We start from the raw sequence: 72,089 nt of genomic DNA on the forward strand, positions 1-72,089 counted from the left end.
GCCAACTACCAATTTCCAAACGTTGAGGCAATTCGGACCGTGCTACGGTATCCCCACCGAGATTGCAACGACTTACTTGGCTACACCCCGACTTACAGATATTCAGCTCCGCGCCGGAGCAGAGTAACTGACTTCCTCAGGGCTCCTTCGCCACCCCCAGATCCTACCTTTCTAGACGTACCACTCATTCGCCTGACCGAGGAACAAGAGATGGCAAAGCGCAGCAGAATCAAAAACCTTCTAACCGCTACCTCAGCCGAGATACCGAGCGTCGCCACCCGCTCCCCGGCTGCCGGTCAATCGAGTGCAGCCGTGGTAGCCCTTGCTTCTCCAGCTCCAGCTGCCGGGCAATCTGCCAGAGAGGCGCGCCGGGCTGGAAAAAGACCAAGGGCAGATCCCTCCGCCGAGCTCGTCGCCGAGCTGACAACCGAACATCCAGCTGAAACTCCTGCTCTCGTGCCCGCTTGGCGTCCTCAGCTGAAGCACCGGGGACAGGACATCCCGGCGACGGCTTCGATCAAGGCTGACAAAGAACATTTGCTCGCCTTCGATCTCTCCAAAGCATTTCTCCTACCGGGCGACGTGGTCGGCAGCGACCACGTCCCTGACACCCGGCTGGTGAAATCCTCAGTCAAGTCCATGGCCAGGGTAAGTCGGCGTTCTTCTGAAAATTTCACGAAGTGTTTGCCCGGTACTTTTTCTGCTCGGTCTCCTTTCTAATCTACTTTGCTTTTGTGCAGGCCATTCAAAAATAACATCTTGTCTTGGAGCGCATCCACAGGCTTCGGCAAAAGGCTAACGACACAGCCAGCCAGGTCGAGAGCCTCCAAGCCGAGCTCGGCCGGGCTAAGGCTTCCCTTGAGATGGCCAACGCTGATAATAACAGGCTGCTGGGTCAACTGAATGCAGCCGAGAAAAAACAAAGGGAGCTCCAGGCCGAGATGGACATCCAGAAGAAGGCTAAGAGGAAAGCTTGCCGGGCTGCCAACAACGCCGGCTTCAACGAGGCCGAGCAAAGCTACAAGAAGCAGGTCTTTGCAACCCAAGACATCTACTTTAAGGCCGGTTGGAAGTCCGCCTGCGAACACCTCGGCCAAAGTTCTGACACCGACGTATTTGCCAACCCTCCTCCAGCTTCTCTACCGGTCTACCTTGTGCCATATGCAAACGATGTTTTCAGCGCTTTACAGGCTGAGGCCGAGGAGGGACTTGAAGATGGGGACGGGGAGACAGATTCTGAGGAAGAAGAGGCCGAGGTGCCTGAGCAGCCCGGCAACGATGAGCCCGGCGCCCAAGAAGCAAGCCAAGCTATTGACCTTGATGCTGATGCTGCCGAGGATGCGTTCACCAATCTTTCCCCCTTAGTTTAGGTTTCTTTTTCCTTGTTTTTGTATTTTTGCTTTCAACACTCTGATGTAACCGGGCTTGGTCCCCACCTTTTGTAATGAATTTCTTATCAATGAAAATTTCAAAAATTTTTTTTTTTTTGGCCAAGTGTTTGCACGGTTGTAATCAGTTCTGTCTTCAGCAAAACATCTCGGTATAACTCATCGAACCGGAATACATAACACGGTCTAAGCACTTCAGCAGAACAAGACAAATTCATGAACCGAAATAGCCACTTCGGCTGTAACTAAGTCGAACAAATCAACACTTCCAACCGGAGTACATCACCTCGGTTGGGAATCCAAAGTTGGACAAGACACCAACTCTTCCAACCGGAGTACATCACCTCGGTTGGGAATCCAAAGTTGGGCAAGACACCAACTCTTCCAACCGGAGTACACCATCTCGGTTGGGAATCCTAAGTTGGGCAAAACGCCAACTCTTCCAACCGGAGTACACCATCTCGGTTGGGAATCCTAAGTTGGACAAAACACCAACTCTTCCAACCGGAGTACACCATCTCGGTTGGGAATCCAAAGTTGGACAAGACACCAACTCTTCCAACCGGAGTACATCATCTCGGTTGGGAATCCAAAGTTGGGCAAGGCACCAACTTTTCCAACCGGAGTACACCATCTCGGTTGGGAATCCTAAGTTGGGCAAAACTCCAACTCTTCCAACCGGAGTACACCATCTCGGTTGGGAATCCTAAGTTGGACAAAACACCAACTCTTCCAACCGGAGTACACCATCTCGGTTGGGAATCCAAAGTTGGACAAGACACCAACTCTTCCAACCGGAGTACATCATCTCGTTGGGAATCCAAAGTTAGGCAAGACACCAACTCTTCCAACCGGAGTACATCATCTCGGTTGGGAATCCTAAGTTGGGCAAAACGCCAACTCTTCCAACCGGAGTACACCATCTCGGTTGGGAATCCTAAGTTGGACAAAACACCAACTCTTCCAACCGGAGTACACCATCTCGGTTCTAAACATTAAAACAATAATCCATGTGCTAAAGCAAAATTACTTCTATAATTTTGACAAAAAGAATTACATTTTGCTTTGCAAGCCAAAAAATTTCTTTACAAAAAGAGGAAAGTAAAAGCTTAAAAATAATACAGTTTCAAGTTGGCCGCATTCCATGGCCGGGGTATGGCTCTTCCCTCTAGATCCTCCAAGTGGTAAGCCCCCTTGCCAGCCAGACCAGTGATCTTGTAGGGTCCTTCCCAATTTGCCCCTAGTTTGCCTTCTCCTAGCACCAGGGTGTTGCCCATAATCTTCCTCAAAACCCAATCTCCAACTTTGAACGGTCTGGGGTGCACTGTCTTGTTATACTTCTTGGAGAGCTCTTGTTGGTAGGCGGCCACATGGATGAGGGCTTTCTCCCGGCGCTCTTCCGCTAGGTCCAGCTCCAAGGCAATAGCCTCGGCATTTAGCTCGGGCTCAAAACTCTCGGTTCTGAGGGTGGGTATTTCAACTTCCAAGGGTATGACCGCCTCCATGCCGTAAGCCAAAGCAAATGGAGTTTCCCCGGTTGAACGTCGCGGGGTTGTTCGGTATGCCCAAAGTACACTGGGCAATTCCTCAGCCCACTTTCCCTTGGCCTTTTCCAGCCGTTTCTTCAACCCATCCAGTATAGTCTTGTTCGACGCTTCGGCTTGACCATTGGACTACGGGTAGGCCGGGGTGGAGTTGTAGAATTCTATCTTCAGATCTTCACAAAATCCTCTGAATAGGCGACCGTCAAACTGGGTGCCGTTGTCAGAGATCAAAATCTTGGGGACGCCAAACCGCGTGACAACGTTCTTCCAGACAAATCGCTTCACGTCTTTCTCTTTGATGGTTGCCAAGGGCTCAGCTTCAACCCACTTTGTGAAATAATCTGTGGCCGCGATGAAGAATTTCCGGTTGCCCGGTGCTGTTGGCAGTGGTCCCACTATATCTAGTCCCCACATGGCGAAAGGCCAAGGACTGGAGAGGGGAAGAAGTTCCCTGGCAGGCTGGTGGATCTGATGGGCGAATTTCTGGCATTTTTCGCACTTGCGGACATATTTTTGCGCGTCGGCCTGCATGCACGGCCACCAGTATCCCTGCGAAATAGCTCGGTAGGCCAAGGACCTGCCCCCTATGTGGCTGCCACACATGTCTTCATGAATTTCAAACAAGAAGGCCTCCACACTATTCGGGTGCACGCACTTGAGATAAGGACCGGTGAAGGACTTCTTATACAACGCGCCAGATAGAGAGAGCCAAAACCGCTCTGACTTCACCCGAATTTTGTGTGCTTCTTTCTTGTCTGTTGGAAGAGTCCGGTCTCTGAGGAACAAGATCAAAGGGTCCATCCAAGAAGGACCTAACTCGGCGCAGAGTACATCCGTCTGCCCGGCGTTTTCAATGCTCGGCCGCGGAAGGAAGTCAATTAACAGGGGGTTTGGAGACGTACTATCTACCATGGAGGCGAGGCCGGCGAGTTCATCAGCTCGGCTGTTTTCTTCCCGGCCAATCCGTTGGACTCTGATTGCCTCAAACTGCTTGATATGGTCCCTGACCAGAGCTTGGTACTTTTCCATCCTATCGTCCTTCGCTTCATAAATCCCCGAAACTTGGTTAACCACAAGCTGGGAATCACTGTACACCAGGAGCTCGGCAGCCTTCATTTGAATTGCGCTCTTGAGCCCGGCGAGAAGCGCCTCGTACTCAGCCTCGTTGTTAGACGCCGGGAAGCCAAGTGTGATAGAATGCTCAATGGTTAGGCCGTCCGGGGATATAAGAACAATACCTAGGCCGGCACCATGGCGGTTGGACGCTCCATCAACAAAAAGCTTCCACATGTCCCCCACAAAAAGCTTCCAGCAGTCAGATGGGTCCTGGGAGTTGCGAAGGGCAATGGGATCACAACTGCTCGGCTGTGCGGTGTCAAGTTTGGTGTTGACCGGTTCAAATTCAGTGCCCCTTGGTGATTCGACACCGGACTCAGCAAGTTGGTCTGTAATGCTCAAGTCCGTAGGCGAATCACCAGGTTGCGGTGTGAAGCCGGCCGCAGGTTCTGAGCTGTCTGGAACCATTCCTTCCCCCCTTGATGATTCGGCACCGGACTCAGCAAGTCGGTTCAGAATGCCCAAGTCCGTAGGCGAATCATCAAGTTCTGAGCTGTGTGGAACCATTCCTTCCCCCCTTGGTGATGCGGTACCGAACAGAGTGGATGGGTTGGTGATAGACAACTCCGTCATCGCATCGCCGGGTGGTATTACCGTGCAAACTGAGGGAACTTCGATGGTGCGCGCTAACTCCACGGCGCGACCTTCTTCAGCTGGTTGTTCCTCGGTTGGCATTGTGTGCGTCTCATCATCTGCCTCGGCAATGTCGACCGGGCATACCGGATGAGTGCCAGGTGAGAACTCGGCAACAAAATCGGCCAAGGTTTGGGCTTTGATTGCGGTGCGCGGCTGGAACTTCACATCGAACTGTCCCAACTCGACCGCCCATTTTAAAATTCGGCCTGAAAAGTCTGCGCGCTCAAACAAGGCCTTGAGGGGAAACTCGGTCAGTACGACGATGGTATGGGCGTGAAAATAATGTGCCAATTTCCTCGAAGCCATCATCAGTGCCAACGCAAGCTTTTCCAGCGGCAAGTACCTCGTCTCAGCCGGCAGCAAGGTCTTACTTACGTAAAAAATTAGGAGGTGCTTGATTCCTTCAGCCCGGACTAACACCGCACTTACTGCGTGCTGGGAGACGGCAAGGTAAAGGTAGAGTTCCTCACCGGGCTCTGGTGTAACCAACAGCGGCGAAGAAGACAAATAATCCTTGAGCTCGGCCAAAGCTCGGTCACACTCGTCATCCCATGAGAACTTTGACTTCAATGCTTGAAAGAAAGGGCGGCAGCGATCTGATGACCGGCTTATAAATCGATTAAGCGTGGCGGCCATCCCGGCCAGATGCTGCACGTCCTTAGCCGAGCTGGGCTGCTTCAACTCTTGCACGGCTCTAATCTGAGTAGGGTCTGCTTCGATGCCTCGGTTCGTGACTAAGAATCCCAAAAATTTCCCGGATCCCACACCAAAGGCACACTTCGAGGCGTTCAAGCGCAGCTTGTGCTTCTTCAGAATGGCGAACATCTCGGCTAAGTCAGACAAATGGTTTGCCTCATGTCGGCTCTTTACCACCATATCATCGATGTAAGCCTCCATTGTCCGGCCGAGCAAAGGAGCGAACATTTTGGTCACCATCCTCTGAAAGGTTGCCCCGGCGTTTTTCAAACCAAAGGGCATAACTCGATAGCAGAAGAGTCCCCTTGGAGTCGTGAAAGAGGTGATCTCTTGGTCAGGCCCATGCATGGCAATCTGGTGATAGCCGCGGTACGCATCCAAGAAACTGAGCCGATTGTGTCCAGCCGTCAAATCCACTAGCTGGTCAATGCGCGGCAAAGGGAAGCTGTCTTTTGGACAAGCTCGGTTGACTGTCTTGTAGTCGACACAAACTCGCCACTTTCCATTCTTCTTAGGCACCACTACCGTGTTGGAAATCCACCGAGGGTAGTGCACTTCCTGTATTGCTCGTGCCTCAAGCAAGTTCTTTACCTCCTCTGCTACTACCTCGGCATGATGCAGCGCCGATCTCCTTGTTCGCTGGATGACTGGCTTTGCTCCAGGGAAGACATTGAGGTGATGGCAGATAAAACTTGGGTCAAGGCCAGGCATGTCGTAGGGCGACCATGCAAAGACTTCGATATTCGCCATCAAAAACTCAATCATCTCGGTTCTCTCCATGGCCGAGAGACTTGAACCGAGCAAGAAGAATCTGTCCGGCTGCTCGGCATCAATCCGCACCTCAACCAATTCTTCAACAGCCTTGTCTTCGGCTTTGGTGCCAACATCATCCAAGACATTCCGGTCCTCCGGTCCCTCGATCATTTGAACGAATCCTTTGGCAGCCCGGCTCCCGTTGACCGCCACGAAGCATTGCTTGGACATGACCTGATCACCCCAAATCTCCTCGATTGCCCCCATAGCCGAGGGGAATCTCATCACCTGGTGGTAGGTCGATGCTACGGCTTGCATGGCGTGAAGCCATCCTCTTCCAAGGATAAGGTTGTACGTTGAAGGCACTTGTAGCACCCAAATGGGATGAGTTATGTATTAAAACATATCCTGATTTTCTCAAAAAAATGGGGAAGGAAGACAATGATAATCTTGGTTTTCGCATTAATTATGTTCTAAGGCTGATAGCAGATCGGTGTCTAGAAGCAAAAGCGAAAAAACAAATAAAAAATCAAATTTCCAACTCACAATACAGTCAAAAATGTTGTGATAAAATTTTAAAAGAAAATTGGAAAATTGGTTGTAATATATTTCCTAAAAGAAAAGGATTTTCCAAAAAGCGTAGAAAATATAAATGGAAACCTTGGAAAAAGAACACAACTTTTTCAAAAAAGAAAAAGTATATTCGAAAAAAGAAACCAACAAGTGTTTCAAAAAAGAAAACTTGTAAATGTTACATTTGTAATGAAGAAGGTCACTATGCTCCCGAATGCCCAAAGAGGGGAAAAAGTGCAAAGAAAATGATCAAAGTCCTTGAAGAACAAGATTTTGAAATAATATATGGAGAAGAAATTTCTGATGAAGAAGAAATCTTATATGAAATTTCTAGTGATGAAGAAAGTTCAGATGAAGAACTAATCTTCATGATGACTAATAATAGTCAAGCAATATCTCAAGAAACAGATAATATATCTCAAGAAGAATTGCAGGCAATTCGACTTGGAGATGTAATCGGGGAAGAAAAAACTTTTACCGATGAAGAATTAGCAAAATTCGAAAAAATGCAAGAAGTTGCTGTTCCAGAAATTTATAAACTTTCAAAATTCAACTTCTTTTCAGCAAGAGTGTTTGAACAATACAGTGGTAACACTCAAGCAAAATGGTCAGAAGAAGGAAATATTGATATTCCTTTTTTTGATAAGAAAAAGGTTGCAAGATGGAAAAAGAAATATCCTGAAATTCAATACATTCATATTGGATTAATTCAAGTAACCATAACAGCCTTATTTCGCCAAGGGATAGATACTCCTATTTTGGCAGTAATTTTTGATAAAAGGTTTTCCGACCCAATGAAAGCAATCATTGGAGGAATTCAATCTAATTTAGCTAATGGAGTAGTTTGGTTTAATGTTAAACCAAATTTCTTTATTTCCATAAATGATCCTAATCTTGAAGATACAGTCAGAATAAGAATTAAAACACAAGGATTAGGAATGAAATCAAACTCTCATGACTTGGCTATTCGGTGGAAAACAATTCACGAATTCACCAAATTTCCTGAAACAAAAACAAAATCAAACGATAATAAAATCGTTGAAATCTTTGAACCAAGACCATTTGACACGGTAATACAACCTCGTCTAATGAATTGGAGTGATTTAGAAGTCCCTCGACAATGGTTAATCCAAGACCTAGTGGGACAAGGAGAATCTTCTAAAATAAAAAAACCTGCACAATTACAAATGCAGGCATCAGGAAAAAATTTATATATTGAAAATACAGTTCCAAAAATTAAAAGATCAACTTCTGTATTTGAAAAAGATTTTACTAACAAATCATTTTCAAAGTTAAGTATTGGAGAATCAAGTAATAATTCTAATCAAGAATCTATTACTTCAACCAATGTTCAGATTCCTATTTTTCCAGGAACAAGAAAACTTGAACATATTAAATCTGCATATATGTATCATTTTCAAACAAAAAATGATGATAATATTTTTTCTCCTAGCCAAGGAAAAAGAAGATATACATATGTATTGGGAACATTTAATTTTGCAGGTTATAAACCCTATAGCCTCAGTGTTCTCATAGATACAGGAGCTACAGTCAGCTCATGTAAATGGAATGCCATACCAAAAGAAAAATGGACATTAATGAAACATCCAATTTTAGTTACTGGAATAGATGGCAACCATACTTCCATACAATTTAAGGCAAAAAATATAGCTATTTGGTTAAATGATAGCAAATTCATTATACCGAAAATTTTATGTTTTCCGTATATGCATGGAGATTTCCTTCTTGGCAATAATTTTATATATAAATACCTTCCAATGCAAATACAGGAAAAGGCTATTTCATTAAGCATAAACAATGCCTTAATTCATATTCCTTTGTTAGAACAACATAAATACATTTGTGATAAAGAGTTTGCGCCCGTGCCGCGTGGTGATTTAACTCCCATCATCAAAACTATTGATGAATCACATTGGATTTATAAAATTTTAGAAGAAAATTTTAGTGAACATCCATTAAAACTATGGCAACGTAGTCCACGTTATTGTAGTTTAAAATTGAAAGACCCTAATGTTATCATTAGAGTAAGACCAATGATCTATACTAGACAAGATATAGATGAATTTGATATTCAACTACAGGAACTTCTAGACAAGAAGTTAATTGAAGAAACTAAAAGCCCTCACTCTAGCCCAGCTTTTATGGTAAGAAACCATGCTGAAATTAAAAGAGGAAAAGCACGAATGGTAGTCAACTATAAACGGCTAAATGAAAATCTAGAATTTGATGGATATTTTATTCCACGAAAAGATGTTTTGATTAACTTAACCAAAGGATCAAAAATCTTTAGTAAATTTGATTGTAAAAGCGGATTTTGGCAAATTCAATTAACTGAAGAGTCAAAAAAATTGACAGCCTTCAGTACACCTAGAGGACATTACCACTGGAATGTTATGCCTTTTGGGTTAAATATTGCACCACAGGTATTTCAACGGTGGATGGATACAATTTTTAAAGATCTTAAAGATTGTTGTGTAGTTTATATTGATGATATACTTATCTTCTCTAAAACCAAGGAGGAGCATAAGAAACATTTAAAATTACTTTGTGAAAGATTCCAAAAACATGGAATTATTTTGTCTCCAAAAAAGATTGAATTAGAAAAAGAATCAATTGAATTTTTGGGAATAATTTTAGACCAAAAAGGTTTAAAATTACAAGAACATATTTTGTCCAAAGTACGAGATTTTCCTAATACTCTTGAAAATATAACACAATTACAGAGTCTATTAGGCATTTTAAACTATGGACGAAATTTTATTAAAAATCTTTCAAAAATAGAAATTCCTTGGTTAACTAAATTAAGGAAAAATGTTGTTTTTGAATGGACATCAGAAGATGTTGCTTTAATTAAACAAATTAAAGAAAATGTTAAAACTTTACCAGATGTTTATCTTCCTAAAACAGGTGATAAATTAATTTTAGAAACAGATGCCTCAGAAGCATGCTGGGGATGTGTTCTTAAAGCAATACCAAGTAATTTATGGTATGATAAAGAGATACCTTTATCAGAAAATGGGATTAGACCAAGAAAAAATCCAATACCCATAAAATTACAAAAAGAAGAGTTAATTTGTGGATATAATTCTGGAACATTTAAACCAAATGAACAAAAATATATTATTTTCGAAAAAGAATTACTTGCAATAAAATTGGCAATAAAGAGTTTTCATATTTATTTAGCCCCAGAAAATTTTATTGTACGCACTGATAATAAGGCAGTAAGAGATTTCTTGATCAATAAAAAACCTATTGAACAAGGAAGAAGATTAGCCTGGTATAATAAAATTTCTGAATATACTTTTGAAGTAGAGCATCTTAAAGGTACTAACAATTTTCTTGCAGATTTTCTTAGCAGAAATTGTTTTAGAAAATTAAATTGCTAAACAAGTAAATTTAATTTTGCAGAAGACCTCTAGACCAAGAGGAAACAATGGATAAGGGTAAACAACCTGCTCAAGGAGAATGGGTGACAATTGCTAGAAAAGCAAACCCCAAAGAAGAAAAAGTTTATGTTGTGTTTGCAGGAAAACAACCTGGAATTTACACAGAATGGAAGGATTGCAACACACAAGTTTGTGGATATTCAGGAGCGAGCTATAAAGCATATGATAGCATGACCAAAGCTAAAAAAGCTTTTTACAGTGCACCAGCTATGCCTGTTTATCAAAAGAATTTTTGTCAAATGAGAACTAACCCAGTTCCAACTAATATTCAGACATCTAGACCAGATGAATCTGAAATAAAAGATTTTTTCAATCCTGGTATATCCAGAGAAATTTATACAGAACTCAATGGAGTTTGGAAAACTCACATTGTAGACAACAAAGTGAAATTTCGAAAACACATGGGAGTTTTGGCCAACAAATTAGCTGAGCAAACAGCTAAGTTAAAAGATTTGCAAAATCTTTGTTTCAATATTCTTAAACAAATGAATTGGAATGAAGATTTTAATTTTGAAAAAATAAACAATTTTCTTCAACTATCAGATGAGTTTTCTGACCCAGTTTTTGAACAAATAAAAAGAATTTGTCTTTTTGAAAAAGCAAGAACTTTGCTTCCAAAAGAAATTTTTATGTTAATTAAAAATCGAGTTGAAGATCATCACGATAAGATTAGACAAATCTTAGAACGATCTTATGATAAATTAAATTTGAAAGATGGAATTCCTAAAATAACCATCATGGCAAACCATGACATGTGGTTTTTTGAGGATATAGATTGGGGAATAACTAATCAAGTTATTTTTCAAATTTTAGATCCAATTCAATGGATAGATTATCCAATGATCATCAAAACAATGCTCTCATGGATAGTAAAAGGCTTTCGATGGAGCAAATATTTTACTTTTTGGATCTCCAGTACTGTTGGTTGGCGAGAACGAGAACATTTTTTCCAACCATACCAGATTTGGTATCTTAAAGAAACTGAAGATTTTGAATTTGAAGATGATTATTTAGATGAAGATCACCGGAGAGAGCGATTGGAAAATATCCAAAAACTTTCTTTAACAGAATATTGGATAGACAGTCTAATATCTGTTTCACAAGCAGCGTCCAACATCCATGGCTCAGCAAAATTGCCATTCATGGTTACAGATGGAAGAATATTATTTGTAACCCATTTTCCCATAACATATCAAAGGTCTCCAACACAAATTAATGAGGCTCTTGACATGTTAATAAATCTCAAAAAGAGAAATAATTTGGATCTTCCGTTGGAACTAGCCATGACAGCGGATGATGTAGAACATTTCCGGAATGAGCAATACAGCCAAGATCCGGATTCCCCCCCATCAGAGACTGATGAAGAATATCACAATCTCATCAACAGGATGGAAGCATAGTGGACCCCACTATCAAATGCAGCTGTCTCCTGATCGACTCCAACCTTATCCAGGACACGTGGAGCAACCTGCATTATTTGGCGGAAAATGATCAGCCACATCATTTCAGCCGACGCTACACGACAAATCAGCTCAGCCAGAGCTTATCTACAACAGTCTATCTCTTTGAAAACCGGGGAGGGTAGACAGTACTATCAGTGTATATAATTGTAAAAACTGTAGCAAAGAGCAAATAATTGTAGTCCTTTTGTCTTTATTTTTGTCTCTTTGTATTTACTTTTAGCTAGATTTTTCAAAAAGCCTACGACTAGGCTTGCCTAACTAGTTAGAAAAATTGACAACTTTTAAGACAAAAAGTCTTACAAAGTTAGATATAAGTTAGATATGTAATAAGTTCTATTTTGTTTGTATTCTTGTAAGACTATATATTGGCCTTTATGCCAACATAAATGAGCATGTAAATTCCCTTCAACTTCTCTCCATCGTTGTGTTTTCTTCTTTGCCTTTAAGTTCTTCTTTTTGCTTTGTTCTTTCTCTTTTCTCTAGCATCATTCCATAACTCCACCAAAATTCCATAATAAAAATAGTAAAAAGCTCCTTTCCTTTTTAGTTATCGTGATGATCTTCAACTCGATTTTTAATTAACATAAAAATTTCTTTTGGAAGCAAAGTTCTTGCTTTTTCAAAAAGACAAATTCTTTTTATTTGTTCAAAAACTGGGTCAGAAAACTCATCTGATATGAGATCTGATAGTTGAAGAAAATTGTTTATTTTTTCAAAATTAAAATCTTCATTCCAATTCATTTGTTTAAGAATATTGAAACAAAGATTTTGCAAATCTTTTAACTTAGCTGTTTGCTCAGCTAATTTGTTGGCCAAAACTCCCATGTGTTTTCGAAATTTCACTTTGTTGTCTACAATGTGAGTTTTCCAAACTCCATTGAGTTCTGTATAAATTTCTCTGGATATACCAGGATTGAAAAAATCTTTTATTCCACGGATCCCGCTTTGACCGGCAGGATAATCTTTCCCAATGGCCACTCCGGCTGCGAGTTAAATCCAACTAGTGGCGAAGTGGCTGGAGCCAAGTCTGTCTCACGGAGTTTGAGCTGTTTGAACGCATCATAATACATGATCTCGACCGAGCTTCCCTGATCGATCAAGATCCGCCTAACATCAAATTCTTTGACGCGTAGTGTTACTACAAGAGCATCGTTGTGCGGCGTCTGGATACGCTCTAAATCCCTTGAGGTGAAACTAATCACGTCTTTCTCTTCTGTCTTCCCCCTTTTGATGGCAGGCTGTACTGACAAAACTTCTCTCATATGCTCTGCCTTCTTGATCATGCCCCGGAGTTCGCAAACACGCTCCGGTTCCACGATGCCGTGGATGACATTAATAACTCCTTGTGGTGGTACATCTCGGTCGTCCTGTCCCCTGGGATCGACCGGAGCCTGATTTGGTTTCACGCCGCCATCAATGTAAAGGTCCAGATGCCCGGCCGCAACCAGTTCTTCCAAGTGTTGTCGCAAAGGCAAACAATCCTCAGTCCGGTGGCCCCTCTCCCTGTGAAACGTACATCGATACCGCGGATTGTAGCCCTTTTGTCCATCGCCCAACTTAGCAGGAAACCGGACATACTCCTCGTCTCGGATTTCACTAAGTATGCGATAGATTGGAATCTTGAAGACCGTGGTTATGCCAGTCCTCGCCTTCACTCTTCTGTTTGCGTCCTCAACGTCATCTCGGGGGTAATCATCCCGGTCATTCCGACGTCCTCTACCCCGGTTTTTACGATTTGAACCTCGGTCTGATTCCTCTGCTCGGTCATTTGAGCGGCTGGACTCTTGCCCAACTGCGTGCACTTTGCCTGCTGTCTTCTTGTCTGTTCCGACCGGAGTGGCCTTCACGGTGGAAGCTGACGCATCATCCTCTACTCGGATGTGCTCATTGATGCGCTGCATGAGCTGGCCCATGGAGGTCGGCTGGTGCATGGTAAGCGAGTCCCGCAGTCTATGTCCGACCGGGAGACCACGCTTATACTGCGTGATTGCAAGGTTGACCGGGCAATCCAGGATCTCGTTGAAGGTTTCCCAATACCTTGAATTGTATGCCTTCAGTGTGTCGCACGGTTCCATTTGACACTCAGCAAGTGATCGACTTCCTTTGGTGTTTTTGTGTTGGTTTTGAAGCGCGTAACAAACGCTTCGGCCAACTGATGCCACCGTTGTATGCTCCCTTCCGGCAACCTCTCAAACCACTTTAAGCCCAGCTCACCTAAACTGGACGGGAAGATTAGGCACATAAGTCCGTCATTTCGCCTATGTCCGGCCATGACCTGTCGGAAGTGGCTCACATGCATATAAGGATCGGTTTTGCCATCGTAGAGCGTGAACTTAGGCTGGTGGAAGCCTGCCGGAAGCGGTGTTGTTTCTATTTCCAGGGAAAAGGGGGTGGCACTCAGCCTGGCCAGGTCTGTATCTTCAAATATTGGCACTACTTGGCGGGGTGGAGGCATTCCGACCTCCTCGCTGCCGTGAACCCCGTAGGAGAGCCGCTGGAAAGCTGGTATTCTCTGAGCTTCGCGCCGGCGAGCCCGCTCCCTTAACACTGCCCGTAAGTCCTCTGACTGAGCAGAATAAGAGTACCTCGACGTCGTCGCCGGACGTGAGGGTTTGTAGGTGCTGTCTTGCGCGCTAGACTTTTCTGCACGCACGTCGGAATCACCAACCTGGTAACTTCTGGTGATAGATATGGACTGAGTATGTCGTTGACTCTGTCCGCCTGAACGTCGGGATGGGGTGCGCTCACTGTGGTCACCCACTCCAGCCACACCCTTCCCTTTGACATGCCGCTTGAGATCTTCCATCTCTGCTGCCATTCGCCTGATGACAGCATCTTGATCCCTCAACTTGCTTTCTAGTCGCCTGGCGTGTGAGTCTCTCCGCCGGTGACCGTCTGGACTCCGTGAATGACCATGACTCCTTCCGCGCTTATCCCGCGCGTCCCCTGACTGTCCTCCAGTGGGCGTCCCCAAGTCAGCCATTGGATGGACGGCAGGAGGTCCCTCTCTCATTCGGGTATACTCCGGGGTGGCTCCGTCGATGGCGGACAACGGGAACTCGTCGTTGTTCGCCATGGACGGCGATCAGATGAACCTGGAAGACAAGGTTTTGTCTGTCAAGCTTCCCACAGACGGCGCCAATTGTACGGGGAGCAAATATTCCGGCGTGCCCGTATTCCTTTCTTCCGAGCTCCGTCGATATCCGATCACCTGCGAGCAAATAACGGTGAGCTACCCGGCGGTGTGTGGCCGGAAAAACCCTCCGACGGTCAAGTTAGCACACACCTTAGAGGGAATAGAGAGAAGGGAGAGTGTGTTTGAGTGTAAGAATTTCTTACAGAGATGTTCCTGTGTTGCGTATGGGGGGCGCAGACATGCTTATATACCTTCTGAGCCCCATATCCACTCCCAGTCATCTCCTGACACGTGGCTCTGCTATCCCATCTGTCAGCATAGACCATGCCATTCATCACCTAACCTCAACTGCCCGTCATCACAGTTGGAGCTCGGCAGCCGAGCTGCCCTATCCGTAGTCGTGTCATGCCGTGCTCCATGCCCTAGCACTTTCCTGGCAAAGTATATAAGGGGGGCCGGGCTAGGCGGCATCTCGGCAAAGCCTAGCCCGAAGCACCCCGTGGCCAGCTTTCCTGCCGGTCAAACGGTAACCTCGGTCGACCGTGCCTTTCCGGGCACCGGACACTCGGCTTGTCTGGCTTCGGCTATCCTCGGACCGAGCAACCGGGTCCGACCGAGCACTGCCTTGCCGAGCTGCTTCTTTACGGTCCGGGGCGGGACGCGCTCGGCCCAAGTTCTGCCCGGCCCAAGCTCTGACAGCCCATCTCTGGGTGAACAGTCGATCATCTCGGCCCAATGCACTGCTGGGCTCTCAACTTGCTCGGTCGCTACCTCGGCCCAACACCGGATCATAAATCACCCTCTCAGATACGATTCACCCAAGTTTAGAAGATTCATTCTACTAACTATTATACAATTGTCCAAACTAATCCAAAGAGAGTTGAACCTAAAATCTTGGGATTGCACCTCACCACTGGACCACGCATGTTGGGTGAAAAAATTATTTCTTAGTCCAAGGGTATTACGTGACTATATCTTTAGATAATCACAAATTATTATACCTCTTTATTTTTCTCAATCACTCAACACAAAATTATAAATTTGACTTTTTTCACGGATCATAATACACTTACGTTGTGTTTGGTTGGAGGATTTGAGAAGGGATTTAGAGAGTGAAAGGGAAAAGGTAGGTAGAATGTGAATAAAATATGCATACATTTCACACACATTTTACTCTTTCTTTTTCAAATTTATTCTCAAATCTCCCAACCAAACACAGTATTAGAACATCACGTGAACATGTCAGGACCAACTGTGTTTGGTTAGGTGTTCCAAATATATTTCTACCCACTGATTTGAGTGTAATGTTTATTTTGAGCTTTTAAATTATAATTTCACACCCACTTTTGAAAACTCGTTTCTAGGCGGGAAAATTTGGCTAAACCGGTCGTCCTTCCGAACATCCTCAAGGACGTCCGGCCGGTTGATCGGAACAGTGCATTTTGCAATTGGCACCTGTTATTTTTTATATATTAAATAAAAAATATTTTCCGAATTTTTATGAGTTTTGAACAGAATTTTGGGTTATGTGTTTGGTTATAAGTTGTAAGTTTTTGAATCAAATATCATATGTCACATCAATTATTTCAAATTCAATTCAAATTTTTTTCAAAACTCATGACCAAACAAATTTTTCACTTAAATTATAATTTTAAAACTTACAAATTTAAAATTCAATTCTATTCTCAAATCATAATTTTAAAACTCTACTCAATGGTATCCTAACTTTCCGTTGGGTGGGTTTCTCTCTCTGGCTTGTGTGTACTTTTCCCCTTAGTTTGCGTGGGGGAAATGAAGACTTTGACATTGGAAAAAAGGGATCGTCAGAGCTTTCTTTGATCAGTCTGTTTTCCAATTGGGGGAGTTTGGCTGTTAGTTCTTGTATTTTCTTTTCTTTGCTTTTTACTAACTCTTTTCTTTTTTCGGTTTGCTTTGTTTGAAAGGTTTTTGTTTCTGTTCTCAGAGTTTTTCTTCACGTCACGGGACCCTTTCTTTGTATTTTTCCATTCGGTTTCACTAGGCCCCAAACATCTATAATAAACTTGTTAGCTGTTTTTATTTGGAATAACGCTTATCATCTTATCAGTCAATGCTTGTTGATCGTTTTGGAGAGGAGATTCAATTTATAATATATGGGTCCCCCCAAATATCATACTTGATTGAAAAAAAATGTTATGGAACTATGAATTTTTCAAAGAATGAGGTTAATATTCCCGTAGTGGTAAAAAGAGGGTCTATGAATTAAAAAAAATAAAAATAAAAAAATTCAGGATTGCCTGTAGTTGGTAATTAGGCCTCGTTTGGGAACAGACTAATTTAGTAATTTTTTGACTATTTGACTAAAATATGAGTTAAAAAAATTAGTATGTTTGGAATAACTTTTTGACTTTTTACGAAAAGATGTGCAAAAAGTAGAGAGAAAAGAGAATCTTTGACTTTTTGATATGAGTTGTTGGCTTTTTCACTTTTTTCTGTAACTTTTTAACTTTTTGACTAAACCGGCCTGTTGTCAAACGAGGCCTTAGATTGTTTAGTTTGGTTCACCGTGGGTCTATTTTGACAATTTAAATTATTTATTTTGTAGAGTTTGTTGAATAGATTATTTATACCAAAATTCAAGTTGATCGGATAAAATAGATGGATTACTTTCAAAATTATATTGTTTGTTAATTCTTCTTCAAAAAAATGTGATTTGATAAAGTGGAACTAATATCCTATCAATTTGATTTTTAATAGATGTTCAATGAATTCTACAAAATGAACGATTTTAAATCGTCAAAATGAACCTGTAATAGGCTCATAGTGTGTCGGACTGAACAATCTAATTGGCCAACTGGAGACAATTCAATCCCTAAAAAAATTGTTTGTCATCACCTTTTATATGATAACGATTTTTATGTAATATCATAATTTTAAGGGGAAATTACAACAACAACAACAACCAAAAAAAAAAAAAAAAAACTTAAAATTTGACCATTTTAACAAAATAAACCATGAAGTTTTAATTTTTTCAATTTAAACCTTAATATTTTGATTTATTTTCAAGTTAAAGTACTACTATTGTCGTTAAGCAAAATCGATGAAAAAAAGAGTATTTTAATTATTAAACTCAATGAAAAATAGTATTTTAGGCATTTTGTAAACACATACATTGAGTTTAATAGCTATTTTTTTTTTGATTTGTTTTATTTGATAGAAATAGACTAATAATTTAGATGAAAAACAAATCAAAATATTAAGATTTAAATTGACAAAATAAAAAATTTAGTGGTTATTTTATTAAAAAGGTCAAACTTTGAAAAACAATAAATTTAATCGGTGTGTTTGGTTTGAATTTTATGGATTAAGTTTTTTGAAAACTAAGTTTTTGGTTTTCATGATTTTTTTGTTTTTAGTGAATATTTTTAAAATTTTAAACATTTTTTTTTTTACTTTTTTAGATGCACCTTACTTAGATGTATCTAAAAAGTAAAAAATTTGTGAAAAAATTAATAAATACATAAAATACAAAAAATGTACTGAATTCTTGTATTTTTTTTTTTGTATTTTTGGTATTTAGTGAATTTTTAAAAGATTTTTTTTACAAATTTTTTACTTTTTAGGTGTATTTATGTTAGGTGTGTCTAAAAACTAAAAAAATTGCTTAAAATATTAAAAAAATTCAGTAAAAAAAATACGAAAAATAAAAAAGTAGAATTTTCTGAAAAGTATTTTTTTAAAAATGAAACCAAACAATTTAATCACAACCAACTAATATAGCAATATATTAGTGCATAGACGAACAGAATTTATGTTACATATCTAACTAAATACTATCACACAAATAGTCTCATTATTCAATCTCATAATATTGATAATTTCAATAATCACATTTAATGCTATTTGTTGCCACTTCTATTCGTTGATTATAACTTATTTTAATTTTAGAATTTATGTTAGACTATTTAGTGTAATTTTTGCTTATAGTTTATTAGGTAGAAATAGTTAAAAAAAAGTTAATTATTTAAAAGCTAAGAGAAATGTGCTTTTAGTTTTTACTTTATAATTATCAACTTTTTTTTTTTTTTTTTTTTTTAAAAAAAAAGGGGCAATGTTGTGGGCATACTTAGGTAGGTTTTGCAAATATTTTTTTTAGTAATTTTTGTAGATACTTTTTAAACAAAAGTAGTTATAAAAAAAGACCTGTGCTGCAAATGCTACTTCTTTTTGTTAGTTAAATCAGGTATTGCCAAACAGACAATTTTTTTTTTTTTTTTAAACTGAAATAGCCCCAAAATAAAATGACTAATTAAGTCATTTCCAAACAAAGCCTTAAATTTTCATCGCCAACATTATGTTCACTCATGTGAAAGAGAAATGCGGAATGTAATCATCAAACTTACGAATTTAATTTTCTTCAATTATGGCATGACAGTTGTTCGTAAGCTTGCTAAAAATGACAAATTGTTCAATTTTTGTTGTTATTGTGTTCATAGTATTTTAATTCAAGAAAGTAATCAAATAGCTCTGTAAGTAACTGTTTGGGAGATGACATTTTTAGTATTTTTTTAATTAAAATATTAGGTGAAAAAAATTAATATATTTATAAATAATTTTTTTACATTTTACAAAAAGAAAAAGTGCAAAAAGTAGAGCGTAAAGAAATAAATCTTAGACTTTTTTGTATATGAGTTAAAAATCTTTTGGCTTTTTAATTTTTTTTAGTGAATTTTTTGACTAAAATAAACTATTGCCAAACGAACCCTAAATAGTACGCCTGTTTTTGTTTTTTATTTTTTCATGATGGTTGTTTAATCAACCAAGTTATTCGAGCTTACTCAAGTTTGAGTTGTTAAAATCTAATTCACGATTAACTTGTTTAACAAACCAAGCTTAAATATATTGGTGCTAGATGAGTATATTTTTTTAATTTTTACAAAAAGATGTGCAATGTGGTAAAAGACGTGATGTGATCCAAATCAGAGGTGATATAACCTAAATAAGTTAAAAAGATAAAAAAGATGTGCTAAAGTAGAGGATGCCAAACAAGACATAGAATTTATTAAAATTTTCAAGTTAAACTTGAACAACTTACTATTGAACTCGATATGTTTATACACATTATAAAAAAATCAAGTTACTCGTGTTCGACTATTTAAAAGTTTATTCAAGATTGGCTTGTTTTATAAATAAGTCATGTTAGGACTCTTTGTTGTCAAATTCTATGGATCAAAACCGAGGTTGTAATAAGATCTAGTTTTCCAGATTTTCCAATTTTGGTCTCCCCGCTCGAGCGTGATTGCAAGCTTACAGCATCTCTGCTTCGCCTAGAAAAATACTGGATGGTGTGATTCGGCGCTCGAGCGTGGAAACTTCCGCTCGAGCGTGAAGCCTATATGAATCACACAATTTTGAAGCCTCCGCTCGAGCAGGAATTCCTACGCTCGAGCGGACCGCGCGAACACAGATTCTATAAATTCGCATGTTAGGCCTTTTTCTAGGATTACTTTCACAGATCTTATTCAAGAGTCCTAGGGTTTTGTTTGAAGTTTTCTTCTGAGTTTTTTGAAAGTTTTCCTTGATAAAATTGAATGAGTATCAACTCATGCTTTGAGAAGCACATATCAAGGAGATTGTTCGTATACATACAAGAGTGTGTATTCTTCTATGGATTCCGAAGATTCAAACGTAGAGTTTCAAAAGGCGTTTGATTCTGTACGTAGTCGTTAATTAGACAAGTGAAGTTGTGGATTCAACTTCAGGATTGATCAGTTCCGAGACGAAGGCGTGGTGAAAGAGTTACAGAAGATTCGAAGATAAATTGACTGAGTTGGGTAATTTGTGTATTATCTTTGTAATATTTCTTTTCTTCAGTAGTGGATTGATTAGTGGCGGTTCGCTCGTGGTTTTTGATTACAATTGAAGGTTCTTCAATTGTGATTTTTCCACGTAAAAATCGTTTATGTCGATTTATTGTTTATTCCGAAAAATAAACAATCTAAATCACTTTCGCAAGTGCTTGTTGTTTTAGATTGGGTGTTTTGGATAATTGGGATTTGGAATATTTTAGTTTTGATCTAATCACGAATCACTTAGGATTTTCAAGTCAAATTTAAATATATTTTAAAACTCGTTAAATTTTCAAACTAAGTAGGTGTTTGGCATGCACTAAAAAAGTAAATTTTTTTTTGGAAAATGCGGGGGACCCCCAGTAAGGGGCGACCCCCAGCCCACGTGGCTGTAGGTGATTGGCCGGAAAGGAAAAAAAAAAAAAAGAAAAAAGAAAACTGGCGAATGGCGTTGCACCACGTCACTAGGGGTCGACCCCCCGTGGGGGTCTGTAGCAGTGTTGTTTTTTTTTTTTGCATACATACACTTACTTAAGTCACATCGATTAACATCTATCAATATCTCTTTTATACTTTTCTACCTATTTTCTCTACTTTTTTATACATATATATATATATATATATATTATTATAAAAAATGAAAAAATACATTTATTTAAAACATCATAAGCCGCCCCTAAATTTAAATAAAATAATACTCGACGAGATTCTACCTAACTTGTTTACAGCCTTAGTGAACATTTTCGCTAGTTAAATTTTTTTCAAAAATGAAATGACACGAGATCATAAAATTCTAATGTAGGGAACAACATTAATGATCCGCACTGAACTAATTGCCGAGATTATGGCGTGATCTATGTGTTTAAACTATGCTGAGAAAAAGTATAAAGATTGGTTTATGTATGGTGAAGCCATCTCCACGATGGTTGTTTGAAGATTATACGTATGAAATTCCATGCTCTCCGATAGCTTCAAGGAGGGTCACATTAATATTGAAAAATTATGAAAATATAACATTTTAGTGGAACAGTTCTAAAATAATTATATCGTGCATGAGAATTTTTTCGACTGTTTTTAATTTTGGTAAAAATTTGAAAGCAAAAGATGAGGAAAATGCGAATAAAATATAAGTTATATTTTTACTCAGTTTTTTTTCATCTATTTCTTACTCTTTTTAAATTTTTATCTAAATTCATGATACAAACACAACGTTAGGTGCACGGAAAAAACTTGCACCCTAGACAAAATAGGACTTGTACCCTCATAAAAAATGAGATTATTTTACCACTGTCCAACTTATTTGTAATTTTCTTAAAAATTATTGTGCTTGTGAAGCTTTTTTTTTTTTTTTTTTGGGAGGACAACCAATAAGATATTAGTAGATTAATAAGTTAAATTATAATGAAAGACCTGCAGTTACTCCATCAAATCAAATCTTAAATTTCTAACCTTCTCAGGTCCCAAGAAATAGTAACACGAATAACTGAACTAACTGCCCTCTCATTATATTTGTGAAGTCACTTAGCCTTTTTGGATACAAAATTAGAGCATCCCCACCAAAGCCCCTAAACCCCCTCCTTATCTATTTTAAGGGGTAAATAGCTCTCTATCCACCTGCATCAGATCCCCTTAATAATTCTCTAAATTGTTACAGTGACTCCCTATAGGGAGTCACTGTAGCTCCCTTATATATATATATATATATATATATATATTTTGCTTTGCTTTATTTAAGGACTGCGATATACATTTATGATTTTTATTTTTATTAAATTTATAATTAAAAATTGTATTTTAATAAAATAAAGAAAAAAATAGGAAGGTTGTTAATAGAATAGAGAAAGAATAGGGAATCTGTTGGGAGAACTAAATGAAAAAGTGATTCCTAAAATGATGAATGAATTTTTTAATAATATTTTAGGATAAAATTTAAGTAAACTGGTGGGAATGCTCTTACAATTGCTTTATCATAATTTGAAAGGGCAGTTTAGGTAGGAGTTATTTAGAAAGGCGAGTTTGGGCGAGATTATGTGTTAGGACAATTCCATCCAAACACGCCCATTTACTAAATGGTTTAAATAAGGGTGATAAATGAATCGAACGAGTCGAACAGTTAACTGTTCAAGTTTAGTTTGATAACTTTAATGAGTTTCAAAATTTAAGTTTAGTTCGTTAAACTTTCGAATCAATCTCAAACGAGCTTTTATCAAGTCATACTCGAGTAATTTGATATTTTATATAATTTTAGACTTATCGAACCAAGTCGAATGAGCAATTAATTGTTCGTACTTGATTTGAAAACCTTAACGAGTTCTAAATTGTGTTCAAACTTGGCTTGTTTATTTAACGAATTGAGCTCGAACGAACTTTTAACAAGTCGAACATGAGTCGAACTCAAATTATTTTATTCATTTATCACCCATAGGTTTAAACGGGTTGGGTACAGGCACATTAACCCGACTAGTTTATTGAACTCATTTGTCTTTAACAATTTTTCGATACTTGATTTGCAAATTTTTCTTTAAAAATATTTTTCTCCTAACAAAAAAAATGTCAAAAATAACTTTCAGAGAATTACATATACATATATATAGTCAAGTATTTAAAAAAAAAAAAAATTCTCAATCTTATGATTTGGAACAACAAAACCATTTTTATATAAAGATTTTGAGTCGACTTAAAAATTTGGATATAAATCATGATAAATAAAATAAAATAAAAAACGATACAACCTTTTCACAAAAAAGGGGAAAATATTAAACAATGAGAAGTAGGAAAAATAATTACAAACTCATGAAGTATTGTATTAAAAGAAATTTTGAAGTTGTCACTAGGGTGTAATTACTCCTAAAATAAACGTGGCTAATTGGCAGAACATTTAATAGTATTGTACTTTCTCAGTTTTATTATATTGATAAAATACTTGAAAATTTTAGTAAATCAGATACAAGTGTGTCGAGGAAACTAGTAGACTTATGTCTACATTTGGCCAAGAATAATAGTGAAAGTGTATTTCAACTAGTATATTCTCGGGTTATTAGAAGTTTAAAACATTTGATGAGTTGTACAAGGTTAGGTATAGCCTACTCAGTTAGCAGACTTAGTAGATACACGAGTAATCGTAATGCTACTCATTGGAAGGGCATTATGCGGGTGTTGGATTATTTACACTACACCCGGGATTATGGATTGCATAACACTTCATATCCAGTTGTACTTGAAGGATACAAAGGTGCCTACTGGATATCTGATATAAAGTCTACAAATCTATTAGTGGATATGTTTTCTCTAGGTGGAGTTGTAACCGTGTCTTGGAGATCTTCCAAGCATATATGTATCATGGGATCAATGATGGAATCGGAATTCAGTTATTCAGATAAAGCTACTGAAGTAGCTGAATGACTTTGCCATTTTCGATATTCCATGTTGATCAAAACTTGTGCTAACAATTTTGTATACTTTGCGACAATCAATCAAGTATTGGTAGGGCACATATGGAAGGTTTAGATATTTTCGTCGAAGACATAATTCCATACAATAACTACTCCCGTGTGTTGTCACTACAGACTATACAAAGTCTAAAGACAATATTGTGGATCTGCTAACCAAAGGGTTAAATTGAGAGTTAGTAAGGAGTCGTCAAGAGGAATGGGGTTAAAGCCTTTAGCGAGTGTTACCGCAACGGAAAACCCAATCTAACTGACTGGAGATCCCAAGATCTAGGTTCAAAGAGACAACCTAATTGCGTGTAACGGATAGGTCATTGAAGAGGTAAATCCTCTTAGCCATTCCTTAATACAGTGATACCCTATTGGGTGGAAGATTAAGCTGATACTTTTAAAGACCTAAGTATTGTGAATAGTCAACCGTGATATAGCGAGATACCTTATGTAGGTCACCTATGTGAGTGTGAAGTGGGACCGCTTCTTTAAGAATTGACAAGGCTGAATTCTTTAAAAATACTCACTGAATTATGTTAGGGTTCCGGGGCTAAATCGGACACACCAGTGAGAACAAAAATAATGGTTAGAGTAACTTCTGTGTGAGGTCTATTGTCTTGATTTACACAAACGACAGAACAGTTCAAGACATTACCTTCATTGGTTAGCTAATAAATTTGATAGGCCTTAACTACGAAAGGTTTAAGGCCAATAGCTACATTTTCTGATGCATGGTTATTCTGTGTGCTCTCTCTCCGAGTCTTTATTGTTAAGCGTTGTCCGTTTTTCTTTATTCGGCCAATTTTATTCATGTGGGGGATTGTTGGAAAATAGGTTTTTTGGCAACTTTATTTCGAAATTAAAGTGGAACCCAATCGTCAGTTGAGGTGGATCTAAGTGGTTTTGTATTATCTTAAGTGAGAAGATCGCAATACAAAAATAATGAGCCGAAAACCATTGAGTTGTGAATGAGAATTGTCTCATAAAGTGAGTATCAATAAAGTTGGGTTTAGATTTGGACTTAGTCTTGGTTTGGACTGGGCCTAGACTTATATCTATGCATGTGCTGGGTTTGGTCTTAGACTTAGACTTGGACTTGGACCTAATCTTGAGCTTTGGGCAGAGCTACGTTAGGCTTAGTTTGTCCATGTGTTTGAGATTAATTTCATATTTTTTTTTGCTAGCCCCTTCTTTGGTTTTTGTTAGAGAGAATGCATTCATTGTCAAGTTCGCCGAAACTATTCGGAAGGTACTTCTGCATTAGCTAGTTTCAACCGTCGTATCTTGGGAGACAGACGCCGACGTATCTCCAGCATCTATTAGGAGGTGGTAAATCTGTTTTAAGGAAACTGTGATATCACACAGGTTTCAGTTTGCATCTTTATCTTTTGTTCTTCAAAGTTCTCGTATATTATTTTTTATATCCATTTGAATCCACGTTGTAATATGTTCCATGGTGTAATTTAATTTATTCTTGGATTTTTTTTTTTTAGTTCTATAGTTTGTTGTATATTTCATTCTTTAATAATAATAAATAATAATAATTGTTTTTTTATTTCTATTTAATTTATTTTATACATTTTTCGTATATTATTATGAAAAAATACCAATATATAATACCTCTAATTTTTAACACAATGACCTCAAAAGACTGGTTAATGATAATTTTAGAGACTGTTAATAAAAAATACATAATGTTAAAATATTTATAATTTTAATATATATTTTATACATCTCAAAATATTTTTATATAATATAATTTTTAACTATTTAAAGGTTGTTTTTAACATTTTTATAATATATAGATATAGAGAGAGTAAAAGTCAATGACATTGCCAGGAGGCACCGACCTTAGCCATAACAATCTGATGATTTGATGACCCTTTTATTTCTTCATGTGGCCCAATGTTGTTGAATGTTCCTTAAAAATTTCAATTTACCAAACTCCTTTTCTATAGTCAAAACTCACTCTATATAAGTTGTCATATATGCTTGGACTGCTTATATGTCAAAGGGAACACTCAATCATGCAACTGTTTTGTGGAGGACAACATCATTGAATCTAGACTTGGGTTTTAATTTAATTAATTAAGCATCCGTTTGGGAAGTGGGTTGGCTTTTTGACTTTTTGACTTTTTTAGCTTGGGGCTAAAAAGCCTAGTTTGGGAAGGGTTTTTTGGCTTTTTGACTTTTTTGATTTTTTTTGTGAGAGAGGAGTGTAATGATTATGGGTTGAATTTGATGTTTTATTTTTTATGGCTAAAATAGTCTATTTTATTTTTTGTGACTATTTTAGCCCTTAACCCACCAAAACCAACTTCCCAAACTATGCCTAAGCAATGTGAAAGTGGAGGTTTAACTAAATTCATAGTTTCACGTTAATCTTCCAACAACCCACTGAAATAAAGTGAAATTGTATTAATTAAACAAGGAGAATAACTAATTTTGTATGATTCAGGTTTCATGCTCTCTACATGATGATGACTGTTGCTTTGGGGGCAATTGTTTTATGGAAAAGTATAACTGTCCAAAATTAATGTTTAGAATTTTGTACAGAAAGTTAATGGGTTTGTTTGGTGTAATTTTACATAATTTGAAAATTAATAATTAAAATTAAAAAATTAAAAACAGCCCTCTTCTGCACTCTAATAGTAAGTTATTTTATTTTATTTTATTTTATTTTTACTTATTTAAGTTAAATCTAGCTGAGTAAGAAGAAATTGAACTAAATATTTTGACATGAATTTTAAAAATAAAAAAAGAATTAAAAGTAGTTCCATAAATTACACCAAATAGCTAATGTGTGGTTCAAATTCAACAATCTCGATCACACATATTTTTATTTTTTGAGTAGATTTTTGAATATATAGAATTGTTGATTTATTATCTATACAATCTATATTATTATGTAAAGCAAAATTGGACTTGGTGTCCTGAGGTCTTTGCTTCTTTCAAATAATTTTATTTTATTTTATTATTATTATTTTTTTTTGTAACTTGTGTCAGCCGCTAATTACTATTAAAGTATAGTTGTTTGGATAAGGCAATGGATACAATTTATTGAACTTTTATATGATTTTTAACATGCTTGGCGCTTCAAAAATATTCTTTTTCTATGGTATATATATAGTGGTCCATGTTAATTCACTTTATCCAAGCATCTTCGCTTTTGTCTATTTTAAACAAATGCTTGATGGTTTTGACAAGAAAAAATTATATGCCAAACCATTTTTGAAAATTGTTTATGGATTTTTGTTTTCGTGAAATTGTTTTAGGAATTTCCTTTTTTGAATTTTCTGAAACTCAAAAAAAAATTATATAAAATTATGAAAACGTTCGGTATTTTTGAACTTTCATGGACCATTTATATTTTTTAATTGAAAATAATAGTCATATAGAATAAAAGGCGCATCTTCACTCAATATGTCAATTTCAATGTGAAAGTTTAACTACTCTATTTTAATTGCACAAATAAGTTCCACCGGGTATGTCAAAAGCTGATATGGCTTTTGGCATCATCCCTTCATATTAATTTTGATATGTTCTTACTTCATATATATATATATATATATATATTTTTTTTTACACAAAAGAGCTTCCATGTAAAATATAAGAGTTCAAATTTAAAAAAAAATAAAAATGAAATAATAGATTTGACGTATCGAATAGGGAGCTTCCATATCAAATTGACATATATAGTGACGGAGTCAGGAATTCAGTGAAGATGAAGCGCAAATTAATGACAACATTGATTTTGTTTTTTTCCTCATAATAAATAACAATGAGATATTACTAAACATAAATATTAAGAGTTTATTTGGATAGATGTGAATTTTAAATTAAAGAATTTGAGGTTAAATTTTATACAAATATTGTGGAGTAACTATTTTAGGTGGATTGAGAAATTAAAAAAGAAGATAAGTTGAGATAGAAATGATATATTTAAGTAGAGAAATTCTATAAAACACACCGCAAAAAAAAATGTCTATCATATATCATAGTTATGATCTTTTTGGTCTTTAGTTATAACACATTACAGTGTTGGATATAACTTAGTTATAATTTCTTGTGGTTGTTATTTTGGTTATGATTGAAAGGGTCTTTGATTATACATCAAGTAATGATTTGTAATGACTCATTCTGATATTAGTTATGACTTGTAATTTTTTTTGGTTATAATTGAAAATGTGTTGCTTGATTATAATTTATATAGTAGTTATTTTAGTTATGAATGAAAATAATTTGGTTATGAAAAATTATAATATCAATACCATAAAGTAATAACTAGTATATGGCATACCCCTTTTGGAGGTGTATAGTAGAATGACTCATTTTCGTAGGTTCATTGTGATGAACTTTAGAGAGAGAAAAATATCTACTGATATTATTCACAGTAAAACTGTATCTTCAAAATCTATCTATTCCTTTACAAGTGTTCGAATATATACAAAGCGAAGTGTCTAACAATCTAACTAACTAAAACTGAATTTGTTAATTTGTTACAAAGAGACTTAATTGCATACAGTGGTTATACGACCTTGTGATGAACCCTCAGCTCTAATGCTCTGCTTACAATTTCCTATACTTGCAAGCTTTGCAGACTTGGCTCCAACTGCTCTGTTGATAGCTGTGAGTGTAGCTGTTCTATCTTTGCTTTCTTGACTTGCATCAACCATAGCAGTAGCCTTATCAATAGATGTAGCATCAGTTCCTTTATCAGTAGGTGAAGCAGCAGCAGGTCCTGTATCAGCCCCCCGCAAGCTGAAATGAGGGAGACCAACGAGAAGCTTGGATTGAAGAAAAAGAAACCGAGAAACTGGTAAAGACTTGGTGAAGATATCAGTCACTTGGTCGGAAGAAGCAACATGACGAGGAAGCAGTTGTTTAGCAGAAACTTTCTCCCGAACAAAGTGATAATTGAGTTCAATATGCTTGGTTCGGGCATGGAAGACAGGATTAGAGGCCAGAGATAAAGTAGACAAGTTATCAGTCCATAAGATGGGAACAGAGGAAGAGGAAATATGCAAGTCAGAAAGAAGCATCTGAAGCCAAGCAACCTCAGCACTAGCCTGAGCCATGGACCGGTACTCAGTTTCAGTGGAGGATCGAGCCACATTGGGTTGCTTTTTGGCTGTCCAAGAAACCAAATTAGAGCGCAGAAAAAGGAAAAACTAGAAGTAGACTTCCTATCACAAGGATCACCAGCCCAATCAGCATCTGAAAAAGCATGAACATCAAAAGGACTGGATGAAAAAGACAGTCCATGATGCAAGGTGCCTTTAACAAACTGAAGCAAGCGTTTAACCAAGGCAAAATCATGCTGAGAAGGGCACTGCATATGCTGACACGCAAGATTGACAACAAAGGCCAAATCTGGCCAAGTAATGGTTAAATACTGAAGATCGCCAACCAAACTGCGATAAAGAGAAGGAATAGCAAAAGCCTCAAAGGAAGAAGAAAGAGAAAAGGGTTTAATTAACATAGGAGAAGAAGCAGGCTTGCAATCACGCATCTTAGCTTTGTGAAGCAAAGAGGAAGCATAGTGAGATTGAGACAAGAAATAACCAGAGGCGGTGGAAGAAACGGAGATACCCAAAAAATAGGAAAGAGTGCCAAGCTCTTTAAGAGAAAAAAACTGAATGCATATGAGAAATCAGACTTTGAATATGAGAAGAAGAATTTCCAGTCACAAGAATATCATCGACATAGACCAAAAGATAGGTAAGAGATGAAGAAGTGGCTTAAACAAACAAAGAGTTATCACAAAGACTATTGACAAAACCAAGCTTGAGCAAGAAATTAGAAAAAGGTAGAAAACCAAGCTCAGGGAGCTTGTTTCAACCCATAAAGAGCTTTGTGTAATTTGCAAACAAAAGTAAGAAATGCAGAACTCTCAAAGCCAGGAGGTTGAGACATATAAACATCTTCTTCAAGTGTGCCATGCAAAAAGGCATTGGAGACATCCAATTGTTGAATGGTCCAATTGTAATGAAGAGCAATACACAGAAACACTCGTATGGTTGGCTGCTTGGCAACAGGACTAAAAGTATCAAGAAAATCCACACCGGCCTCCTGAAGATAGCCTTTGGCAACAAGGCGAGATTTGTATCTAGCAATAGATCCATCGGAGTTCTTTTTGATACGAAAAACCCATTTACAACCCACAACATTTTGATGAGGAGGAGGAACAAGAGTCCATGTATGCTAAGCTTGAAGGGCTTGAAATTCTTCAAGCATGGACTTAAACCAATGAGATCTTTGAAGAGCGTCTTTGTAAGACTTAGGTTCAGAAGTGCGGAGAGAAGTAGAAAAACAGTGTGAGCAGCTTTAGCTCTAGTGATCATAGGATGAGAGTTAAGAGGCAAAGGAGGAGGAAGAATAGGAATGGAAAGACTTATAGCTAGAGGTGAAGACACGGAAACAGGAGCTGCAGAAGCAGCAACAGCAGGGATAAAAGAAACAGGTATAGCAGGAGCAGCTGGGGAAGAAACTAAACCAGAGACAACTGGTGGAGATACGGCAACAGGTGCAGCAGGAGTAGATAAAGAATGATGAGAAGACAAAGAAGAAGGGCTGTTAATAGGAGAAGAAAGAGGCACAGATGAAGAGCCCCCCAAAAAAGATTTTACAGCTTGTTTAGCAGAAAGAATGAGAGGTAAGGAGGAACTAGATGTAGCAAAAGGAAATGAAGTTTCATAAAAAACAACATGCCTTGAAATATGAACAGCACTAGTAGCTAAATTGAGACACATGTATCCTTTATAGCTTGAGTGATAACCAATGAAAACAGACTCATGAGACCGAGGTTGTAACTTGTGGGTAGTATAAGGGCAAAGCCAAGGATAGCACTTACAACCAAAGACTCTAAGAAATGCATAGTTAGGAGGCTTATGAAACAAGAGTTCAAAAGGACTAAGATTACCAAGCTTCGGACTAGGCATTCTATTAATCAAATAGGTAGTAATGGCAAGAGCTTCAAGCCAAAACTTGAGTGGTATGGAAGACTGATCAAGAAGTGATGTAGTTGTCTCAATCAAGTGGCGATGTTTTCTTTCAGCCACACCATTCTGAGATGGAGTATGAGGACAACTCATCTGATGAACAATACCTGAAGTGGTGAAAAATTTCTGAAATTGACCACTAGTATACTCTCCACCACCATCAGTTCTCAAAATCTTAAGAGAGGTATAGAATTGAAGCTGAGCATAGACTTTAAACTCTAGAAACTTAGAGTAGACCTCACTCTTGTAAGACAAAGGATACAACCAAGTAAAATTGCTAAAATCATCAACAAAGATAACATAATACTTATAAATTGAAGCAGATTGAGTAAAAGGACTCCATACATCTAAATGAATTAAAGAAATTGGTGCAGTAGATTTATTAGCAGATAGCACAAATGGGAGCCTATGGCTTTTGGATACAGAACATTGATGACAAAGTGAAGTACAATCTTTGTGAGAGAAAGAAACATTACACTGTGAAATCATTTTATTCATGCTAGCAGAAGAAGGATGCCCTAGTCTTCTATGCCAAAGTGTGGTGAGAGAACTAGTACTAGAAAAAGCTTTAGGAATGGTAGAAAAAGAGGAAGGAAATTGATAAAGACCATTGACATGATGACCTCTACAGAGAACCTTGTCAGTATGTTTGTCCTGAACAACAAAGGATGTATCATCAAAAGTTATTGATGAACATGATATATATTGTTGAGCTTAAATTGAAAAGATGAAGTAGCTAGTATACCAGTTCCAGTGTTATGAATTGGAAGAGTATTGCCATCTCTAATCATAACCTGATCTTGACCTTGATAAGGTTGATAGTACTGCAAAGTGGCCAAATCAGGAGTAAGATGAGAAGTAGCAGCCGAATCCACATACCAAGGTGCAGTAACAGATGTACATGATGAAGGCATAGGAGAAGGAAAGGAAGTATGAGCTGAGAAAGCCCGTAGATTGGTAGAAGAACTTGCAGAATTTGCAGAAGAAGAACTTAGGGTATAAGATGGAAAAACAGGTTGGAAGGAAGCATTTATGCGATGTCTACATTCCAAAGTGGAATAATTGTTTTTCCCACATATCTGACATATCAAACCATAACTCTGAGGCCTTCCCCCTCTTCTGCCTCTATTATTATAATATCTTCCACCTCTGGATTGAAAGCCTTGAGATCTTCCTCCTCTGTTATTGAAAGAATATCCTCGATTAGAAGAAGTGCCAGATGAGTTTGGCGACAAAGTAGATCCACCAGAAAAAGGATAGGAACCAGTAGCAGCAGAAAAAACCACATTAAGCTCAGAAGAAGATCCTTGCTTATGATTGTGTTCAACATGATTGGCTTCTGAACAAAGTAAGGCACACAAGTCATCCATGGAGATAGACTCTGTTTTTGCTCTTATTGTTGTTTTAAAAGCATTGTACTCATCAGGTAGGCCATTGAGAACAAGAAGAATTAAATCTTCGTCATAGACTGGTAAGGAGGCTAGAGCAAGTTGTTCAACCAAATCTCTGATTTCTTGAAGATAGACCTCCATAGATTTTGTTTTCTTTGAAACCGTGCTCAACTTGTTCTTGAGTTGATGTATATGATATCGAGACAGGGAGGTGAATCTTTTCTCTAATGCAGACCACAAATCCTTACACCGTTTGATGTGAAGTACTGAAGCAAAGATGGAAGGTGTAAGAGTTGCAATAATACAACTGAGAAGACAAGAGTCAATTAGCTTCCATTTCAGAAATTCTGGATTAGAGATAGATTGATCATTCTCCTTAGAAATTGTTGGAGATGAACATGATGTAGAACCATCAAGATATCCAAATAATTCGGTAGCCTCAAAGAAATTCTGAATCTGATTTTTCCAAATGGAGTCATTTGTAGCTTCAAGTTTCACTGTAATCAGAGAGTTGAGATTTGAGACAAGCAACAGCACATTAGAAGGCAAAGAAGACTTTTCAGATTGAGTCTCCATTATTGATCTTTCAGATAGGGTCACCATTGTTGCTCGTTAGAGCTTATAATCGCTCTGATACCATGATGAACTTTAGAGAGAGAAAAATATGTACTGATATTATTCACAGTAAAACTGAATCTTCAAAATCTATCTATTCCTTTACAAGTGTTCGAATATATACAGAGCGAAATGTCTAACAATCTAACTAACTAAAACTGAATTTGTTAATTTGTTACAAAGAGACTTAATTTCATACAGTGGTCATACGACCTTGTGATGAACCCTCAGCTCTAATGCTCTGCTTACAATTTCCTATACTTGCAAGCTTTGCAGACTTGGCTCAAACTGCTTTGTTGATAGCTGTGAGTGTAGCTGTTCTATCTTTGCTTTCTTGACTTGCATCGACCATAGCAGTAGCCTTATCAGTAGATGCAGCAGCAGTTCATTTATAGTAGGTGCAGCAGCAGCAGGTCCTGTATCACATTGTAGTTAGAAATAAAATTTACAATTGAGAAACTATTATAATTTGAAAAATGGATATTACTATAAATTTATAAAAGATATATACAATATATATATATATATATAGGGGTACCAATATAATTATCAAAACTTGAGGGGGGCACATGCCCCCCGGGCATAAACTGCCTTTGCCCTTGGACATGTACCAATTTGTCATTCAAGCCTTTAAAAGATATTGACATACCAAATTTTGAAGGTTTGAGTGTCAAATTAATGAGGTTATGCATTGATATTTCTCAAAGTATTTATCACATATAAAATTTTAAAATAATTCTATGTACATACTTTCACGTTTTTCTTACAATTTTTTTTTTATTGATTTAACAATTATAACCACATAATTAGATCACGTCTAATAAAAAAAAAATGGACGACAATTGTAACTCTAAAAATGAATCAATCATTATTTTGAAGACAAACATAATTTGATAATGTATCTATAGTTGTTCGATCAATATGATTTTTTATAAGAATAATATTCTCAATAAATCTTAAAATATGATCAGTTTAGATCATCAAGGTGTCTTCCCTACCTTCTTAAAGTTGCTTTGTTTAAGTCTATACGTGGAAGTGGGATCATCAAAGCTTTTAAGAATAGGTGTTTAGGCATTACAAATTTTGTCTGTGTTTAGGCCCATGTATTTGTGGGAAGTCCATTTGAATAGGTAAATTTAAAATTTGTCTAGCCCTTTTTTTGCAACCCTAAAGCTCGGTTATCTGTCTCAAGTCGGCATGGATTTACACTGATGGGCCATTCTTAAACTTTTGGATCAAACAATTTCATTGAAGTCAGTTGACGGGTTGCTCTCCCGGGAGATTTTATTTAGACTCAAAAAAATCATTAAGTATATTTAATTAAAATTTTAAAATTTATTATATTTTAATGTAAATTTATAATAAAGAGAACACATATTAAACTCTAAAATATGGTACATCCTAATCACATATACCTATTTTTCACTTTCTTTTTCAGGTTTCAATTGTTTTTTCTTTTTTTTCTTTCTCACTTCAAAACTCCAAACCACCCAACCAAAACTCACCATTATCACATCATTGTTTCTTATCTTTGTGAATAGAAGAAAGTTTTAATAAAATCAAATAATGGATAAGAATAATAATGAAAATTATTTTTTGAAACAACCCATCAAAGAGGATGTAAGAATTCACATAAATATCAAAATATAAGTATTGATTTTTGTGTTTTTTTTAATTTTTTTTATATGTAAAAACGAATATTCAGCTTATTTAACGTTATTACTGTTCAGGCTTTCGAATCCGAACAAAGTCAACTTGTTCAGGTATGAAAGTCCTAACCAAACAATATTGTTCGGCATTGTAAGTTCAAATTAATGACTTTGTTCTTATTTAGGTATATCTTGAAGGGAATTTGAAAAAAATTACAAAATATAATGAGAATAACATAAAATTATAAATAATTGAATAGAGAATACTGAAAAATTAAAAGCACTTAATAATTTTTTGAATGTAAATAGAATCCCTCATTGCTCCCTCAGCACTAATGTCATACTCGATGAAGTACTAACTTTAATACAAATTAAAACAAATCTTATATATAACTTATTTTTAAAAGCAGATTCATCAAAGAAAAATATCTAAAATGTTGTTGATGCAATCAAAAGGGTTTGAGATGATTAGAAGGATCTTTGCAAACAAGTTAAAAATAAAAATTCAATGCAACGATTACAGTACGTTAATATTGAGATATATTATTATCATATACTTACATAATTAACATACCTTGCATATGTAAAAGTTATTAAATTATTAATTATATTTGACTAGTGACATTTACCATTCTGCCTATTGTTGACTTGATTTTTACTTGTCCATTAAATCCACGCAGGTGATTGGAGGGAGTGTATATGCAATCAAAAAATTTATAATGAGTATATGATATACAATATTAATTTCTACCCAAATATTACAAAAATATATAATTAGATGTTTCCATTCATCATATATAATTACAAAATATTATCAAAATACAATTGAATATGTTCTAATAAATCCATATTAATTTTTAAAAAAGCAACTATTTGCTTTACATATCTACTTAGGCATCTAAAGTTGTGCTCGACGTTCTTTCATTACATAAAAAAATCTATGATGGAATCTACATCAAAATCTCGAGCAATGTCTTGTTGGGCAATTTTCACTGTATTTAATGAAATAAATTCTGTTTGTGTACTAAATAACAAACATAATACAAAAGAAATATAAGAAATGAGAGAGATTGTTTGATTATAAAAATCAAACCAATAAATAAAAATAAATAAATAAAAACAAATTTTTATTTTGTTACAAAAATAAAATCAAAATATGATTTAAATAAATAATAATAAAACAGAAAATAAATTAACAACTTATTTGATTAATTTCTTGAACAAACTTTTGATCAAGTTCAGTGTTTAACACTGTGTCCTTAAGACAGATTCGTCCTTTCCACGATGCTTTCAAATTTGCGGGCGTCTATCTCCCAAGATAAAATAATCAACAACAAACAATAGCAGCACTACAAATTATTTGCACAACGAACATACTTGTATTTATACACTTTCTCACAAGAAAATAATGCAGCAAAATGTAGAGAATAATTGCAGAGTATTTTGGACGAAAATTGAGTGACAACATTAAATGAGGGACTGCCTATTTATATAGGAAAATGATGGTTGTTTGGTTTGAATCCAACAAGTATGGTACCTCTTCGGTTTAAATTTAAACAGATACAAATCTGTTTGAATTTAAATTACAACATGTAAGGGTTTTCTTGAACTGAAACTGTTCGAGTGGGAAAGGAAAAACCGGAGCCAATTTTGAATTTAATTTTCGGAATTTAATTTTCGAAATTCAAATTCAAAAAATTAGAATTTGATTTTAGAAAAATAAATTCAAATGTTTTTGGCCCAAAAAGATAAGTATTGGGCTGGACAAGCCCAACCCAACCTTACACCACGCACTTGCACCCCAGCCTAGCCCGCCCGACTGACCGACCGACCAATCGGACGGCGACGGCGTGTAGTTATTTTTGGGTCTAATGGGTCTAGCCCAATTTGCCCATAACCTTTCCCTTCTACAAACTTGGGATGCCCCTTGGGGCCCTCCTCAAGTTATAATCCCAAGCTTTATAAACCCATAAATTTCTTCCTACCAAACCAATGTGGGACAAGCCTTTATTCAAACCCTAAGAAATTTCTACCAAAAACTCCATTTCCATAGAGCTCACTTTGGCTTCAATTTTTCATTCACCTGATAATGGTTTTGAGCAACCAAATATATCACGTGAATCATAATGCGGCATATAACGCATTACCACTTTAACCCGCGAAATTCGGCGCATGGGTCTCACCTAAAAATTAGACCAAAGTTGAGGAAAAATTTTGTTTTTCCAAAACTTCCAATATCCATTTCTAACAATCCTCCACATGAATGGAATTTGATGACAATGGAAATGCAATAATATGCAGAATTTGTCGAAAGAGTATAAATCGAAAATATCTTGCATCAGGATAGGTAGCTTTTGTCCTTAAACTTTCCCTAATGATAATCTATCGGACTTACTAGCTAACCAATGGACGCGATGCCTTGAATTGTTCAACTGTTTGTATAAGCCAAGACAACAGATTTCACACAAAATATCTTCTAACACATCATGGTTCTCACAGTTGTATTCATTTTGGCCTTGAACGCTCCTGGTTGTTCATGAGTGTTTCTAGAGAATTTAGCCTCTAGAACTGGCCCCAGTTTGACACTCATATAGATAATTCTTATTGTGAGTATCTCCTTATACTTGTCTTGATTTTTATGCCTAAATCAAGATATAAGTAATCATTAAAAGCAAAGCTTGTCCTTAAACCCCTGCATACAACATATGTTGCAGATATCACTCTCACCATAGGAATGGGTAGAGAATTTTAATCCCTTGGTGATTTCTGACGAGCCACACATAACTTAGTTGTCCCTTTGAACTTAGTTCTTGGGATCTCTAGTCATATAAGTAGGGTTACTATTATGATGACTTTTATGTAATAGGCTTTAATCCTATCCCCTTTGATGAACTACACACTTACTCTTTTGTCAAACCTTTTGTTAATGGATCCGTAATATTCTCTTTAGATTTTATATAATCTATTGAGATTATTCTATTTGAGAGCAATTGCCTTACGGTATTATATCGACAACGAATATATCGCGACTTACTATTATACATATGATTCTGTGCCCTGCCTATTGCAGATTGACTATCACAATGAATACAAATAGTTGGCACAGGTTTTGGTCACATTGGAATGTCTTCTAAGAAGTGACGAATCCATTCTGCTTATTCTCTGGCTTTGTCTAAAGCAATGAACTTAGATTCCATTATGGATCGTGCGATGCATGTTTGTTTCGTGAATTTCCAAGAAACAGCAGCACCTCCCAGAGCAAAGACATATCTACTAGTAGATTTTGAATCTTTAGTATTCGATATCCAATTGGCATCACAATAACCTTTGAGTACTGCTTGATATTGTGTAAAGTTCAAACCACGATCACGGGTAAATCTTAGATATCTAAGAACCTGAATGATCGCTTTCCAATGGTTTTCTCCGGAGTTACTAGTGTACCTACTCAATTTACTGACAGCATAAGCTATATCCGGACGAGTACAATTCATTAAGTACATTAGGCTTCCAATGATTTGGGAGTACGTTAGCTGAGACACTGCATCACCTTTATTTTTTGATAAATAAAGACTGATGTGTATAGGTGTTCTAGCTACATTCATATCATCCTTGATAAATTTACCAAGAATTTTCTCAATATAATGTGATTGAGATAATGCATATTCGTCAGATGTTTTAGTAATTTTCATTCCTAATATTACACTTGCGACCCCCATATCTTTCATATCAAATCTTTTGTTTAGCATTTGCTTAGTTGATTTGATTATGTTTTGATTGCTTCCAATGATAAGCATGCCATCCACATAAAGACAAAATATGACATATCCTTGATCAGTGTTTTTAATATAGACGCACTTGTCATATTCGTTTATCTTAAATCCATTAGTAAGCATAGCATGATCAAATTTTTCATGCCATTGCTTAGGCGCTTGTTTTAATTCATAAAGAGATTTTATAAGTTGACAAACTTTCTTTTCTTGCCCTGGCACTACAACCCCTTTGGGTTGCTCCATATAGATCTCTTCATTTAGATCACCATTTAAGAAAGCTCTCTTGACATCCATTTGATGTATCTCTAGATTATACAACGTTGCTATGGCAATAAGCATGCGGATGGATGTTATTCTTGTCACAAGAGAATATGTGTTAAAATAGTCTAGACCTTCCTTTTATTTGTAACCTTTTACTACAAGTCATGCTTTATACTTGTCTATTGAACCATCTGCTTTCATTTTTCTCTTGAATATCCACTTATATCCAAGAGGTTTAGAACCAGGTGGAAGATCCACCAATTCCCAAGTATGATTTTGCATAATGGATTCAATTTCATTATTAACAGCCTATTTCCACAAAGGTGCTTCAGGACCTGTCATTGCTTCCTTAAACCTTTGAGGTTCATTTTCTAACAGGTATGTCTGAAAATCTGGACCAAAGGATTTTGATGTTCTTGCTCTCTTACTTCATCTTGGTTCATCATCAGTTAAATCCTGTTGGTTGAGACCATTACTAGTTTCTTGTGTTTGATTGTCATTAGTCTCTTGACTTTGTGTACAATCATAAGTTATTTTCCGTGAACTTAATTCCTGTCCTTTCTTGTAAGGAAAGACATGTTCAAAAAGCATAGCATTCCTTAACTCTATAAGAGTGTTCACATTTATATCAAGTATTTCTGATTTATAAGTCAGAAACCGATATGCACTACTATTTTGAGCATAACCAATAAACACACAATCTACTGTTTTTGGTCATATCTTAGTCTTTTTTGGAATAGGAACTTCTACTTTTGCCAAACACCCCCACACTTTTAAGTATTTATAGGAAGGTGGTCGACCTTACCATAATTCATAAGCAGTGCTATTGGTTTTCTTGTGGGGTATTTTGTTTATAAGATAATTAGCAGACAATATTGCTTCCCCCCACAAGTTCTGCGGTAAGCCTGAGCTTAGTAACATGGCATTCATCATTTCTTTAAGGGTTCTATTCGTTCTTTCAGCAATTCCATTTTGCTATGGAGAATAGGGTGCTGTAGTTTGGTGAATAATGCTATGTTGTGCACAAAACTCATTTAATGGTGCATCATATTCACCACCCCTATCACTTTTAACCATTTTAATGGTTTTTCCAAGTTGATTTTCAACTTCAGTTTTGTAGAGTTTAAATATTTCCAAGACTTCATCTTTACTTTTAAGTAAATATACATAACAATATCTTGTGCAATCATCGATAAATGTTATGAAATACTTCTTACTTCCTCTAGTTTGAACAAATTTAAGATCACATACATCAGTGTGAATTAATTCTAGAGGTTCAGGGCTTGTTTGGTTTGTTTTTGGGAGAGTTGTTTTTGAAAAAAAAATTGGAGAGAGAGTTTAGAATTTTTTTTGGTTTGTTTGGTTGTATATTTTGGGAGAGTTGTTTTTTTTTGGAGTTTGGAATGATTTGATATTTTGAGAGAATTTGAGTAGATGTGTGTGAGAGAAAAAGTGATTGAGAAGGAGAGAGAAGAGAGAAAAAGTGATTGATTGATGTGTAAAAGAGAGAAAATGATTTTGGAAATTTTTTGAGAAAAACTCAAACCAAACAATTTTTTTAAATTTTTTTTCTAAAACTCATCTCCAAAATGCAAACCAAACATACCCTCAGTTTTTCTTTCAACTGATTTAAATGAAGCCTTAGTTAGTTTCACTTTTACACAAATCTCACATTTGTGATTAGGATCAATTTCAAACTTTGGTATATAATCCAAACTAATTAATCTACGCAAAGCATCAAAATTCACATGTCCTAATCTACTATGCCATAAATTTGACTCAAGAATATAAGCAAAAGATGTGTTATTCTTATTAATAGCAACTTTTGGTACAACCATTTGAAGAGACCATCACTCATATATCCCTTAGCAACATACATACCACTCTTTGTTAATACAAATTTATAAAACTAAAAAACAAGCATAAAACCATTTTTACTTAACAAAGAACCATAAACTAAATTCTTTCGGATGTCTGGTACATGCAGTACGTTGTTGAGGGTAAGTTTTTTCCCTGATGTCATCTTCAAGATCACTTTTCCTTGTCTAGCTACAGTAAAAGTAGAAGAATTTCTCATAAAAAGTTGTTCACCATTTGCAGCATCATTGTAGGTAGTGAACATCTTCTTGTCCGTACAAATATGATGAGTTGCCCCATTGTCAACCCACCATTCTTTGGGATTTCCAACCAAATTAGCCTCAGACACCATAGCAAAGAGGTTGATGTCATTCACCTCGTCAGAGATGTAATCTAATTCTGTCACATTGGCTTGATTGGTGGTCTTCTTGCTTGTACTTCAACGATTCTTCTTAGGGCGGCGGTAGTCAGAAGCTCGATGTCCAGTCTTGCCACAATTATAGCATTTTCCTTTAAATTTCTTGTTGCTATTGTTGTCGCCTTGTTTAGGACCATCTCTAGTAAACTTTCTCTTTTTGTTATGTGGTTTGTGCACTTGTTCAACCACATTAGCCCTGGCCTCAATGAGAATTTTACCATTCCTCTTTTCAGACTTTCAATTATCTTCCTCAATTCTCAATCTTACAATCAATTCATACATGGTCATCGCCTTGCGTTTATGTTTTAAATAATTTTTGAAATATTTCCAAGCCGGTGGTAACTTTTCCACTAAAGCAACGACTTGGAAAGACTCGCTAAGAGATGTACCTTTAGAATGAATATCATGCAAAATTATCTAAAAATTTTGAACTTGAGAAATTACCGTTTGGGAGTCTACCATAACGAAGCCTAGAAATTTACCGACAAATTTCTTTGTGCCGGCATCCTCTATCTTGTATTTTTTCTCCAAAGAATCCCATAATTCTTTTGCTGTTTTCAGAGGGCTGTAAACATTATACAACATGTTGTCAAGGCCATTGATGATGTAGTTTCTGCACAGGAAATCAGAATGTTTCCAAACGTCCACAGCGGCAACAACTTGCCGATCACTTTTACCTTTTTTAAGTGCTGAAGCCTCTTCATGGAGAAATCGGGAATTATAAGATAAAACAACATTTTCTACTGCCATCTCTTAAACTCAGTATTGTTAAATTTTTCTTATTTTTCTCCATGATTTATTGGAACTTGAACATGGTTCTGGATAGGGACCGGAGTCGGTGTAACAATTAGAGTACCACTTCCAGTTGCAGTTTCAGTTGCAGTAGCTATAATATCTGATTACAAAAATTAAAAAAAAAACCAAAACACAAATTAATTTTCTAGTTACTAAAGTCAGAAAATAAATTATAATACAAAATAATTTTATTTTCCTTATTACTAAAACTAGAAAAATAAAATACCACAATAATTTTCTGTAACTCAAATTAATATTCTGCAATTGTTAATGACACTAGTATATTACTACTAGTTGTCAAAGAAAATAAACAGTGTATTACTACTATTTGTATTTGCCAACCAGAATATTATTTTGTAGAATCACTTTGGCTTCAATTTCCCGTTCACCCGATAATGGTTTTGAGCAACCAAATATACCACGTGAATCACAACGCGACATAGAACGCGTTACCACTTTGACCGGCAAAATTTGGCGTATGGGTCTCACCTAAAAATTAGACCAAAGTTGAGGAAAAATTCTATTTTTCCAAAACTTCCAAAATCCATTTCTAACATGTCTTTCTCAACATATGTTAACAAGTAGCTTGAAAGAAAATCATCACCCATTCTGTTCCGCAATCTAGTCTTTACAATTTTCATGGCTGAAAATGCACGTTCTATTGTCACCGTAGAAACTAGTAAAGTTAGAACAAGATGAATTAATCTATCGACAATAGGATAAATTGTTGACTTCCTTGTTGTTACCAGCATTTGGCACAATTCAGAAATTGTCAACAACTGCTGAAACTTAGGATGTTTAAGGATGTCAATCTCATAATTTTGCAATTGGAATTTCAAATGTATTTTTTCTTGCTCTGTAAAGTCATTAGGATAAAATTGATTTGCAAGCTTGCATATATCTTCAACTTTGAACGAACTGTAATCATTCCTAGGATCTAAAGTAGAGCTAAGAATAAGCAACCCCATCACATCTTCTTTGAATCTGTTGTTCAATTCTTGCAATTGAGAATCACATATAATTGTAAAAATATCAACCCGAAAATGATGCTCAATAGTAATGTGATCTCTTTGGTGCCAAGCACGACCTCTACCAGATGTGTAACGAGCACTCATATCAGGAATATCTATGTCATATTTTCCACAAAATAGTTGAACATTCTCCAACAAAGGAATCCATCCATTTTCTCTATATTTTTGAACAAGTGCTTTTGTAGTTGACGCTAGATGCATTGCATTCAATATATCTTGGGATTTACGCTGCAAAGCTTGGCAAAGATCATTAGTAGTCCCCATAATATCTCTCATAAGATGTAAGATAAACACAAACTCAAAAGATGTAATCTTATCATAAACTCCATTTGCATCTGCACGTTGAGTAGAGGTGGCTCCATCATTGATGACATTACTTAAGACTGAACAAGTTGCACCAAACATATTTATCAAACTAGAAATAGATCCCAAGTGAGAACCCCATCGAATATCTCCAACCTGTTTCAATGTCCCATCTTGATTTTTGCCTTTACCAATTTCAACTTCATTAATGGCAAGTTTTGCTGCAATTTCTTCAGGTTGAGCAACTTTCAACTGATTATGCCTTTTACAAGAAAAGCCACATAGATTAACTGTGAGAGCCAGATAAGAAAAAAATTAGGCAACGGGTATAACCTCTCTTGCTATCGCTACCAATGCTAATTGGAGTCGATGAGCAAAGCAATGAACATAATACACAAAATGGCAGTCATAAAGAAACAAGGCCTGTAACCTAGTCCACTCTCCACGCATATTACAAGCGCCATCATACCCTTGACCACGAATATTTTGTACACTGAGATTATGACGAGATAGGACAATACATATTTCTTCTTTCAAAGTTGCTGATGTTATATCCGATACACGAACTATGTCAAAAAATGCTCCTTTATAAAACCATCTTTATCAACAAATCTTAGAACAATGGCCATTTGCTCCCTCTTTGATTCATCTCGAGCTTCATCCACTATAATTCAAAATTTTGCTTCATCAATCTCCTCACAAATGAATCTTTGTATTTTGTCAAAGAAAATACCAAGAATTTCTTTTTGAATTCGATGCGAGTAGTATGAAGCATTTTGAGAAGCTTTGTGTAACACAACATTTGCTACATCCGCATTATAAGATGCCAAGAGCTTTATCAATTCAATAACATTCCCTCGATTATTAGAATCATGACTTTCATCACGACCTCTAAATGTACAAGCTTGAAATGTAAGCCATTTGACAGCATCTATTGTAGTCTTCAACCGCAAACGATTTTTTTGCAACTTGTTGAGAAGTTTGTTTCTCAACTATCTTCTCAATGTGTTACGCTTGATTTGTTAAATCATGGCAAGATTTAACAGCAATTCTGTGTGATGAATTAGGACCATTTCCCATATGAGTTAAGAAAGCACAATTCTTCCCACTATTGACTTTCTTCGATGAAGAAAATCCATCAGAAATGAAAGCACTAGGAGTAGTGTGTCCATTTTGTTTTGTTAAAAGATAGCAAGGAAGACAAAAGGCACAATGTTTGGTTGGAGAATATTCTAGCCAATCTAGAAAAAACTTGTACTAAGAAGCTAGAAAATGACGCCCATTCTTTTCAAAAATCATAATCAGACAAAAAGGACTTTAACATATTAACCAATAAATTTTCAATTATTTTAACATCACTAAATTTAAAATAAAAAGTAATCATACTTAAAAAAATAAATTATAATTTTTATTATTTCAGTATTTATCAAAAAAATAATTAAAATTTTTAATTTTAAAGTAAAAAATTTAGGGGGTGGCAGTTCTTAAATTTTTTCCCAAAAACTTTGGGCTGGCGAACGCGTATAATTTAAAAATATTTGTTATTTTAATACTATATCTAGGGGGTTTTTTTCAAAACTTTTTTTTCTTTGGGGGGGGGGGGGTCGCCCTTGCCAGCTCCCCTGGGTCCATCCCCGGGTGATTGTAAGGTCGACCTTGATGAGAAGCAATCAAGGTAGTCATCACCTTGAGCCCTTAAATTTGAGCAAAAAGTAGGGTCCTGGGACCCCTAATTAAGAGTAGGCGTTGTGTTGTGTTATTTTAGATTTAAGTCAGAAGGGTAAATTACACTTTGTATCTTTATATTTTATATCAAATTTTACTTTGGTCCTTTACATATAAAATTATGATAGTCAACCTCATGTATTTTTGGTCAAATCTCATTTTGGTTCCTACACATGGAATGTGATAGTCAACCCCTATATTTTTGGTCAAATCTCACTTTGGTTCCTACACAAGTATCAATGTCCCATTTCTTTTCTACTGTTCAATTGTTTAAATCTTTAAAAGAATCTAATCATGTGACAAGAATGTGACTACGACATGAAGGTAAGAGGGAAATTATCTACATTTTCCACCAATACATACTTTGTTCAAAAATTTATATCAAATTATGATTGTATTAGGTTAAAACAAAACGCAGATTGTGAACGATTAAGAAGATGAACTAGGGTTTTGCATACAATGGAACCATGAAACTCTGTTTTTCACGATAATACAATCTTTTGTCTATTCATCTTTCTTTCTCTTTGATTTCTTTATCCAATTTTTTATTATTTTGAAAACTTTATTTTCTTGTCTCTTCGTCTAAATTTTTAGCATATGAATATATATATATATATAGTATTGTATAACTCTTATGTGTTTATCACATAGGACAAAGTGTATTGGTAGGAAATATGGATGATTTTCCTCTTTTACCCTCATTTCGTAGTCATATTTTTGTCACATGATTGGATTTTGTTAAAGATTTAAAAATGAAATAACAGAAAAGAGACTTTGACATGTGTATAGGGATTAAAGTGGGATTTGAGAAAAAATATAGGGGGTTGACTATCACGATTTCATGATTAGGGACCAAAGTGAGATTTGACTAAAAGTGTAGGAGGTTGACTGTCATGATTTCATGAGTCGGGGGCTAAAGTGGGATTAGTGCAAAGTGTAGGGATGCAAAGTGTAATTTACCCAAGTTAGAATTATCTCTACACCAATCTAATCCATTTTATTTTTCATGTTATGGTATCGTGCTATTTTCGATTCGTATCTGGTTATGTATTGTTTCACTCTTAGTTAAAAATACTAAGGCAGCATTCGGAAACATTTACGTTTTTGGTTTATATTTACAAAAATTTTATAAACTGATTTTTGTTTATTTTAAGAAAATCATAAACTACAAACGCTTTTGATTTGAACAAAATGTTTGAAAAAACTTAAAAACATAAACTAAAAAATATGTTTGTTTAGGCCTAAAATATTTATATTTATTTTTTATTATTTATGACACTAGGATCATACACATTATAATTGAAAAAAAAATTAATAAAAAAAATTAATTGAAATAAAAAATTTATTAGTCAAAATTTTAAATTTCTGTTTAAAAACCAACGTAAACTCATTTTTTAAGTTTACGTTTTTTTTCTCAAATTTATAAATTGAGACAACTATTTATAAACTAAAAAAATTATCAAACATTTATGACAATTTTTAAAATATTTGTAAATGTAACCTGAAAACTGAAAACAAAGTAGTTACCAAACAACCCCTAAGTGTATGATGAGATTAAATTTTGTTCACAAGTTAAATTTTATAAAATTAGTCTATACTAAATGAAATTGTTCATAAAATGTTTGATTTCAACTCAATTACATTTTCCTAAATTAAAAAAAAAAACTATACCTTATTATCATATTTTTTTTACTTGATTGACTTTATAATAGGTAACAAAAAATACATAGTTTAAATAATAAAAAAAAATATTAACTTTAACATTTTATTTTACATACTTTTTTATTCAACTAGATGAAATTACATAAAATATTAAAAAATATCATGCACCCTTAGAAATAATATTAAAATATGTAACTAATTATTCAATTAAATTAAAAAATAAGGATTCAATTAAAATAAACTAAACTCCCAATCTAAACTAAAGAGCCTTCTAAATTATGAATGGTTAATTAGTAATTTTGCATCCAAAAATACAATAGTGTAATATTTAGCTAATGCTCTATTGTAATTGGTTCATTTTTATTTGATATTATAAGTTTATTTTTCATTTAATATTTTTCCAAATCATTTTTTTAATAGTTTGTTCATGTATACACCTTGAGATTTGCTTAAAATATGAATTGCTCTATATGATTTAGAAAATTATAAACACCTCCTATTAGAATTTTTTATTTAACATAATTAACTAAAAAAATAAAATTCCTAACTAATCTCTTATACAATAATATTAAAATTACTTGAATTATTAATTAAAATATATTTATGATGTCATTAAAAATTATTAATTGACTTGATAATTTATTAGTAAAATGGTTCATTTGTTATGAAATTAAAAACTTCAAAGAATGAGATGTAATTTCCTGAACTATTGGGGCAATTCGTATTTTAAATAAATTTCGATAAGTGTATTTGCAATTTACGCTAATTATTAATATGTATAAAATTTATTATTTATTTGTAATTATTTTATAGAAGTATAAATTGAATAGAAATTTTTTCATAAACAAATAAAAAATCAATTTCCGAAGAGGGGGAAAAAAAAAACACACACACACAAGTGTGATTTGTGCGACATTCCTCAAAGTTTCATCCTTTGGAGTAGAGTGGGCCTTCCATGAAGTTTTCTTGCATTGAACAAAAAAAAAAAAAAGTTGCTAAATGTCCTTACCTATTTATTTTGACCCTCTACTTCTTTGAATCCCCACTCACATAATTGAAACCCTCTCATCTACTCTTTGAACACCCATATTAATACCAAATATATCCTTGTTTTTTGGACCCCAACTCTTCTTCCCCCTTCTATTGTCGGCATCGCCGCTATAGCAAGTTCCATGTCCTCCCGCCATCCTCTTTCTCTTCTTTCTTATTCTTATTCTTTTTTCCCTTTTTGTCCTCCTCTCCTATCCATCTCCCTCGGCTTTTGCTCTGGCTGTTGTTGCAGCTTGTCAACGCCTCGCTCATCATCGCCATGAGATCTGAAGGTCTCAAAGTTGATGCCTTGCTCGCTATCATTGCAAATCTGAAGGTTTTGCCACCGTAGATCCCTCACTTGCCATCGCCACCAGCGGATTGACGATTTCAACATTGTCGACGAAGTCTGCCCCTCACTTGTTTCATGGCGCCTTAGCCCTAGCCCACCACCACTACAAGAAATAGCATTTTTGGTGACTAAATTTTTAGTCGCCAAAATAGTTTACCGACTAAATATTTTGGTCGCAAGATTAGTCGCGAGAAGATTGTTGGGGAAGGTATTGGCGACTAAAAAAAATTTAGTCACCAAAAGTCTATAAAATGGAGACTAAAGTTTTAGTAGGCAAAACTAAAAGGTTTTGGCGACGAAATAACCTTTGGTCGCTGATGAGGCAAATTGGCGACTAATCTGTTAGTCGCCCAAAGGCTACTAATTTAATTTAAATCACATTTTCAGCTACTAAAATTTTTTGTTGCTGAAAGTCCGATTTCTTGTTTAGCTACTACATAGGTTAGTCGGCCAAAGTTTAATTTTTTTTTTAGCTACCAAAGGTTTTGTCTCCTATGATATAATTATGTTTTTTGCGACCAAATATTTAGTCGCCAAAAGTGTTTTTTTTCTTTTTTTGGCTACTAAATTATTAGTCGCCTAAACTGTTTTTAATTCTTTTTTGGCTACTAAACAGTTAGTTGCCAAAAGATTTAATTCTTTTTTTGCTACTAACTTTTTAGTCACTAAAAATATTTAACTCCATTTTGGCTACGAATTGTTTTGCCGCCAAAAAAATCATTAAATGTTTTTTTTTTTCATTTTAATAAAATTTTCCACAACCTGTATGTATCCACAGCAGCCTGTAATAGATATACAAACAAAACAATATGTATACATTATCGCCTATTCCATAACGCATATTTCACTTACAACTATCAAACAAAAAAGAATACCTTTTAATGTAAACTTATATACAAACCAACTATATATATTCTAATTAGAAATAATGTCATACATAACAAATAAGCATACCAAAACAATGTCCTCCGTACACAAATATTTTCTCTACTATGCATTGTAATGACTATTTGGCATGGTACAAATTACCATGGTAATATGTACCACGACAAAAGGTAATCTATATACCACGGCAATAAATACAAGTTCCATGTCAAAAGTATTATGTACCTCGCCAAAAATTATATGTCCAATTCATCCAAATTCCGCACAACAAGCAGAGGACGACGAAAAACATCCCAACTGTTCAAAAGTGTAAATTATCCTCTGTACAAAAAAATTGGAAGATCCACATGTCAATGCCAAAAGCCATCTACAAAACAAAAATTACACCTATTAGTTCCATATAGCATTTCAACATAAGACCACGCAAAAAAACAGTTAATAGATCTGTAAAGGGATTTTTCCGTTTTGTATTGTTATTTTTTGGCTGAGGTGGTTTCATCTCTCAGTTATAATAATTTTGAAAATGAAATTAACATTATTGAAATTTTAGGAACCAAAACAACGCAAAGTGCACATGATTAAAAGTCCATTGGCATCCAAAAAATGGCAATCAATGTAAGGTCATGCTAATTACATCCCGTCTATCCCCACAGGTCCTATTTGACACGAGGAAGCTACCTGTGGCATCTATAGAGTGGTTCGGGGGCTACTTTGAATTTTTAGGCCCAAAAGGCCTTTTTCGGCTAAGTTTATGACGTTTTTCACGCCAACTCCCAACCTATGGACGCTAATTACATCTCATCTATCCCCAAGGGTCATATTTGACATGAGGAAGCTACCCGTGGCATCCATAGAGTGGTTTGGGGGCCGCTTTGAGTTTTCGGCCTCGAAAGGCCTTTTTCGGCTAAGTTTATAGTGTTTTTCACGCCAACTCCCAACATACACGTGCTAATTACATCCCGTCTGACCCCACAAGTCCTATTTGACACGAGAAAGCTACCCATGCCATCTATAGAGTGGTTTGGAGGCTGCTTTGAATTTTCAGCCTTAAAACCCTTTTTCGGCTAAATTTATGGCGTTTTTGACGCCAACACCCAATGTATGCATGCTAATTACATCATGTTTGTCCCCACAGGTCTAATTTGACATGAGGAAGCTACTCGTGACATCCATAGAGTGGCTTGGGGGCTGCTTTGAATTTTCAGTCTCGAAAGGCCTTTTTCGGCTAAGTTTATGGTATTTTTCGGGCCAACTCCCAACGTACGCGTGCTAATTACATCCTGCCTATCCCTATAGGTCCTATTTTTCACAAAGAAGCTACTCGTGACATCCATAGAGTGGTTTGGGGGTTGCTTTTGGCCCTGAAAGGCCTTTTTTCGGCTAAGTTTATGGCATTTTACATGCCAACTCCCAACCTACGTGAGCTAATTACATCCCGTATTTCCCCATAGGTCTTGTTTGACATGAGGAAGCTACCCATGGCATCCATAGAGTGGTTTGGGGACTACTTTGAATTTTCGGCCCCGAAAGGCCTTTTTAGGCTAACTTTTTGGCGTTTTTGACGCCAACTCCCAACGTACGCGTGATAATTACATTCCGTCTATCCCCAGAGGTCCTATTTGTCACGAGGAAGCTACCCATGACATCCATGGAGTGGTTTGGGGGCTGCTTTGAATTTTCGGCCTCGAAAGGCATTTTTCGACTAAGTTTGTGGCGTTTTTCACTCCAACTCCCAACGTACACGTGCTAATTACATCCCATCTGACCCCACAGGTCCTATTTGACACGAGAAAGCTACCCATGGAATCCATGGAGTGGTTCGGGGGCTGCTTTGAAATATCATAACATCTCTCAACTAGTGGAGCCATGAATAGATTGGCTTTCATCTAAGTAGCACAAACACATCACACGAAATAGTGACACGGCAATTTTCAAAAAAATGAGGACAAAATAAGCTTGAGACACATTAAAATTTTATATTTTTATAAATTTATTATATGTCCAACATATGAATAGTTTATTCAAATGTGCTGAAGAAGAAAAAGAAAAAGAAAAAAAAGAAACATAACACTAACTAAAATTAAAAAGTCATATATACCATAACTTAACATTAAGATATAATTCTCGCCAACTCTTGCTTTTAAAGAAAGCAAAACAATTGTGGAACATTAAATTACACATAATGTATTTATCTGATAAATGTTTCGAAACATACTTAGTGCACATTGTTACTATGAAGAGATTCATCACATAAGTCGAGTTTGGATGGTTAAAGAAGTGTTTATGAAGTGTCTGATATTATGAATTAAAATTTCAATTAAGACAGTTTGAAGAAGCGTCAAACATGCTCTTGGGAGTGCCAATAGAGTGTCGTGTCCGACATGGCACACCTCCTCCATAGTGTCCATGCTTTGGGATAGGTTTTCATCAGTCTCTAACAACCACACACATGCACACAAAACAGGGAGGAAAAAGCATGAAGAAGGAAAAAAGAAAAAAAAAATAGTACACCATTGTTCTTAAAGAACCTTAAAAAAGCAGTCTACCCTGTTTATAACAAAACCATAAACACTAAATTGCGGACAAGTAATGGTACCTGCACTTACCTGCCCAAGTCCATGCACATAGCTCCATGTAACATATATCATTTAAAAAAATATGTCATGAAGATTTTTTTGAATTTTATTTATTCTTATTATCATTTTTTTTGGATCTTTGACTTATGAAGATCGAACAACTGAAACCTCAATATCAACGATTGTATAAGTACTCGAATTGAATTCATTCGATGAGTTCAGACATTGGAAAAAATCTCTGACTGATTCACATTCACGTATGCGTAAAGGCCAATTAAATGACTAAACAGATTTTCAAACAACATATTGCAGATTGACGCAGATAAAAATATTATGGAAAAATTTTCTTTTGCTAACATGCACAAAGAACACAACCAAATAAAACTTGAATTGAATAATGCTATAACAAAGCTCAACCTATTCATATTTCCATCACAGCAATAAGTTGCAACAAGGAAACATTTATTGAAAAACCACATATTAGGAGCTAAACGTCGTACACTCTTTTGATATGTAGCCCTCTGCAATGGAACCTTCTGGCCAAGCTTTACTGCCCACAAATCCTTTCAAAAGTCCGAGCATCCTAGATGTAAACATCAACCTGTTCGTCAGTATGGTCATATTGAATTATATTTAAATGAAAAAAGTTCAGACTCGTAGTTATACCTCTCAATAGGATACATCCATCGATATTGCACAGGCCCTCTAAGCATAGCCTCGTAAGGCAAATGAATTGCCAAGTGGACCATGACATCAAAAAAAGCAGGAGGAAAAATCTTCTCAAGCTTACAAATTATAAGTACGATTTGTTCTTGCAGTTTCTCCAAATCAGTCACCCTCAATGTCTTTGAGCACAACTGTTTGAAAAAATTTCCCAACTCAAACAATGTGGTCCCAATCTCGGTAGGAGGGTATCCTCGCATCCCAATTGGAAGAATTCATTGTAGAAGGACATGGCAGTCATGACTATTGAGGCCAACTAACTTTCCACCATTCGCGGTGACACAATTGGATATATTTACCGCATAGCCATTAGGATACTTAATCGATTTCAAGAATCAGAAAATGTGTACTAGGGACAATGTGTACAATGCTGGAGGCTTCTCGAAAGAGCCATTCACATGCCTCATCAAGTGTAACTTCTTTCGTATTCTCATGTCGTCCACATCCAAACGTGCTTTGTCCGTGTCCTTGTTCTTACCATCTATGCTTAATAGTGCCCTAACCAGATTGTCACATATATTCTTTTCTATGCACATGACATCAAGGTTGTGTCAAAGCTTCAGTGTTTTCCAATAGGGTAGGTCAAACAAATGCTTTCTTTTGTCCAGTTCGAATTTGGATTTTCATTCCTTTGTCTTTTTTGGTTGTTTGGATGCTTTCCATACGGCCTGTACGTCCTCAAATTAATTTGCTCCAGTATTTGTTCTCCCAATAACTCCACAAGTTTGGACCAATTCTCAATTTCACCATTGAAGAGCTTACTTCTTCGCCAATTATGGTTCTCAGGTAAATACCGCTGAGCACCCATATACCCTATCTTACTTCGCAAACTCTGAGATGATGCATCCATGTTACAATTAGGGCAAACCAAATAACCTTTTGTACTCTAACCAGACATGTTACCATATGCAGGGAAGTCATTGATGGTCCACATGACTGCTGCATGCATTGTAAATATTTGGCCATTTGAGGCATTATATATTTGCACAGCATGCTCCCACAGATTGGTTAACTCCTCTAGTAATGGTTGCAAGTAAACATCGATGTCTCTTCTAGGTGCGGATCGTCCGGGACTAAGCAATGACATCATGACAAATGGATCTTTCATACACTTCCATGGGGGTAGATTGTAAGGCATTAAGATTACGGGCCACATGCTGTACGATGTACTCATATTTCCAAATGGATTGAAACCATCCGTGGCAAGCCCTGGCCTTACATTCCGAGGATCCGCAGAGAACGTAGGATGCAACCTATCAAAGTCCTTCCATGCCTCACCATTAGTTGGATGTTGTAATACTCCATCATCCACATGCTTATCTTTATGCCATCTTATATATGCGACTATTTTTTTCGACATGTACAATCTCTTCAACCTTGGTGTCAAAGGAAAGTACTTCAATGTTTTGTGTGGAATTTTTTTACCCACCTTGTCATTCAACTTGTATCTAGACTCCGTACATATAGGGAAATTCTCCAATGTTACGTTGTCTTTCCAAAATAAAGTACAATCATTCTTGCATGCATGAATCGCCTCGTATCCCAAACCCAATTCACGTAAGAACTTTCTCACGTCATAAAGGGTCCATGGAACAGTTTGATCACACTTTGGTAGAATGTTTTTAAAAACTTGCATAACCATATTGAAAGATTTGTTGCTCCATTTATTGTACACCTTGACGTGAAGCATCTTAATTACGAAGGACAAGATGGAGAACCTTTCACACTCTGGATATACTTTGCGTTGAGCATCGTCAAACAACTTCATGAACTTCAACAAATTGTGCCTCTCCGAACTAGTACACTTTTCTCTGATATGATCATCCATAAGACCGTTCATGTAAATCTCTTCTAACATGGTAAGAAGTTCACCCAAATTTTTGTGATTGGCTGTCATTCCAACTCCGTTGCTTTCAGTATCATCGTTTCGCTTAGTAGGATGATCACAAGACATGGGAACATGTTCCCTGTGGTGCATCCAAGTTCGATAAGAACACGCGATTCCTCTTCGAATCAAGTGCAACCGTAAAACTTGTCGACTAAATTTTTTGCCGTTCAAGCAATCGACAAACGGAGAACGAATTTCATCTTGAGGCCCTAAATTCTTCGTAGCAAACTCAATAAATGACTGAACACCTTATTGTTACTCTTTACTTTTCAGCCTATCTTTTATCATCATCCAACTCTTGTCCATTATTCGAACCCTACACATCAAGCAAAGATGAACAAGCAGAAGTAATATTCATTGAGAGTGAGAGATTACGCTTTCTACTCGTTGAAAGGCTTGAAAAATATAGTAGACGAAACAAGGTGGGTATGGAAAAGTAAAATATTAACGTAATTTTCTAAATAATTAGTATTTTGTATTTTAATTTCAAATATTGTTATTGTGATTATTAGAAAAAATCCACGTCATCTATAAAAAATATTATTTTATTCCATGTCATCACCACATCATTGTGCCTAGCCATTAGTGCACTATCTGGACCCGTTAGATATGGACTTGTTAGATCCACCATGAGCCCTATTTCAATAAAAAAAAAAAAAAATTTGATATGACAATTATAATATGTTTAATTTATCGTGTTTGTCACAAAAATATGAATAGTTTATTTTTAAAAACACACTTACCCTTTTTTTTAGGGAGGTGGGGGGAGAGATAGAAATAACAAATTGAAAAGGCTAATATATCGAATCAACCTAATTTTTTTTAATGATAAACTGTTCAAATTATTAAAATAGAATCCATGATAGGCCCTATGGGACTGGACAACACCATTCAATCTATTGCTATCAAAATCTCAATTAAAAAAGAGTAAAATCAAAATTAGTATAAAAAAAAGAGTCATTCTTTGGTACATACGTATGCAAATTATAATATTTGTGATGTTGATTATCAAATTTATCATAACTAAATTTTTTCAGTCATAATTAAAAAATAATAATGAGCCATAACCAAGGGTAATGCTATGGTACATACCCTCAAAAAGGTGTGTACAAAATGTGAGTTATGATATTTGTTTAGTTTTTTTTTAATAACTGAGTGTTTGTACTAGTTTATGATATTTGTGAAGATGATTACCATAAATGTCATAACTCAATCTTATGTGAGTCATAACTACGAAAGAAAAAAGAAAAAAAAAGAAGAATTATAACCAAACATCATATAAAATATAACTAAACAGCTTTTCAATTATAACTAAAATAATATCATAACCAATATCACAATGAGTCATAACTAATACCATAAATTACTTCAGTGGTGGGCTGGTGACAATTTGAGAAAAGTTGAAAGGAAAATCTAGAGAGTTGCAATACTTTGGTCCTTTTGAAAGCACATAAATAAGTGTGTATTTAATGGTTGCAATCCCAGTTTTAATGAAGTATGTGAACTTGTCAACATTAGATTTGCTCTTTGGATTAAGTCTTCTAATAAGATGGCACATTTTTCAGTAAATGACTTTGTAACCTGAGACAAATGAAGTCTGCTTTGGTGGAAGACCTTTTTGATATGCTTATGTTATTGGGTGGCTGCTGTCAAGATTAGCTATTTTTTGCTCTGGTTTGTGTGGCTAAAAATAGGGCAGCCAGAGTGGTTGTTGTTATTTTGATTTTCGTTGTTGGTTTCTCATCAATCTTGGTGTGATGTTAGCATATGATTGAATTTGTATATTGGTGCCAACATAATTAGGATGGGTGTGTTTATTATGATTCTTCTTGCACTCTCACCTTCCTTCCCTTTATTAATCTAGTCCTTGTATGATGTACTTTGCGATTTATCAATAATGTTCTTTTTTAGCAGATCAAAAAAAAAAAAAAAAAAACTAATGTCGTAATGTTTATAACTAAATCATAACCAACACTCCAATGTAATAAGCAAAGACTATACAAGTTGTAATATATGATACACACCCCATTTAGAGTTTTCCAAGAACAAAACACCGCATAAGAAAAGAAAAGGAAAAAAAAGAGGCTAATTGATATTTGATATAATATGTCATTTAATTAGGAATTATGCTAAAAATGTAAAAATTAGATTTGAAATTAGGAAAAAATCACGTTTCTTAATTGATACTCCCTGTTTTGCAGTTATTTATTTATTTATAAAGACAATGAAATATAGAGAAAGACAATAAAGGGTATAATTTCCTCTTTATAACTATTATCAACAACGTTGGTGCCGCAATTTAAACTAAAATCACATATAGAGTATGTGCCTATTAACGGACCCACAAAACATTTATTTCTAGTAATAAATGATGACAAACTTTACACTCTTCTAATCCCATAAATGCCTTTAATCTCTCAACCCTATGTTTCTCTCTCTCATTGCATTCTGTTATGCATTTCATCACTCCTCTCTCTACCATCTACATATCAAGATTCAAGTAAGTTCTATTCTTTTTTTTTTTTTTTTTTTTTAATGCCTTAATTTGATATTCGTAAGATTCTTGTTCATGTTAAGTGAAAATGCATTTGTTTGGAAGTAAGTTTTTGATCCAATTAAATAGAAAAAGCAAATATAATTTGGTAGACCTCTATAAACGAATGTTGTTCGAGGTTTGTTTTCTATTATTTATTTATTTATTATTATTTTTTTTCAGTTGAACATTTAAGTTTTATCTAACCCACTTGCAAATGTGAATGAAGCTTTTTTTTTTTTTACTATTTCAATTGCAGCATCATATCATCAAATTCCAATTCAAATATTTAGCCATGGTCAATAAACATACAATCTCATATTACCAGCCATACATGCAAATAAACACACAACAATGGATTAGGGCTTTCAAACTACTAAGAGAGAAAGGAAAAAGAGAGGAAAATCAAACCAGTTGAACCCAATTTCAAAAATTACAAACCAATTTCAGAATTCAAACCAGTTGAATCCATAAAACCAGTTGAACCCAATTTCGGAAATGGATTAGGGCTAACTATTTTGGCCATAAAACCCTTAAAATTGAAGAAAACAAACGTGCATTGAACCAAACCAATTTCAGAAATCAACACAAAATTAAACTAAAAAAAATCATATCAAACCCGAGAGTATTGTGTGAGAAATGAGGAAATAGATTAAGCGAGAGAGAGAGAGAGAGAGAGAGAGAGAGAGAGAGAGAGAGAGAGACCTGTGATTCGCTGCAGTAGGGGAGGTGATTTGCGGCGGTGGCGGTGGCGACATGTGACACTGGTAAGCGATGATGGCCAGCGACGGTGGTGCGCGATGGTGGTGATCATTAGTGGTGAGCAGGGGTGAGGTTTGGTGCAGATTCTGTTCTCTGTGTGTGTGACACAAAACATAGAGCAAACTATGTAAGTGTAGAGAGGAGACGCAGGTGCCAAAATTAATTTGTTTCCCTCTAAAAAAAAAATTCAAGCTTTAGCGACCAAAAAACATTTTGTAGCCAAAAGATAGGTTATTGACGACCGAAACTTTTGTAGCCAAAAGTACCATTTCGGTACTATTTTTTTTTTGGTCGGCAAAGAGTTATTATATGACGACTAAATGTTTTTAGTCACCAAAACCTCATGTTTGGCGACCAAATTCTTTGGTTGGCAAAAAGAATAAAAAAAAAATTCACTAACTGTTTGGCGACTAAACTTTATTTTGTCAGAAAATAATTATATTTTCCGACCAAATTAAATTTTTAGTAGCCCAAAGTTCAGACTATCGCCGACTAATAGTTTTTTAGTCGTCTATTAGCGAATATTTAGCGACTAAATATTTTCTTTAGTCGCCAATAAATAAGATATCTCGACTAAAAGAATATAGTAGCTGAAACTTGAATCATTGCCAGCTAATTTATTTTTTAGTCGCCAAAACTGTCACTTTTGGCGACTAATTTTATTTTGGTTGCCAATTTTGTCACCAAATGTGTAAATTCTTGTAGTGCGCCACTATGAAGAAGGTGATGGAATGGTTAGTAGGATTAGGGTTAGGGTTTTGAAAATTAGGGTGAGAAGGTGAGAGACAAGGGTAAAAATGGAATTTCATGTTTGGACAGAATTGGAATTAAAAAAATAAAAAAGATGGGTAGTCCAGGAAATTCTATTTCCACAAACCTACTTACCTCAGTGCATATCATTTCTTAATGCACACACTTATTAATTTGATTATTAGTCATTGTTCTTATTCCACAGACTAAATGTTCAAATCACACCCTTAACTCATATCCTTGTACACACACCACCTCAACCCTCTTTCCATACACTTGTTCAAAATTGTATACCAACAGTTCAGACCCTATTTTGGTTTAAGGTGATGTAGAGTTTTTAATTGGTGGTGTGACTGTGAAACAGAGGAGGATCAGTGGGTAGAACTTCAATGAAGATAGGTCTTAACTAGACCCTGTTTTTCCCGGGAGTAATCAAGATGATGATATTGTAAAACAATTCAGATTTGGCGGTGAAACCACCATTCAAGATAGGAAAGGAGAGTCAGATTACAGACTTAAATGGGTGGAGGTGAGATTGGTAGTGGTAGTAGATCAATGGATGGAGAGGTGATGATGGGGAGTTTGATGTTTTAGAAGAAGAGTTTAGATGATTAGAGGCAAAAGGTGATCGGTATAATTGATATAATTAGTGGGGAAGAGAATGTGGAGATCAACAGAGAATTACAGTTGATGCAAGTGATTGAGAATCTGAAGATGGAATTGGAGGTTGTAAAGAAGAGGAACTTTGTATTGGAGATGGAATTGAGGGTTTCTTAGTTCACAACAAAATAGCAGTTCCTCTGATTTAAGATGTTTCCATGGATTTTAATGGCTCTCTCTCTTTCTCTCTCTCTCTCTCTCTCTCTCTCTCTCTCTCTCTCTCTCTTTCTCTCTCTCTTTCTATATATATATATATATAAATTAGGATTTAGTTTTTTTTAATCAAAAGATGTGCACTGAGATTTTTTTTTTTTTAAAAAAAAAAAGATGTTTAGAGAGAAAATTTAAATTTAAGGGCGAATTACACTAACAGTCCTTATAGTTTGGGGAGGCTTATGTCACTTTAGTTCTTGACTTTTTAATTGTGACACATTTGATCATGAATTTTGAATCTTATTATAGATAAGGACAATCAAAGATATTTCCTTTGCAAACAATCCATCTCAAGAGTAAAGTCATCATATAACTTATTTTGTGTTGGTTAACTTCTATGTTGTTTGAAATTTAATGGCATTTTTTTAATAAATAATGATGAAACTTTCTTCATTATATTTTCAATTTTTTTTCCCTCTAAGGAACTAAAAATTAAATTAGGTAAAAAAAAATTATAAATACATCATTTTTATATAATTTTATCTTCTGAGAGAATAGAAATAATTTTTTAAATTAATTTTTTTGGTTATTAATTTTGTTAAATTAGTTTCTATTTTTTCAAAAGTCAAACATGACAGCAACATTGATGTCATTATTAAACCAATCAATTAAATCAAAAATAAAAAAAAAATCATTTATTAAACATAACAATTACACATTAAAAGCCTATAACCATCCATTACATGATAACCATAAAACAATATCTATTACCAACAAATACAACCATTTATTGCGTGATAACCATTCAAAAATATCGGCAAAAACAACCACCCATTACATGATCATAATCAAAACACATATTAAAAATTAATTTGGTACAAAAATAAAAAAGTAAAAAAATTATCATTTTTGTATAATTTTATCTTTGGTGAGTAGAAATAATTTTTAAAAATTTAAAAATATTTTTTTGACATTTAATTTTGTCAAATTAGTTATATTTTATCCAATTGACGACTTTGTTCTTGAAATAGAGTAACGGTGTTTTCAATTGTCTTTATTTGGAACGAGATTCAAAATTCAGGATCAAATGTATTACAATTGAAAAGTCAGAGATCAAAGTGACACTACCCAAGTCAAAGACCAAAGTGACACAACTTCCTAACTACAGGGACCGTTATTGTAATTCATTAAAGGTGTGTTTTGATGTCAATTATAGTCATTTTACTTTAAGGTATAATTGTTATTAAAATAATTTTCATTAAGAGTGTATACTGAGATAAGTAGGTGTGTAAAAATAGAATTTTTTTAGGAATCCTAGTAAAAAGATAAGGTAAATAACATTACCAAAAGAAAAAACGAATTACTCAAAACTACGTGATTTTGATCAAAAAAAAAAAAAAAAAAAAAGAGAATGAAATCACCAACCCCACCCTTGCTGGCCTCGTACTTCTGCCCTTCTCCGCTATCCGCCACCTTGTTTCTCTCCTCATCCTTCTCTTCCCCCAAAACCTAGATCTAGGGTTTTGATAGGTGGTGGCAGCCCCAGTAAGCCACCGTGATCTAGGGTTTGAGGGAAGAAGAAGAAGAAGAAGAAGAAGAAAACGAAGAGGAGGAGGAGGAAGAGAAAAGGCACTACAAGAAAATGCACTTTTGGCGACTAAATTTTTAGTCGCCAAAAGTACGGATTTTAGTCGCTGAAATATTTTCCCAACTAAATATTTTGGTTGCTAGATTTGTCGCGAGAAGATTGTTGGGGAAGGTTTTAGCAACCAAAAAAAATTTAGTCTCCAAAAGTCCTATAAATGACGACTAATGAAAAAGGTATTGGCGACAAACAACCTTTAGTCGCTGATGAGGCAAATTGGCAACTAATCTTTTAGTCGCCCAAAGCTACTAATTTAATTTAAATCACATTTTCAGCTATTAAACTTTTTTGTTGCCAAAACTTCAAATATCTAGGGCGACGAAAGGCTTAGTCGCCAATAGGTTTTTTGTGTGTGTGCATTTACATTGTTTTAGCTACTAAATGTTTAGTTGTCGAAAATCCAATTTCTTATTTAGCTACTACACAGGTTAGTCGCCAAAAGAGTTTTTTCTTTTTTTGGCTACTAATGAATTAGTTGCCCACACTGTTTTTATTCTTGTTTGGCTTCAAATATTTAGTCACCAAAGATTTAATTCTTTTTCTGCTACTAACTATTTAGTTACTAAAAATATTTAACTTTATTTTTGGCTACTAATTGTTTTGTCGCCAAAAACATCATTTTATGTGCTTATTTTTTGTTTATTTTAATTACTTTGTTCACAACCTGTATGTATCCACCGCAACCTGTAACAGGTATACAAACAAAACAATATGTATATATTATCAGCCATTCCATAACACATATTTCACTTACAACCATCAAACAAAAATGAATACCTTTTAATGTAAAGTTATATACAAACCAACTATATATATTCCAATCTGAAATAATAACGTCATACATAACAAATAAGCATACCAAAACAATATCCTTCGTACATAAAAATATTAAAACTACTATGCATTGTAATGACCATTTGGCATGATACAAATTACCATGGTAATATGTACCATGACAAAAGGTAATGTATATACCACGGCAATAAATACAAGTTCCCTGTCAAAAGTATTATGTACCCCGCAAAAAATTATATGTACGATTCATCCAAATTCCACACAAGAAGTAAAGGACGACAAAAAAACGGGAATGTTCAAAAGTGTGAAGCATCCTCCATACAAAAAAATGGAAGATCCATATATCAATGCCAAAAGCCATCTACAAAACAAAAATTACACCCATTAGTTCCATATACCATTTCAACATAAGACCATGCAAAAAAAAAGTTAATAGCTATGTAAAGGGATTATTTCATTTTTTATTTTTATTTTTTGGCTGAGGTGGTTTCATCCCTCAATCTTGAGAAGTTTTCAACCTAAGATGCATGGAATATATGTTCTTTTGTATATTATCCACTATTTTGATGATGTTATCTAATTTTTTTTAAACCCACAAAGGAACGCAAACAAACGCACATAAGTGAACCCACAAACTATGATTTCAAGTAACATGCACTTTCAGCTGTGCCACTAGTGGCAATAATTTCCAAACCCGAAAACTGAAATTTGCAATTTTGAAGTCAATATTATTGTTGTAACTTATGAGGCATCATGAAGGAGACCTAGTAAAATATCTTGTCCAGATCTGAATATGATGCCAAGTACACTAGTGTTCATGAGTCAAGTATGTTGAGTTACGTGTGTCTCATTATTTTATAGTGGTTGAAGCAGTTAAAATTTCCATTTTTGTTATATGATGAATGCTAGTGAAATTGGTTGTTGATCACACAAAAATAAAAAAAATGCTAATGAAATTGGAGAGAGAAGAGGAAAAAGTCAGGATACTCTATATGAATTTTCATCTGTTATGTGTGTGTGTGTGTGGTGCTACGGTTAACCCAAGAGACAAGCACTGTATTTTCCTACCAAACCCTGGTCCCCCCTTAGAATCCCTTAAAAGAGGATGTCTTACCACTGTGGGAGGATGACTCTGTATTTGTTAAACAAAGCAGCTCTTCAAAGGATAATGTAATTGTCACTCATTTGTGATTCAACAAAACTTTTTGTCTCCTTATATGGTCTTTTTAGTTTTCAGTCAATTTGAAGGGAAAGTTTACATTGTACAAGGTTTTGATGGGTTTGAGTTTTCTGAGAAGCACGCGAACATACTTATTCGCTACATCTCTCTATTTGACTAACCTAGCAAGGATCACCCTCTACCAGGACTTGGTTATCAAGATTTTGCCAGTATCTTTATTGTCATTTTACTAATTACTTCTGTTTTGTCAAGATTCTGTGCATAATTATCTGCATTTATTGGTGACTCTTTGCTTTCTCACTTGAGATTTGTCATTTTTCTTATTAGCCACTGCAGAACTCAGGAAATTTCACCTTATAAATAATCAATTTATGCTCATCTTGTGTTTCAGTGGGCAGGTACTTGATAGCCTCACACACAACTAACTACCAACACCCTATGCTATTCTTCAACACACTGGCAGGTTTTTGTGTTGGTGGTTGCCAAGTTCCCATACATGCACAAGTTCCATATTTTTGGAATCAATGTGGATCAGCGAGTCAAGGTCCTCTCAAATAATGCAAATTACATTTAAAACTCTAGTTACAATGTTTTGATCACTATGGCATTTTCCGTGTAATGAGATTATCCCTGTACAGATGTTGATACTGTAAAGGGTGTATTATTTTTCTTCTTATTAAGCAATTTTCACTTGGTAACATAATTGTAGACACCTCATTTTTGATCGTCCTCAAGACTTGAACGTCATCGTTTGAACACTCGATGATCACCCATGCTCATGTTCGTTTTGAGTTCCTGAAGGTCTCGGCTGTGCGCCTTGCCTTAGAATCTCTCAACTTGTCTGTTTTGTGCTTGGTTGTGGACCAAGGACTTGTGGTTTTGTTTCTGAGGGAAGGGGGTGGCTTGTTCACTAGCCCCACAATCCATCAGCCAGGCCATGTGCCTATTGGCCATGCCCTCTCTCCATCGGCCATCAGTGTTGGCCGGTCGGCACTATTTTTGGCCGGTCGGCACTCCTTTTGGTCGATCAGCCTTTTTTTTGGCCGAGACCCCTTTTTCTGCTTTTGCAGATATTTTCCTTCCAGTTGGTGCCAGCTGTTGGTCACTTGGTATATCCTCCATACACGTGTATGGATGGGTTCAAACATGTCCTAGCTTGTTCAAGAAGCTTAGGACTTGGTTTTCTATAAGAAGGGAGGCTCCTCTCCCTTTGCAGAGGTTCTGAAATTTGAGGATATACAAGATATATATCTCTCTCTATATATATTTCTTCCTCTCTCTCTATATTTGTGTGAGTTTGTGCCTTAAAGTGTGTTTTTTTCTTCACTTTTGCATTGCAACACCTAGTAGAGCACCATTGCTTTGTTACTGAGGTACTAGAGGACCTTGTTTGGACCCTCAAAGTTTGTTTCTTTGGCTCAGAAGTTGTTGTTCTAAAGAGGTTATTCAAGGGTGAGTCCCTTACCTCTTTAAAGCTTTGTGTTCATAGCTTATTTAGCCAACTTTGCATACTATTTTAGGCCTTACTTTCAACTGAAAAAGTCTTGTTTTGAAGTTCTTAACATGTTTGTTTAAGGCCTCTTTGGTGTTGGGGGTGATCTACCCCCTTTAGAGCCTTGTTTGGCCTTGTTTTGAACCATCTCTTTAGGCCTTCGAGATCACCTTTATTTGGCCTCTTCACCACTGAATTCTAGAGGAATTTCAGTAGTGTAAAGTGTATTTTGAGGCCTTAAATAGGAGGGGGTTGTCCTCCCTCCTTTTCTCTTGTATGCTTGTGTTGATGGCTCACCAAGTTGGCATGTTTTTATACCTCTTTGTGGCTCCATTTCATCATGTCTTAGGCCTTGTTTTTCCATGATATAACACTTTTTTGGCTTGGTTTGATCACATCATGCATGCTCCTTGCACTTGTAGTGAAAATCCTTTCACTAGCCTAATATGCATCATGCTTTTGACTGTTATTCTAGCATGTTTTTGGCTCTACTCAAAGAAGTTTTTACTCATGTTTTAGCATGCTTAAGCTCTGATTCATGTTGTCTTGGTCATGCATGCATTGCTTTGTATAGCCATAATGCATTCTTACTTACTAGCTTTGTGTATTGAGTCCACTAGCATGCATTGCTTGGGCTATTTGCATGATTTGTCATCATTTGTTATGTGATTTCAGTACATGTAGTGTGGCCATAAACTCACACGTGTCACTCTTTCAATGCTTTGGAGGGGTTATGCTTTATGCCTTAAATATGAGCCTATATGCATGCCTTTTTGTCTAAGCTTTTAGGCTGCCATATCAGTGCATTTTTGGTGTTATTTTGACATGCCATAACTCTAATTTTAGTTGGTGAAGTCATTCTATGCTTGGTTTTGGGAGGTGTAGTGTAATTCTCTTTGTTGGCCTAGTATGCTCTATGTTTCATGCCTATAATTCTAGCTTGTGTTGGCTATGTTCAAGCATGTCTTTGGCATTATTTTGACCTGCCTTGGGACTGTTTTGAGTCACCTTGGCCCTTTGGGGCTTGCTTGATATGGCCATGGTGCAAGTCCTTTGGCTAGCTTTAAGTTTTGAGCCCACTAGCATGCTTTATTTGTCATATGTGCATGATTTAGCATCCTTTGGAATGTAATTTCAAAGCTTACTTCATTGCTACACTCTCACATTTGTCACTTCTTCATCATGTTTGAGAGTTGTGCTATTATGCTTAGTTCATGGGCCAATGCATGGCCATGCATTTTTCTTGATTTTCATGCCATCATTTTAGCATTTTGGCCACTATTTTGGACCCTCTTAAGTCTGTCCATATGTGATTTAAGTCCACTAAGTGTTGCATTACATGGCCCTTGCCATTGCATTGTTGTTTACATGTTGTTGCATGACATTGTTGTTTGCATATGGTTGCATGCTCATGTTGCTTGCATATTGTTGTTACATGCTCATGTTGTTTCATGTTGCATGCTGCATTATCTTTGCATGTTTGTTGCATTGCATTGTGTTTGGGTTGGACGTCAATCCAAACATGAGGAACGAGGGGCATTTCATACTTGAAGTGATGAAACGCGCCTTATTCCTTAGGTCACCGACACCTTTAATCATGTATGATAAGGTGGAGGTTCATCAAGTCCTATGTGTTATTTGTGTGCATTCATTGTCATTGATTTGTGCAACTCGGCCTCTTTGGCCATCATGCATTGAGATGCGTGATTGGTGGCTTGAGAGCCGAGCACTACACTCCTTTGAGCATGTGACATGATAAGGAGTGTGGTTGCACACACATTTTCTTGCAAATACACTGCTATGCCTTTGTTTGTGCTCTGTTGCAGCAAAGGGAGAATTTGCAGGAAGCAGTGGCCGATCGACCACTTATTCTGCCGATGTAACAACCCTCACTTCAACTTAGTCATACTTGCATACATTTATGTATGATCTTGTCTTGTTATGTTATATTTGCAAATCTTGTCTTGTTTTGCTTGAGTGTTGCCTGCATGCTTTGTGCTTGCCTGGTGTGTTGCCAAGGTCACCTTAAGCCTAGTCACCTTTGAACCTTTTTACACTTAGAACTATCTTGGAGCCACTTTGGTTGACCTCCACCATCACCTAGGCATATTGGCCGAGATGTCATCATCTAGGCCGAGGTGTGCCTCACCTAGGCCGAGATGTGCATCATCTAGGCTGAGATGTTATCATCTAGGCGTCCTAGATCCTTGATCCTTGCACCTAGTGATTTTGTTCCTAGATTGGTATGACCTAGGCCAAGGTGTGTCACAGCTTAGTTAAGTGTTGTCCTTCCAAGCGGATGTCGTTGTCACCCTACTTACCGAAGCTTTGCCCTTAGCCGAGATCATCACTTGCCGGAGTGCTCTTGCCGTCTAGTTTGTTGAACACACTTTGTCATGGTCTTGTCTTGTCAGTCAGTCACCTTTTTGAGAAGAACCTATCAGCCGAAGCCACGTGACCCAGCAGAGGGTTAAGTCAGTGACTGTCGAGAAAACATATCATTTTGTATCAAATCTTGTCCTTTAGAGAGAGAGGCTCTAGGAAAAAGAAGGAGAAGCTTTTAAGTGAGAGAGTGAACTTCCAAGCTTGATCGTTGGAGTTTGAACTGTTAGATTCTAGTTTTGAGGTTAGAATCTTAATCTACTCTTGTGGTTCTTATTGATCGTCCAGCTACATTGCATGATCGAACCTGTTCTGCATGCCCTGCATTGATTTAAAGTTGGTTTTAGTAAGAGAAGATAGTGTTCATGTGTTCTTGAAGAAAAGTCTTGTTTTGATCCGAAAGTTTGCATCAAGAATCATGTTTTTATGTTTGTTTCAAGTATGGGTACCCAGGTCCTTGTTTTCGAACTCATAGCATGATATCTCAGACTTTGTAATAACAAGTTATGATTCAAGCATGCATGTTCTTCATCTTCTCCATCTTCATGTTCTTTATATTCCTCAAAGGGAAACCCAGATTTTCTCGACGTCGTTTTTGAATGTGGCCGTCGGGACCACACCTCGGTGAGAAGGTGTGGGACCTCGGCCAAGACCTGGTTGGTGCCCAGCATGCTTTCTCGAGATGGCAAACAGTGTTTTGTTTTGATTTAACTTAGTTTTTGAAGAATGCCGAGATCATCCGTTTGCGTGTGAAGCTTGTTTGAAAGTGCGTTCAATAGCCTTTGCCATGTGTTTGTAGGACTTGGACTTTTGCCTTGACCCCGACGTTTGAAGAACTATGTGAGTGGTATTTTTAATAAAGCTATGTTATCATGTTTTGGTAAGCTTTGCTTTGCCTTGTTTTGAAAAGTATTTGATCAAGCATGAATGATTACCCCTATTTTGTATATCAAGTATTATCTTGTTTTGATGACATTTTTGGAAAAGACCTTAGTGCCAGGGGACTATAATGCAACTGCACATCTTGTTTTGAAAGTCCTTAGTGCCAGGGGACTATAATGCAACTGCACATCTTGTTTTGAAAGTCCTTAGTGCCAGGGGACTATAATGCAACTGTACCATCGTTTGAGATATCTCCCTTGTTTTGTCTTGTCTTGCCACTGATGGTTTACCGAGTGGGTTTGTTTTGTTAGGAATGTCATCACTCCTTATATTATGTAGATGTTATTAAACATCCCAAGAAGATTTGAAAGACCAAGATTTGATTGATGAACTTGATTCATCCCACATTTTGAACAAGCTATGATATATGCATTTGTTTTGACAAGGACCTCGGGAATCATTCATTTAACCCCTTTATTATTTATATCATTCACTGAGTGCCCAAGCTCACCCTCTCCTTATATATATGTAGGTGATGAGGAAGAAGGCGGTGACGCCTAGATGTGTTTCGCAAGCTTGTTTTGGATTCTTGTTATGTTGGCTTGACTTGTATTCATGTCGGCAATCTTGAAGATTATGCTTCTCGACTTGTAATGCTTGTATTTTGCATACGTCGGCTTGAGAAGCCTTTTGATTAAGATGTAACATGTACTTTACTTTAATTGTAACCAAGTTATAACCCATGTTAAGATGTATGCCATTTCATTTGATCTATGCACGGCTCTTATGGACCACTTGTATTTTAAATTATTGCTTTCGCATTTGTAAGCCCCTATGAATACTCTGTTTGTGTGTGAATCTTTGTTTGTTTGGCCTTCGGTAATCTCGGATTACTAGCCATCACGACACCATCCTACTAGGGGTGGTTTGGGGTCGTGACAACCGATTGGCTATCAAAATTGGTTGATAGCCATAAACTTGGTCGATGGCCATTCCTCTTGACCGACCACCCCTCAGCATGTCCATAAGGTGGATCAGAAGTATCTTGGAGGTTGGCACAGTTTTCAGAAGTCTAAAACAGTGCAAATAGAGGCATCACGAGGCACGGTAGTGGATTTTTGAGCGAAGCTGACCGAGCATGCATACACCCCTCCCCGCGAGGCCATTTTTACCGCTTTACCAGCTAGTTGTAGCCAATTACTTTTTTTGTAATTAATTAGTTTAATCTGTGTTGTAATATTCTAATTAGCTTAGTATAGCTAGTTTCAATTCAGTTTGTAATTAATTAGTTTAGCGTAGCTAGTTAGTTGATTCATTCGGACTCTCCGTCAAGAGGGCACAACTATTGTAATATGTGTGCGTATGTGTGATGCATGCCTTCCAACCCCCATTTCTTTCTCCCTTTTATTTACCAACTTTCGATGGTTAGTTTTAGGGCATGTTTCAATTAGCATCTTTATGCTCGCATGTTTGCATCATTCATCTGTCTTGCATGCACCGGGCTCGGCGCATTATACTAACTGCATGGTATTTCAATTCCTATTTGAATACATGTTATCTAGTTGCATTCACATGATATCTTAGAATAGCCGAGCCTATCTTAGTTGCATTTTTGCATATGTTGCATTAGGCATTGTTGACATAGCTAGGATCATGCATCGATTACTAACTAGCTTCTTTTTTTTGGCTCGGAGTACACTGTGAGTGTTTATGCTTTAGCATCTTTGCATGCGTGTAAGTGTTGCCATGATAGCATGCTTGCCATGAGGCTAACAACTTATGTGTTTAACTGCATGAATGTCTGTGGATGGAGGTTGGATTGCTTGAATTGGAACAATTCATCAAAATGCGAGTTTTAAGCCCACTTGAAGTGGCAAATCACCATGTTTTCTAAGCCCACTTGAGAGTGGCAAAATCCGCGTCTTAGCCTACTTGCGAGTAGCACCTTCAAACTTTTTTTCAAACAAGCAAACGTGAGATGTTTTGTTCCAACTTAGGAGATCTAGTCTATACTTGTATGCTGTATGTATCACGTAGTAAGATTGGCTAATCAACCAGAATAAGAGCGCATGTGTTTTCAAAAACAACATATCATGTTAGTAAAGGCCGATCCTTTGATGGGGCGAGCAGGGGTGCTCATTGCATAACCTTCCCCTCTCGTACCCAAGTTCCCGAGCCGAGGCAACTTTTGTGATGATGGACATGTGGCCTTAGGCACGAGTCAGGGTTTCCTAAATTCTCCCAAAATAAAATATTTAGGTGGCGACTCTGAAATCTGGCAAAGTAGTCCATGTTTGGCATTTTTTGATTAAAATTGATTTTCCAAAACGATTTGTCGGATTTGGACTCTTTGGTGATTTATCAGTCTCACATTGCACTTTGTGAGATTAGATTCAGAACCGTGACATGAGTCCGAACTGTAGTAGCTAAGAACAATGATTCGCGCCCTCGCGCGTGGAGCGGAGTTCCGGGCAGTCTACAATAATATCTTTGTAGAAGTTGAATTTTGTGTGGAATTGCTCAAATATACAAAGTCTCTGTCACTTAACTTTGAAAAAAAACTAAATTACGTTGTTATTGCTTTCCATATAATTGATATGTGAATAGTGTTCATGGGATTTGGGGCTAAAAAGGCACAATTTTGGAGCTTAGCCTCTTTGCTTTGAGGGTTTTTTTTAATGTTATCTTTCAATACAGTACTTGTGTGGTCAGTGATTATTAGTTCCCTTCTAAGGTAAGGACAGTAAACCATATTGGGGGTTGCTTTGAATTTTCGGCCACGAAAGGCATTTTTCTGCTAAGTTTGTGGTGTTTTTCATGCCAATTCCCAACCTATGCATGCTAATTGCATCTCGTATCTCCCCACAGGCCCTATTTCACATGAGGAAGCTACCTGTGCCATCCATAGAGTGGTTCGAGGGCTGCTTCAAATTTTAGGCCTCAAAAGGCCTTTTTACGCCAAGTTTATGGCATTTTTCACTCCAACTCCCAACCTACACGTGCTAAGTACATCCTGTCTATCCCCATAAGTGCTATTTGACACGAGGAAGCTACCCATGCCATCTATAGAGTGGTTCGACGACTGCTTTCAATTTTCGGCCCTGAAAGGCCTTTTTCGGCTAAATTTATGGCGTTTTTCATGCCAACTCCCAACCTATGTGTGGTAATTACATCCCGTCTATCCCCACAGGTCTTATTTGCCACGAGGAAGCTACCTGTTCCATCCATAGAGTGGTTCAGAGGCTGCTTTGAATTTCGGCCTCGAAAGGCCTTTTTCGGCTAAGTTTATGGCATTTTTCATGCCAACTCCCAACCTACGCATGCTAAATACATCCTATCTATCCCTACAGGTCCTATTTGACACAAGGAAGCTACCTGTGCCATCCATAGAGTGGTTTGGGGGCTACTTTCAATTTTCAGCCTAGAAAGGCCTTTTTTAGCTAAGTTTATGGTGTTTTTCACGCCAACACCCAACCTATGTGTGCTAAATACATCCCATCTATCCCCACAGGTCCTATTTGACATGAGGAAGCTACCCATGCCATCCATAGAGTGGTTCGGGGGCTACTTTCAATTTTCGGCCCCGAATGGCCTTTTTTGGCTAAGTTTATGGCGTTTTTCACGCCAACTCCCAACCTATAGCGCAGTTCATTAGGAAAAGGGATTTCGGTTAGGCTTTAAGAATTCAGGTATCTCATAATGCATCTCATAATTCAGCCAGAAAATCATGTTGCTACAAATTCATTCCAATTTCACTTGGTTTATTCAATTACTCTGAAATCTCAAATGACATTCAAGTGGATGGGGCTCCTAATTTAATAACTGTGGTCCTATTCATAAGGTCGTCCTATTCAATCCTGGAAAAGTTAATATTTCATTGAAATCATGTGGTTACCTTATAGAAATCATAATGAAGTCATTTGTGTAATGTATCGAAACCCCAGGTCCTTTGCTGCTAAGTTTACTTACATTATGCCTCAAAACCTATTCGAAGCACAGAAAAAAAAAAAAGCACAAACCCCATAATCAACTTTCTAATAGGTTTGCAAACGAACTTTAGAAAAAAATTCCACGTTCATCGTACACAATAATATCAATATGATCTATTTTTTTTGTTTAACTTTCAGTAGCTTATCAATAAAATTCTTCTTACCGAATAGTAGGATGACCATCTGAACCCTGCAAGAGGGTTGTGAGTCGTGACACCACGTTGTTCAGATGATTGAGTTGTACTTGTTGTGCCTCCCATGCTCTTTTTTCTTCTTTGACTTGTTTCATCATCTCCACTCTTTCTCTTATAATTATCTCACGATCTGTTTGGCGCTCCTCTTTCTCCTTGAGCAGCTCCTCGTGATCTCTTTGGCGCTCCTCTTTCTCCTTCAGCAGCTCCTTGTGATCTCTTGACGCTCCTCACGAAGAACCTCTAGTTCCACTCTCATTGACTCCATATGTTTATTATGAGCTCGTGCCACGCTATCAGCTGTGGAAGAGGGTTGTGGGCCTATCCCAAATCCGCGCAAGTAATTTTTTTTTGGCCCGAGCACTTGCCTTAATAGTTCTTTGTGGGTCAATGGCATCTCCACATCGGTGGCTACCACTTGTAGATTCACCATCTCATCCTCTCATGGCAACAAATCAATTAAGTATTTGCCAAAAGGAATTTACAAAAACTTTACTAATTGATATTCAACACAATTGGTTTCAACATTCAATACTCACATGTAGCTCACTACACTTGGGGTCAATCTAGTCTCCCGTCTTCTTGGACTTGTGTGATTTCTTATAAAATTTAGGAAAATCTATATCTCCATCCTCATTTGCCTGTTACGTTTGACAAAAAAAAAAAAAAAAAAAAAAAACTGACAAACTAGATAAAGTAGTACT

At 36.2% G+C, this 72,089-nt stretch overlaps 1 protein-coding gene across 1 annotated transcript; it reads right to left on the reverse strand.

Annotated features, from left to right (window-relative positions):
* Positions 1-33,302: 33,302 nt before the first annotated feature.
* Positions 33,303-52,933, reverse strand: LOC114286243 (uncharacterized). The gene is made up of 3 exons (XM_082908130.1): positions 52,749-52,933; positions 42,333-43,393; positions 33,303-33,463 (listed from the first exon to the last, which is right to left on the reverse strand). Exons 1-3 carry the CDS (start codon positions 52,931-52,933, stop codon positions 33,303-33,305), a joined length of 1,407 nt encoding a protein of 468 aa, XP_082764256.1.
* Positions 52,934-72,089: the final 19,156 nt, after the last annotated feature.

Source organism: Camellia sinensis, chromosome 15 (genome assembly GCF_055761805.1).
Source record: "Camellia sinensis isolate YWXY chromosome 15, ASM5576180v1, whole genome shotgun sequence".
Lineage (NCBI taxonomy): Eukaryota > Viridiplantae > Streptophyta > Magnoliopsida > Ericales > Theaceae > Camellia > Camellia sinensis.

Bases quoted from the DNA above. Each gene is read 5' to 3' on its own strand.
- LOC114286243 (XM_082908130.1), bottom strand. From the start codon at position 52,933: ATGGATGCATCATCTCAGAGTTTGCGAAGTAAGATAGGGTATATGGGT. The intron at 43,394-52,748 runs GTATGGAAAGCA...TTCTTGTAAAAG, and splicing joins AATTTGAGGACGTACAGGCC to GCATAATCAGTTGAAAGTTG. The intron at 33,464-42,332 runs GTTTTGGAAAAA...AATGTGATACAG, and splicing joins GTTAGAAATGGATTTTGGAA to GACCTGCTGCTGCTGCACCT.